Raw genomic sequence first — 72,089 nt, 5'->3', positions numbered from 1 at the left:
TAAACTGCTTTTACTTCAAGATGCACTTCGCCGAGTGGACAAAAATAAGACCTATCGTGCGAAGGCCAGTGGTATTGATCACAAAAAAGAACCATCTCCTCAGGGTTCTGCTGCTGTTGCTGCTACTGCTGGAACACAAATAAAGAAGGAGGAATTGGATTCAATTGTTTTGAGCATTGGATATCTATGGCCCCACTCATATCGTAAACAAAGTAAAGGGCTCATAACATATCTCATGGAAAGTGGTCAAGATTATATTCAAGTTGATAGCAATGGGAAAGGGATTATAATTCAGGGCAATAGGTATAATCTACTAGATTTAATCTAAGATATGGTTACAAATCGTAAAGGACTATTATCATTTGACGCTCATATATACAAATTTGTAGATATAATCAACGTTCTAAGCCTTACCATCATTAATAGGAAAATTCTAAAAAATTATATTTAAACACACCATCGTCAAAAGTAATGAAATATGAACATGAAGAAGAAGAAGATAATAAACCAATTTCGGAAAATACTATCCAATTTCGTGGAAGCTTGATAATTGTTAAGAGCAGCGCACCGCTGATAGCTAGACAAAATCGAATACGTATCAAATCAACGTCACCATCACCACCACCACCACCAACCACCAGTATACAAAAGGGTAGCGGACGTTACACTACGTGTTTACATTCAAAATGGTTGAAGTTTTGAAACGTGTTTATGAAAATATTGATGAAGTGGGAAGTTTAGGTTCCCCCACCACTCTTTCCAAAGTCAATGGTGTTGACATTTAAAGTGTACGAGACTATCTGCAAAATGAATCAAGTTACAATCTACATCGAAATCATAGAGTTTGTGGTAGTCATTATCGAAAAACTAAAGCCTTTTTCCCATTGCATATAATGCAAGAAATTCTCATATCTCTAGATGAGATTTAAAGTCCTTGAAATAAACCGCAGAAGTACATTTTTCTTGAAAAAACTGTTTTTAGTTGCATCTCATATGTAAGTCCTTTGTGGGGAGAAGAAGGTGTTCAAATTGCCCAAGTTGTTGAAAGTATTCTAGGAAGTAATTCGTATAAAAAAATTCAAATGGATCTCAGTAGTGAATTTGTTAATCCCCATGTTGCAAAAGTACTAGCGAAATATAATACACAGCTCTATCAAAGTCATCACCCTATAAAGGCTGCATTGGCCCAACATTAATAAGAACTATTCGACTTTTAATTTCAAGATATTGTACATTGAAAAATACACCGGCTTTTATTCATGATTTAGATAAAATCATGTGGATTTTTTAATCAGCGACCTCATCGATCATTGTCCAATTCAACCCCAACGGAAGTTCATCATTCTGATCATGATACAATTGACATCTTTCTTAAACAATATTCCAACGAAATGATTGTCAAGAAGAAAAAATTCAATGTTGGTGATACTGTTCGAATTAGTAGAACAACTAATTTTTTTGAAAAGGGTCATTACTTGTGGTCCACAGAACTTTTTAAAGTGGCAAAAACCCTAGACACTCAACCCATAACTTATCGTTTGCGTGATACCAAATATGAAGAAATTCTCGGCGGCTTTTATGACTATGAACTACAAAAAGTTAAAAATAATAGTGAAATCTATCAAATTGAAAAGATATTAAAGACTCGTACGCACAGGGGTATGAAACAGTTACTTTTTCGGTGGCTATGATACAACTCTGATTTTGATTCTTGGATCAGTGTTGAAGGTATTGACAATGCCCAATAATTTCTATGTAACATTTATGTCCAACGTTTCTGATTGTCTCTAAAACTATTTGAATAAGACGAGTGATTTTTGGACCAAACTCTTCCCCGCCATCAAATTCGATGAGGGAAAGTATGAAGCGGGTCTTGTCGATTGTATCCTCAAAAATGCCTAAGACATCCAGAGAAAGGATCGTGTGTATGATATAAAAGTTATACGATTCGATTGGTCACTCTTTTTCAAGTATGATTTGGTTGAAGCACGTAAATCTAGTGAATATTAAAATGTCAAATTGAAATAGATTGAAAATGATAGTTTGACAGATATGTGTCGTACAGTCAATATAAAAATCTTATATCGTAGAAATGGTACATTCTATTTTAATTATTCAATGGAACACGATAGGATTTACATTACCTCGCCTGTTGACACTGAAATGATTATTCTCAATGATAATCTGAGAGAAGTTCTTGGCTTTAAACAGAATATGATCAATTGGAAAAACGCTGGCACTGTTTACGGGATGGATCAAGTTATTTTTGCTGATTATCCACCTGGTTTCGCCTCGGACTTTTGCATATTTCTCTCTGCATCCTTTGTGGAAACGTCAAGAGTTGGTAATTCAAATATCCCCCTCCTACGTGTTCTTCAACGAAAAACAACCCATGAACTTGTTCATCACTATAATATAAAGCATCTTCAGTATGTTCCTGTAAACACTTCATATTTGGAACTCAGTGAATTGGGTGATCCAATAAGAAGTTAATTGGGTGATCCTCTAGCAATAACAAAAGGCTTAGCAGTGATTACATGTCGCTTTTTACCCATCGTTAGCGACAGCACCATCACCTAAAATAAACAATAGAAGAATTCCATTTGTCTGCCCTAATATCGATTGCTATGTTGGTGCCCTGAGTCCACGTCAAATAGGCAATGGATTGGACTACTACAAGGGGCGTACTACAATGTCTGGCTATGGTCTTGGTAGCTGGTTTGCTAGGCGATTTCGTTCTGCACTTCCCCTTGCTATAAAATATCCTGTACCTACTGCATAATATTTCGGGCCCTCAACCTTACAGGACTGAGGGGCGGCTGAAAATTTCAAGGAGAGTGTGAATACGAGTGTTAGATCTTCAGCAAGAGCCGTTGATGAGGGATTAAAATCTAAGTGAAATGGAATAATATTAAATAAATTCGTGCAGACCAGTCGCTCATAGTGCTCCACCAAGGTGGGACGCAAAAGGGATAAAAAAGGACGTTGTGGAATAAAACAAAGAAGATCAATAAGAAGAAGAAAAAGAAAAAGATTGTTAGATCAAAGAAGGATTTCTTTTCTTAAGATGACTTATCTCCCTCACAAGGAATCACATCCATCAATCAGTTCCTCATTGAATCTGTTCAATGCAGAAAATATTGATGTCTGTGTCAAGTATGGCTATTGTGAACAATTTCATCCCCAACAACCCCTCACGGAAAATATACACTTTCAAATATTTTCCAATGAAGACTATTCCATTGATTTGTCATGAACATAAATTGATTTAAATATTGCGGTGACGAAAGAGTCAGATAATTCAACTCCAACTGCTGCCGATGGTCTCTCCTGCGAAAAATGTATTCTACACAACCTGTTCAAACAAATTAATGTATTTATTAATGGAACATTGGTGAGCACTAGCAATAATTTATCTAACTATGCAAGCTACATACAATTTATGATGGTGACACCAAAGGCTTATAGTGAGTTGAGAGGACAATCATTGGGCTATGAATATCGATCAAATGTTGGTAGTGACGGTGAGTTGACTACTGCAGTGACCCAGGAGTATCACTTAGTTAGAAAATTAAATCATGATGTGTAAACTGTATCTGAATGGTTACCCCCCACTTTCTATATCTGCATAAAGTTGCAACTAACGCTATTAAATTTTATTTTTAGAAAAACGTATTCTGCTGCACCTGATGCAAGAGCCATTATTACTACGACAAGTCTCAGTGATTAAACACGACAGGTTCTGAACTCTACTGCATTGGCAGTGGAAAAATTAAGAGCCAATGGTACGAACATTAAACTTCTTGGCCCCCATACGATCACCAATCAACGTCACATTGCCACCGGCTCTTGTAGCTATACCGATTCATCATTTATCAAGGGAGGAATCCCATCAAAACTGGCTTTGGCCTTTGTGAAGAGTGGCAGTGCCGTTGAATCCTGGACTGAATCCCCCCATGATTTTAATTTTCTCGGTCTATCTAGCCTTGTGTGCAAAGTGAATGGTATTCCACTGTACACTATCATTTGACAAAAAATCCTATAGAACTCTGTATGAGTTGACCATGCAATCCCTAGATCATGACTCCCAATTATTTGAAAATGGAATAACCGATTCAATGTTTTCAAAAAACCATGACGTAATTGTTTTGGACTTGTCGGTTGACCCCGGATATGAGCATAGTACGAACAGGGAATGTACGTTTAGAGTGCGCATTTGCCGATGCTTTGACTGAGAGTATCACGCTAACATCATTGAGTCAATTTGAAACCTATTGGGAAATCACACCCGACGGCAGTGTTCTACTAGACCTAGCACCATGAACACAAACCAAATAATCAATGTATTTAATATGGATCTATGCATGTCCCACTAAAGTCCTACTGCATACCATCGGACTTCATTGAAACAATTCCAAGTGTTAACAATACCCTAGTCATTGTTAATAGCAGTCCATCGACATTGAAGACAGGTCATTGGCTATACATCCTTCAAACAGCGAAGAATATTGAGTTTTTTTATCTTCTTGGTCCATCGTATAAATTATACATTCCACACATCAGCGGCTTTATTGTGAGCAGTGGGAAAACTATTATTCAAATCACCGAAGAGTAAACGATTTAACGACTAAGATATACGGCTTTCATGCTCTACTCTTTTTCATGTTCAGATGTCGTGGCTATACCCACAAACAGTTTCCCAACATTTACGTTGACTTACCTTGATTGAACGACTTTCTAGTGGAAAATATACTTATCAGCGTGTTTAATATTGATTTTAGTGCCCTACGAATAAAATGTTCTAAAAATGTATGTGAAATTGTTTATTAATAAATGGAAAATGTATATATATGATAACAACGACTTTTCTACTCTTTAGATTTCATCTTCTACTAGGTATAGCTATTCATCGAGAGATAATAATATAGGAATACTATCGAAATTCACAACATGCTTGTCCTAATGTAAGGCGACGTCGGGTGCATAGTTTGGACAGTAGGGCTTAACCTTACTCTTGTCATATCTCTTTGAATAGTCAAAGATACTATTCTCATTTATTTTATAGAATTCACACGTTTCAATTTGCTTATTTGAAGTAATGTCATAAACACTGTTCTCAAGTGTCGAATCGCATTCTATCACAACCAAATAAAAATAAGTGGGATTGTGTTCATAGTAGCCTTTGTTTTCACATAAATGACACGGTAACCAATTTCTTTTTCTGTTATAACAGTTTACTCACTGACCCGGCTCCTCCTTTCAGGGCAATCTAAAGCCAGGACGATACCAATCTGGTAGCAATAAACTAAAATCACACTTAGGATTCTTTCTAATCATACCTGGATATGTATTCTCCCACTGATTACATTTATCATAGTGGCAATTGGAGCATAGTTACCCTCGGGGATTAGAGTCACCCATCACTTCAAGACAGGAATTACAACTTTTAATTTGTAAAGAAGATCCTCTATGCAATTTACACGGGTTGCATAATCTACACTTTTCATCACACTCATCAATCATTGTGCATGTCTCTCATGAGGACCCGCTGTCTAGTGTTTACATACATAGTGGACATGTAAGTAATATTTTTTCGTGTTCTAACGCTCTTACCACGACAATGTATTTAAGTTACCAAGAAACAAAATTGACTGAGATAGAGAGAGAGAGGAGTATCTCTCCCTTTAACATTATCTTGCTCATGAGAAAAAGTCCAAAATTTCTAAGCTAGTATTTTTCTGCATGCACTATACAATCACAACTATAGTTTCAAAACGTGTTGGATCACTTTGCTTGGAATGGTACCAAGGAAGTATAGATGTGAGGGGGTACTCACTCTCTTTGAAAAGGTGTAGAGGTCCAAGCAAATAGCATAGGAAGGAACATAAACCAAGCATGTCCATAAGTACATGCTCTGGAAAGGTGCCGAGGAACGTAAAGTAAGCAAATAGCACAGGAAGGAACATAAACCAAGCAAAGTATAAGGCTATGTGAGGGGGTACTCACTCTCTTTGAATAGGTGTAGAGCATCCATGGAAATGTTTTCCTAGGGCATCCATGGAAGCATAAGTTAGCACTCTACTCATGTCTGTCCAGACATCACCACATATAAAGTACCCTTCCACATGTAAAATTTGGTGCTTGACGGCAACAAGTTGCAGCTGTATCCCTATACCCAGGGATCTTTCTAGGATGGGGAGAAGGCACCGACTACTAAGGGATGTAATAGAGGGGGATTTACCGTCTACTTTCAAAAATAAATTGTAAGCCCGTATTTGAGGACTTGCGTAGAAGGAACATGGAGACACTTGTAGAAGCACCAGTGAGGGGGGGTGGCTTTTGCACCCTCTAGATTTTGAATTTTTCGGTATTTTCAAAATACCCTTTTATGGTATTTTTGTTGAAAAAAGTTGAAGAGCAAAAAAATAGCCCCTGCCCTAGATTGTGAAGATTTCCTTGCCATCCAGCTACGCCCATGTGTAGGGGCTACTTTTAGTACAGTGGTATTCCAGGATAACTATAGTGCTAATTTCAGCAGCGTTGCCAGGAGAAAGCGTTCTAAGTTTCAAAACCCCTTCCACTCCCTTAAAAAGGAAGATATGGGCATAGAATATATGCTTTCAATTGTGTATAGCTTTAAGAAGAGCTTTTTATCAGCTTGACCCCCCCCCCCCACTCCCTTAGGAGAAAGCGTTCTAAGTTTCAAAACCCCTCCCACTCCCTTAAAAAGGAAGATATGGGCATAGAATATATGCTTTCAATTGTGTATAGCTTTAAGAAGAGCTTTTTATCAGCTTGACCCCCCCCCCACTCCCTTAGGAGAAAGCGTTCTAAGTTTCAAAACCCCTCCCACTCCCTTAAAAAGGAAGATATGGGCATAGAATATATGCTTTCAATTGTGTATAGCTTTAAGAAGAGCTTTTTATCAGCTTGACCCCCCCCCCCCCCGACAAATTAGCGGAACCCTTTCCAAAATGAAATTCTGGCTACCCTACTGTGACTTCTTTCTTATATCTGGTATAATGTAGATTTTGAGCCCAAATGTATACCTAATATTGGCAATGACATGTCCTCATGCCCAAAAAAAGAGGCATCAACATAATTTTGTGACAATAAAAATAAATAATATAATGGTATTACAACAAATAAATCATGAAATTATAATAACAGCAATTTGTAATAAATAATAATTAAATAATGATAATGACAAAAGTTTAGCAATGAGATAAGTACCAAGTAACAAGTGGGCAGTGGCATATGATGATAATAATAACGAGTGACAAAATGACAAATGTTGGCAATGACATGTACGCGACTGTACATGCACTTTTTTTCTTCTAAAGTTACAAAGTGGAAAACAGCCTTGCTCAAATACTGCCAAATAAAAGAGCGATGTAGCAACAATGCATTTGTTTGTTCATTTATTTATTTTTTTTAGACTAGGGTACTTCGTATAGAAGGAGTTCTCGTAGAAACTTCGAAAAGGGCTCACTCGATTGGGAATTGAAAGGGCTAGTGCCCTTTTTATTAGTCGAAAGTGATTGGAGGACAACCAGCCCCCACCCACGCCCATTATTTCCCCAAACATATCCAATCAAAATTTTGAGATAGCCGTTTTGTTCAGCGTAGTTGAATGGTCCGAAACGAGCAAAAATTAACATGAGTAGGGTTGACAACCCCCATGCCTTCTCAAGACCAGAACATAATTAGCACTGTACTAAAAAAAAAAAAAATGACAGTGGATTGTCAGTTTAATATAGTCTACATGCTGGTATTTATTCCTTAAAGTTTCAATATTTTTTTATTTACTAAAGTCAAAAAGTGAAAATATTTAAAATGTATGTTTTTTCAGTAAAGTGCAAATTATGTTCTGGTTTTGAGAAGGTATGGGTGTTGTCAACCCTACTTGTGTTAATTTTTGCTCGTTTTGAGTTTGAATCGGTTGTTTATTGTAATTTGTTTTCGTTTTGGGTTTCATTTAATTTTGATGGTGATTTGGGGTAGTTTTACGATTGGAAGATTATTTGACTTTATTTCTGCTAATTTTTGGTTTAATGGGGCTCTTTATTTTTCTTTGAAGACATGTTTTGTGGAAAAAGTTTTTAAAATTAACACTAAACTAAAACGACATTGTTGTCGTATCACGTGTAAATATTTATTTAAAACAAAACATCGATCAAAAAGCCTTTTGCTTAAATTTCAGCTACTTTCTTTTTGACCTTCCTGCGACCCGGCCAGTTTAGCCCAAGGCACACATTTTAAAGGAAGCGGAGAAGCAATTTTTTTTTTAATTCTTAATATTTTTTGTGTTATATTATCGTTATAATTTGTTACATTCGTTATTGTTATATATGTTATATTGTATATTATTATAATTTGTTATATTGTTATATTATTTTTTTTATATTATTATTTAATAATGGACAGTTGCTTGAAAGAGTATCTTCATTTTTTTTAGGTCTTCAAGATATTGTAGCTCATTTTCTATTCGATTTTGGGAGTGATTAGAATCACTGATTTTGGAAAATTAGAAATCATATCAAGAACGAACTACTGAAAGGGATAAAACTGAGCACTGAACACATGCGCTCAGCTCAGAATAATGGTGTAAAAACTTTGAAAAGTAAAATATTACGTGACGTATTTTGAATTATCTCAATGGACCTTTGGCCAGTCTACTATGGTGCTGAACCGTTAAGGTGTAAATTTTCTAACTTAAGCTCCAATGAAAAATTTCTAGTCCAAATACACCATTGCTGCATTCTATTACTGTAGATCAAACACAATTAAGGGGAAACAAGATTAAGATTTTATGCTGGATAAAACTAGCAATCAATAAATCAATCAATTTATTGAAAAGAAACAGAAAAAATTACAGAAATTTAGACGCTCTTTGGCCTCTGAGAGTGGGAGACTAAACATAACATTAAATAATAACACTAAAATCAAACAGAAGGACAATAAGAAAAAAAGAAAAAAAACTAAACAACACCAAAAACTACCATGCCCATTAAAATAAATGAATTAAACAAATTGAAAAGGGAAAATAGAGGGGAAAAAAGAAGGGAGGAGAGAACTAACTGTCTGAGCATAAGAGATGGTTGGTTAGCTGTTTTTTAAATTGTCCATAACATTGACATAGCCGAATTTTAACTAGTAGGGAATTCCAGATGGAGGCACAACATAAAACCGGACATCTGATCTTATGGTTTTGGTTTTATGAATAAATATTCATATCATTTCTGAGAGAAAAAGAAACACAAGATTCAATGCGTAATTCATAATTTAAAAGATATAATTATCTTTAGATGTATGTGGATTGACCATCCAATAAATTTATGCTGAGCTGGTCTGTCACCTCAGACACTGAAACCGCAACTTCTAACTTACGCGTGTTTTTTAATTAAGGTCATTTTTCTTGTAGACACAAGTAGTTCGCGCTCATGCTGCAACGAGCGTGTGCATCGTGTACCCGCATGTCTTGGGAACAACTGTACTCAGTTTCAGCCGTGTAGATAACCTGTATGGTTCTATTCTGTGGTTTCAAAACGCTGAAGACTATCAACTCGCCCGCCACGTGTGAGGTAATCTTAGCACAGGTTTTGTCAGCAAAGAACACTTCGCAAACCTGCACGACTTATTTGCGAAGTGTAGTCTACAGTGATACTGTTATGAGCGAAAGCAAAGCGCGCAAATGGGTACGAGAATTCACAGATAGCCGTGACAACGTCCATGATGAGGAGCACTCCGTTGGCCCTTCTTTGATTACAGACGGTTTGGTAGCTTCAGTTGAAGTGAGGACAGGCGCTTCACAATAACAGGTGTATCAAACGAATTTCCTGAGGTGTCGGAGCCAGTACTTTGCAGAGTTGCTTCTGAACACCGACAGTTTAGGAAAGTCTGCTCACGCTGGGTCCCTAAACTCCTAACAGAACACCACAAAATCCAAAAATTTGGATTCATTATCACGAAAAAGGTGACGACTTCTTGAGTCAGATCGTAACTGGAGACGAAACATGGGTTCCGCATTATACGCCTGAATCGAAGCAACAGAGCATGGAATGGAGAAACATAAACTCGCCTATAAAGGTGAAGGCCAAACAGACTCTGTCCCAGCGAAAAATCATGGCGTCTGTGTTTTGGGATAGGCATGGTGTTTTGTTGGTCGTCTTCATGCAACGAGGAACCGCCATCAATGCAGAAACATACTGCCGAACAGTGTTGCCAACGCTTTGAAAGAAATTGTGCAGGTTTTTCAATTAAAATTGTATCAAACAAGATTAATTTGTAGCATCTGAAGAGTAGGTTAAACTTTTGCCGCAACAAGAAGAACATTTTCGACTAACTAAAACTTGAATAAATATCCAAATCGGAAAGGAGCAAGTAAATCCGAAATCTAATAGAAAATGTGATTGTACCAAAAAATGTCCAAATGTACCGTATTGTATCAGGACCTCCAAATTGTAACAAAAACGGTACAATTGTACCGCGTTGGCAACACTGCTGCCGAACCCTCAGAAAACTACGCATAGCGATTCAAAACGAAAGACACGGCATGCTTACCAAGGGAATTGTCCTTCTCCATGGCAATGCAAGACCTCATACTGCAGGTTAGACCCTCAATTTGTTGGACAGTTTTGGCTGGGAAGTTTTACAACACCCACCATACAGTCCTGATCTCGCGCCAAGGGATTACCATCTGTTCCTCAACCTTAAACTGCACCTCAGTGGTAACCGTTACAATGATGACGACGACGTGAAAGCGGCAGTGAACTCTTGGTTATTGGAGCATGCGGCAAGTCTTTATGAAGAGGGTATTTTAAAATTGGTTGAGAAGTATGATAAGTGTCTGAACAAACTTGGCAACTATCTTGAAAAACAGATTAAAGTATGTAGCTTCTGAAAATAAATTTATTTTTTGAAATAACCTTTCCTTGTGTACTTTTGTTCAAACGGACCTTACTTTAAAAACACCCTTGTATTTGGACACAAAAGGCCGATTAAGAGGCGAATTCTCTCTTAAGGATCTCTTCCTATGTCAGAGGATCTCTTCCTATGAAAATTCTACTTTAGATTTGTCATAAAATGCATAAAAATATCGGACATTTGGACCGTAAAAGCATTTCAGACGCCTAGGGCCTTAGAATAAAAGACATTCCTGTCGCACAAAAATACTGTAATCCCTAATAGAAGCACATACACGTACATATGAGCCAGGTACTCGTTTTTACAGCACATCTTGTTATTTCATCCCTGATAGAAGCTCATACACGTACATATGAGCCAGGTACTTGTTTTTACAGTACATTTAAGTTGTTTCACTTGTGTTTTTCTTTTAATGAACTTGGAATTAATGTTGTACCTTCTTGATCAAGTATAATATTTGTTTCTGGTTGACATTCAAAATCATTATCCAAGAAAGAAGTAATTTTTAGAAGGCATTCATTGTTAAATAAAAGTTCAAATAGGGATAAAATCCTTTTAATAGACAGTGATGATGATAACAGTGATAGAAATTCACAAAAATAGCAGATATTTCGGTCACATATGCAGTGACCTTCATCAGTAGTAAAACTAAGCCCTAGACAGTAGACGGTGTATAGAAATTCACTTAGTTTTACTACTGATGACGGTCACTGTATATGTGACCGAAATATCTGGTATTTTTGTGAATTTCTATCACTGTTATCATCATCACTGTCTATTAAAAGGATTTTATCCCTATTTGAACTTTTATTTATCGTCATGGAAAGGCAGTGTGGTCTCCGAAGTTATCTGCATTCATTGTTTTAAAGTTTCTTGGAGATTGTTGTATTCTTTCCATTTACTTATGTTGGTTCCTGGATGTCATTATACACATAACTGGGAAAACGTACCCAGTTTACGCAGATTCTGATGCGGCAATACGGCGCAATGCCGGCGATTTGAAAAATCCGATGTGCAATCACCTCAAAAAACGCCCAAATAAACGTGCCCCATCCGGAAAAAGTGTAATAACGAACATTCTTCCGGCATCTCACTTGGCTATACCCCTGCCTCCCAAGGAAGAGTTCCTGTATGTGTACCTCTGTTTACAATATCCTTCTGTTCTGTTTCTTACTCTATGCTAACAATTAATTCTAATTAATAGATTTAAATTTGCTTAAATAATTTATCTGTAATTAACTGATTTATCTTTGCAGGTCAGTATTGTATGCCTGCAGAAGGCGTGGACCTTACTCCAAAAGCTAAATTACTAACAACAGAAGAAATTCTAAAGATCGCCGAGTTATTTGTCCAAGAAGGGGTGGATAAGATAAGATTAACTGGTGGGGAACCCACAATAAGGCCTGATATAATTGAAATAGTCAGTATGTATTCATGGTATATTTTTCAATTGTTTAATTTCAGGTTGCCCAAGGTATGAGTTTAGTAAACCATTGAAAAGCGAATGCTGTCAATAGAAGCTGAAACTAAAAAAAACAAAATCTTGATAATAATATATATTATGTTTTTTTTATGTGTATTTATAATATAATATGTTTTTATGCCAGGGGTGATCGCATTAGACCAGTAGTTGTAGAATATTGAGAAAATGTCAATTTGAAAAAAAGCTTCAATTTTTGCCTTTTTTTTCCAAAACAATGATTTTGGGCAAAACCGGCCAAAAATCTGTCAAGGGAACGCTCTGATGTATGCAATCGATTTAGAACTGCTGAAGAGCTATTTATATAAATCCTTAGTTTCACAGGTCATACTGCCGCACGGTGGCTTATTCATCCCGATAGTGCCACCTTTGCCACGAAAAAAAAAGATAGTGACAAAATGAACTTCTATTATAAACTCCTAGTACGGTAATATTATACAGTATTGTACAGGTTGTATAGGTTGTAATATTATAAAGTTTGTACAGTATTCTAAAGTTGTTTACTAACCATGAATCGGGGGGGGGATTTTATCCAAAAACGGCTAAAATTTTGTCAACGCTCTGACGTATGCAATCGATTTAGAACTGCTGAAGAGCTATTTATATAAATTCTCAGTTTCACAGGTCATACTGCCACACGGTGGCACATTCTGTGCGGATTTATTGATATTACCAAGTAGAATAACATAAAATAGTAGAATACCTAGAATGGAAGATTCCCACCTACTCCTTAGAAGCCCTTAGAGGTTTTCTTAGCAGGTGCAGCAAAAATGTTCTGTATTTTTTTTGTGAAATAAAATTATCTTATCTAAATTGTCTTAGTATCTTATTCGTCCCGATAGTCCATACAAAACGAACTTTTATTATAATCTCCTCGTACGGTAATATTAACGGGTATACAGTATTCTAAAGTTGTTTACTAACTATGAATCGGGGGAAGGGGGCTAATTAGTTGCTTTTTAGGGTGTGAGGAGGGCTGAAGTCTCGTATTTTAAATTCATGTTTTTAAATTTTATGCGAAACCTTTCAGATCTATATATTGGTTGGATTGGCCCCCTAACCGCCTTCATGGGGATAAATATACGTAGACTAAACTTTCTCTTCTTGTTAAATATTATTTTTTATATTTATTATTTTTTATATATAATATTTTATAATATTTTATTTATATATTATTTTTTATATATTATATATTTTTTATATTTTATTTATTTTTATTATATATGTATTTATATATATATATATATATATTGTTAAATATATTTGATAGTTCTTAACAAGGAAAGAAACTTTCGAGAAATATTTAGGATATGAACATGATATCAAAAACGAATAGATAAATAGTTATGTATGTGAATGTAAAAACTGAATGTATGCCCTTCAGTGCTTCGTCAGTTCCATCGTGTTAATAGTACCCTCCATGCATATGAAACGAGGAGTGCTGGTAATTTCGTAGTGAAATATCGAGATGCCGCACGTGCTGGCTTCATGATCCGTTATTTAACTCTGGCTATTTGGAACGGTTTACAAATTAGCATTAGGAAGGCTGAGCATGCTAGTTTGTTTGAAAAGAAACCCAAGAAGTATTTTTTAAATGAGAAAATTTAGTCTGTTAAATTTTCCTATTGAATTTTAACTAAGTTTTTTTCTGGGGGGAGGGATTTAATTTATTTAGATTTTGTTTTCCTTCTTATTTAAAAAAGATATGATGAGAGAGATCATTTTGTGTTTTATTTAATTGTGTATTTGGTTGAGAGTTAAAGAGTTGCAGCCGTCTTCTAACAGGTGCATTGTGCCTTCCCTGGGTGTTTGTTGTGCTTAATGTTTATTGTATAAGTTTTGTAAATAAAAAAGTCAATAGTCAATAGTCAATAGTCAGGTAGATAGATATATATTTACATATAGTCAATAAATGATAGTGAACAATAACAGCCCATTCAACATCATATACGCCGGCTTTATACGTTACATATTCTCATACGTAAGGTAGTTTGGCTGAGAATGCAAGGAGAAAGAAAGTAAACAAAATCTAAAAAAGGATAAAAAAGAAAGAAATTAAAGAGAAAGTAAAATACATACTTTAAAAAATGACTATCAACCGCCCACCACTAACTACCCGCCGAAAACCAAGCCGGGCAAAGTGCCTTGCTAAGTAAACAATGAAACACACAATTCCAACTTGACCTAGAGACATGAACCGCACGGGGGTGTTAAGGAAAAAAAGAATAAATAAAAAAAGAAGCTTGAAAAAAATTACAGAGATTAAAAATGTTTTTACAATCCTTTCAAAGGCACGAAACGAGTAACACGTCTTAGCCGACGTGTTTCAGTGTTCCAGGCTGAGTGTTCCAGGCGAAGTGTTCCAGGCTGATTGAGAAGCAGTCGAGGGGGTAGAAAAACTAGTTTTTTCAATGAAAGTAATGGACGAAGTTTAAATTTGAAAAGGACAGAAATTATTCTTTGTACTAGAGGGCTGCCGCGCCCCTCAACCTAACGCTCTTTACGCTAAAGTTTGAATTTTGGTCTCAACGCTTTAATTTTGATTTCTTTAACACAAGAATAATGTCATACAAATTTACATTTTTTTTATCGCAAGGCTCATGGAACAACAGGACTCATTTAGTTGCAAGTAGAGAGGGGTCAGGAGGTCGTGACAGGACCACGTGGTTTATGGTTTTCTCAGTGAGAATGAAAAAACAGGAATTTTCTCACTTGAAAAACCATGAATTTTGTCACATTTATGGTTGTTTTCATGGTTTTTGTCAGTGAGAATTTGAAAAACAGGAACTTTCTCAATTTTATGTCTGTTTTCTTGGTTTTTGTCTGTTATAATTTTAAAAACAGGATCTTTCTCACTTGGAAAACAATAAACCACGTGGTGCTGTCACGAGTCAGAACACCTGTGCTGTCGACCTCAATTCACCTATCGTGAATCAATAAGTCCCCTTAGAAACAACAAATTAATTTTCCTTTCTTGACAGATCAATCAATCAATGACATCATCTGTCAGACTTTAAAAATTTTCACCTAGAAACATTTCTCCAGGAATAGATCCAAAATCATTAATGTCTTTGCCTCGGGAACAGTTCTACTGGTCGAACTCCAAAGGATATTAATAACCCAAGGCCATGGAAACAATTAGGCAAGAAACATCTTAGCGATGAATTGTTTTAGCGCGCGAGAAGGTTTCATATTAATTTGAAATGCGTTACCACAGAGATGCCAATAACAAAGGAACACGCTGAATTTACGTTTAGTGATTATTTGGGCGAAACCGTTTTAGACAGGTTATGGAACTATTTCGGCGAAACAGATAGAGACATTTTAAAAGAAGATTTTGAAGAGATTTTGGAGGAGGTTTTGAGTGTGGTCGTTATAATACACAAGTTTCATTTGAACAGTGTTGTGAGGTCCTCTAACCCAACCCCAAAGGGTCCCAATCCTCCTACCCCAACCCCGAAGGAAGCCCCCGGTCCTCAAAGCCCCCAAACTCCCAAAGGGCCACCGGCGCCCCCAAAGACCCACCCAGACCCCCAAAGGCCATCCCCAGGCCCCCAGGCTCCCAACTGTCCCCCCGGACCCCCAAAGACCATCCCTGTGCTCCAAAGGCCCTCCCTGTGCCCCCAAAGGCCCTCCTCCGGTCCCCAAAGGCCCAGCGAGCACCCAACGGACCAACCGGGGCCCAAAGGCCCACCACCGGCCCCCAACTGCCCCACCGGCCCTCCCCTGGTCCGCAAAGGTCCCCCAGGGCTCCCAAAGGACCAACGGGGTCACACCGTCCCTCCCCCGGTCCCCAAATGTCCCTCAGGCACACCACGGCCCTCCCTGTGCCCCAAAGGCCAACCACCGGACCCCAAAGTCCCATCGAGATCCCAAACGACCAACGGGGTCCCAAAGGCCCTCCAACGGTCCCCAAATGTCCCCCAGGCCCTCAAAGACCATACCGGCGCCCCAAAGGCCTACCCAGACCCCCAAATGCCATCCCCGGACCCCCAAAGCCCATACACCGGTCCCCAAAGGTCCCCCCGAGCTCCCAAAGGACCACCGACCCTCAAGGGACACACAGACCCTCAAAGGCTCTCCCGTGCACCCGTCTTTCGATGATGTGTGTTGTCTGAAACCTATGATTTGGGATGTGTAGTTTGCTACTTCAGGCTTTTCTAAGCTAAGGTTTCCTAGTATTTCCTAGGTGAATTTTGTCTGAAACCAATAGTTTGGGATGAGTATTTTGCTATTTCAGGCATTTATGAGCTAGGTTTATTAGCCTTTCTTTGGTGTTTGTTTAGTGAAAATTATGATTTTGTATATGGATTTTTATATTTTTGAATTTTCTGAGTTTGATTTATTAGTCTTTCATAGGTGGGTGCTGTCTGAAAACTATGATTTGGAATGTGTAGTTTGCTATTTTCGACTTTTCTGAGCTGGATTTCCTAGCCTTTCATAGGTATGAGTTGTCAGAAAATTATTATTTGGGATGTATAGTTTGCTATTTCAGGCTTTTCTGAGCTAAGGTTTTCTAGTATTTCGTAGGTGAATGTTGTCTGAAACCAATAGTTTGGGATGAATAGTTTGCTATTTTTGACTTTTCTGAGCTAGGTTTCTTAGTCTTTCGTTGATGTGTGTTGACTGAAACCGATGAGTTGGGGTGTGTAGTTTGCTATTTTTGACATTTCTGAGCTGGATTTCTTAGTCTTTCATAGGAGTGTGTTCTATGAAACCTATGATTTGGGATGGGTGGATCGCTACTTTTGACTTTTCTGAGCTGGATTTCTTAGCCTTTCATAGGTGTTTGTTGTCTGAAACATATAGTTTGGGATGGGTAGTTTGCTATTTTTGACTTTTCTGAGCTGGATTTCTTAGCCTTTCATAGGTGTTTGTTGTCTGAAACCTATGATTTGGGATATGTAATTTGCTATTTCTGACTTTTCTGAGCTAGGTTTCTTAGCCGTTCATAGGTCTGTGGTGTCTGAAACCTATGATTTGGGATGTGTGGGTTGCTATTTCTGACTTTTCATAACCGGATTTCTTAGTCTTTCGTAGGTGTGTGATGTCTGAAACCTATGATTTGGGGGTGTGTGGGTTGATATCTTTTGACTTTTCTGAGCTAGATTTCTTAGTCTTTCATAGGTGTGTCCTTTCAGAAAATTATGATTTGGGAGGTATAGTTTGCTTTTTGGACTTTTCAGAGCTAAGATTTTTAGTCACTCATAGGTGTTTGTTGTCTGAAACTTTGAGTTTGGGATGAGTAATTGGCTATTTCAGACTTTTCTGAGCTAAGGTTTCTTAGTATTTCGTAGGTGAATGCTGTCTGAAACATATGATTTGGGATATGTAAATTAATATTTCGGGCTTTTCTGAGTTGGATTTCTTAGTATTTCGTAGGTGAATGCTGTCTGAAAATTATGATTTGAGATATGTATATTACTATTTCGGGCTTTTCTGAGTTGGATTTCTTAGTATTTCGTAGGTGTGTGATGTCTGAAACCTATGATTTGGGATGTGTGGGTTGCTATTTTTTGACTTTTCTGAGCAGGATTTCTTAGCCATTCGTAGGTGTTTGTTGACTGAAACCTATGATATGGGGTGGTTAATTTGCTATTTCTGACTTTTCTGAGCTAGATTTCTTAGCCTTTCATAGGTGTGTCCTTTCATAAAATTATGATTTGGGAGGTATAGTTTGCTTTTTGGACTTTTCAGAGCTAGGATTTTTAGTCCCTCATAGGTGTTTGTTGTCTGAAACTTCGAGTTTGGGATGAGTAGTTGGCTATTTCAGACTTTTCTGAGCTAAGGTGTCTTAGTATTTCGTAGGTGAATGCTATCTGAAACTTGTGATTTGGGATATGTAAATTACTATTTCGGGCTTTTCTGAGTTGGATTTCTTAGTCTTTCATAGGTGTGTGATGTCTGAAACCTATGATTTGGGATGTGTAGTTTGCTATTTTCAACTTTTCTGAGCTAGGTTTCTTAGCCTTTCATAGGTATGTGTTGTCAGAAAATTATGATTTGGGACGTGTAGTTTGCTATTTCAGGCTTTTTCTGAGCTAAGGTTTTCTAGTATTTCGTAGGTGAATGTTGTCTGAAACCTATAGTTTGGGATGAGTAGTTTGCTATTTTCGACTTTTCTGAGCTAGGTTTCTTAGTCTTTCGTTAGTGTGTGCTGACTGAAACCTATGATTTGAGATACGTAGTTTGCTATTTTGACTTTTCTGAGCTGGATTTATTAGCCTTTCCTAGGTGTGTGTTGACTGAAACCTATGATTGGGATGAGTGGTTTGCTATTTTTGTCTTTTCTGAGCTAGATTTCTTAGCTGTTCATAGGTGTGTGTTGTCTGAAACTTATGATTTGGGATGTCTAGTTTGCTATTTGAACTTTTCAGAGCTATGATTATTAGTCCGTCATAGGCGTTTGTTGTCTGAAACTTCTAGTTTGGGATGAGTAGTTTCGATATTTCAGGCTTTTCTGAGCTAAGGTTTCTTAGTCTTTCATAGGTGAATGATGTCTGAAACCTATGATTTGGGATTTGTAAATTACTATTTCGGGCCTTTCTTAGTGGGATTTCTTAGTCTTTCATAGATGTGTGTTGTCTGAAACCTATGATTTGAGATGGGTGGATTGCTACTTTTGACTTTTCTGAGCTGACTTTCTTATCCTTTCATAGGTGTTTGTTGTCTGAAACCTATAGTTTGTGATGACTAGTTTGCTATTTTTGACTTTTCAGAGATAGATTTCTTAGCCGTTCTTAGGTGAGTGTTGTCTGAAACCTAGGATTTGGGATATGTAAATTACTATTTCGGGCTTTTCTAAGCTAGATTTCTTAGTCTTTCATAGGTATGTGTTGTCTGAAACATATGATTTGGGATGTGTGGGTTGCTATTTTTTTGACTTGTCCGAGCTGGATTTCTTAGCCGATCATAGGTGAGTGCTGTCTGAAACTTATGATTTGAGATGGTTAATTTGCTATTTCCGGCTTTTATTTGCTAGGTTTCATAGCCTCTCATAGGTGTGTGTTGTCAGAAAATTACGATTTGGGATGTGTAGTTTGCTATTTGAACTTTTCAGAGCTAGGATTCTTAGTACATCATAGGTGTTTGTTGTCTGAAACCAATAGTTTGTGATGACTAGTTTGCTATTTCAGGCTTGTTCATTTTGAATTTCTGTCATGAAATGCAAGAGTTGGAAAATTAGGGTCTTAGTCCACCAGCTCAGTATTAGGGTCCCAGTCTACCAGCCTGAACGGTGGAAATTCACTAGCTCAGAATTGGGGTCTTAGTCCACCAGCCTGAATGGTTGAAATCCACTAGCTCACTATTGGGGTCTCAGTCCACCAGCCTGAATGGTGGAAATTCACTTGCTCAGAATTAGGGTCTTAGTCCACCAGCCCGAATGGTGGAAATTCACTAGCTCAGAATTGGGGTCTTAGTCCACCAGCCTGAATGGTTTAAATTCACATTAGACGACACAAAAAATTACACACACACACACACATTAACAACTACACACACACCAAAACTGAAACACACACGACGATAATTACACACACACACACAAAAACTTACACACACACACACACACACACACAAACAAACACAAGCACACGGACACAAACATGCACACAAAAACTTACATGCACACAAAAACTTACACACACACACACACACACACAAAACTCTCACACACACACACAAACACGATAAATTACACAAACACACAAAAAATAATACACAAAAAAAAAATGACACACACACACACACACACACACAAAAACTTACACATGAACACAAAAAAAAACACACACACACGGGCACAAAAACTTACACACACACACACACACACACACACACACAAACTAACACACACACACACGAAAACACACACACACACGCAAAAACAAACACACAAACACAAATACACACACACACACACACACACACACACAAAAACTTACACCAGCACGAGAAAACTTACAAGCAAACACAAACAAACAACCACACAAAAAAATACACACACACACAAAACTTAAAAAAACACACACACGAAACCTCACAAAAAAACTAGACAAAAAATATACAAACAAAAAAAATTACACACACACACACACACACACACACACACACACAAAAAAAAAAAAAAGAACACAAAAAAACACTCTCACAAACTCGATAACCAAAAAAAAAACACAAACAAACACACATACACAAAAAAAACACACACACACACGCCAACAAATTAAAACACTAAAAAAAATACACATGCTCACGAAAAAATACACACACACACATGATAAATTAAACCCACACTTAACAACTTACACACACACACACACACAAACATACACACACACACACACACACACACAATTACACACACACACACACACACACACACAAAAACTAACACAAGCAAACGAAAACAAACAAGCACACAAAAACATACAAGCATACAAAAACTACACACACACAAAAAAAAACACAATATACAAAAAACACACACACACACACACACACACACACACACACACACACACACACACACACACACACACACAAAACTATCACATGAACACAAAAAAAACTCACACACACACGCACAAAAACTTACAAACACACACACACAAACTTACACACACACACGAAAACTAACACACACACACAAAAACATACACACACAAACACACAAACACGCACAAACACACACACGAACAAACAAACAAAAACAAAAACACACAAACAAACTCAAAGTTACACATACAAACACACACAAAAACTTACACACACAAAAACAATACACACATACACACACACACACACACACACACACAAAAATACACAAACACACAAAAAACTTATAAAAAAACGAACTCTATTAGTAAAAAACCCAAATACACACACACACACACACACACACACACACACAAAACAAAAAAGAGAAAACGCACTAATCAAAGAAAAAACAATAATATACAACAAACCAATCACACAAAAAAGAAATAGTAAAAAAATAATAGACAATGATAATAGACACACAAAAACAAACACTCAAACAAACAAAAAAACTTACACCCACACGCACCCTAATACATACCCAAACACACGCAAAAAAACTTACACACAACCAAAAATACACACACACACACACACACACACACAAAAACTACACAAAAAAGATCACAATTACACACACACACACAAACTAATAACAAAAAAAAAGCACCATAAAGCAAAAAAACCCCAATAAAAAAAATAAATAACACTAAAATCACACTCCAACACACTTAATCCCACGCAAGCCCACTTAAGTACACCACCGCACTAAAACGGAGTAGCCCACACTAAAACTACAAGATCAAAGTTACAGTGTCTAATTTTTTCAAATTTCATATTTAATTTTTATCGTGAAATGCACGAGTGTGTAAATTTTAGTATTGACTTGCTGTGCACTACCTTATCACAGTTACAGTCTCTTGATTTTTCAAAGTACATTTTGAATTTCTGTCATGGAATGCAAGATTTGGACAATTTGGGTCTTAGTCCACCAGATCAGTATTGGGGTACCAGGCCACCACCCTGAACGGTGGAAATTCACTAGCTCAGAATTGGGGTCATAGTCCACCAGCCTGAATGGTGGAAATCCACTAGCACACTATTGGGGTCTCAGTCCACCGGCCTGAATGGTGGAAATTCACTAGCTCAGAATTAGGGTCATAGTCCACCAGCCTGAATGGTGGAAATTTACTAGCTCAGAATTGGGGTCTTAGCCCACCAGCCTGAATGGTTGAAATTCACATTAGACGAGGTTACGTGCGCACACACACACACAGAGAGAGACGACTAACACACAGAGACAACACACACACAAAGAGACGACACCTAACCTTTTCCGGTGAGTATGGTTAGGTTAGGTTAGGCTAGATTAGCTAGGCTAGGCTAAGTTAGGTTAGGTTAGCCTACGTACGCTTCACTTAGGTTAGCTTAGGTTAGGTGAGAGACAGGCAAAAGTTAGGTGTATGATTAGGTTAGGTTAGATTAAGTTAGGTTAGGTTAGGCTAGGTTAGCCTAGGTACGTGCGAGTACGTAGGCTGACCTAGCCTAACCTAACTTAACTTAACCTAACTTAATCTCACCTAACATAATCATACACCTATCTTTTTGCCTGTCTCTCACCTAACCTAAGTGAAGCGTACGTAGGCTAACCTAATCTAACCTAATCTAACCTAACATAACCTATCCTAACCTAACCACACCATACTCACCTGACAAGGTTAGGTGTCGTCTCGTTGTGTATGTGTTGTCTCTGTGGGTTAGTCGTCTCTCTCTGTGTGTGTGTGCGCACGTAACCTCGTCTAATGTGAATTTCAACCATTCAGGCTGGTGGGCTAAGACCCCAATTCTGAGCGAGTAAACTTCCACCATTCAGGCTGGTGGAATATGACCCTAATTCTGAGCTAGTGAATTTCCACCGTTCAGGCTGGTGGACTGAGACCCCAATACTGAGCTAGTGGATTTCCACCATTCAGGCTGGTGGACTATGACCCCAATTCTGAGCTAGTGAATTTCCACCGTTCAGGGTGGTGGACTGGGTCCCCAATACTGAGCTGGTGGACTAAGACCCCAATTTTCCAACTCTTGCATTTCATGACAGAAATTCAAAATGAACTTCGAAAAATCAAGAGAATGTAACTGTGAGAAGGTAAAGCACAGCAAGTCACTACTGAAATATTCCAACTCTTGCATTTCACGATAGAAATTCAAAATGAAATTTGAAAAATTAAGACAATGTATCTGTGATATGGTAGTTTTCGTGTGTGTGCATAAGTTTTCGTGTGTGTGTGTGTGTTAGTTTTGTCGCGTGTGTGTTATTTTTTGTGTGTGTGTGTTTTTTTGTTTGAGTTTTTGTTAGTTTTTTGTGTGTGATTATGTTTTCGTGTGTGTGTTTAAGTTTTTGTTTGTGTGTGTGTTTTTTTTTGTGTGTGTGTGTTAGTTTTTGTTTGTGTGTGTGTGTGTGTGTGTTAGTTTTTGTGTGTGTTAGTTTTTTGTGTGTGTGTGTGTGTGTAAGTTTTTGCGTGTAGGTGTATGTTTTTGTGTGTGTGTGTGTTAGTTTTTGTGTGTCTTAGATCTTGTGCATGTATGTTTTTTAGTGTGTGTGTTTGTTTTCTTTTGTGTGTGTTTTATTTTTTGTGTGCTTGTTTTTTTTTTTGTGCTTGTGTTTGTTTTTGTGTGTTTGTGTGTGTGTGTTTTTTTGTGTGTGTTTTTTTGTGTGTGTGTTAGCTATTTAGTGTGTTTATAAGTTTTTTTTGTGTTTGTGTGTATTTTTGTGTGTGTGTTTGTTTGTTTGTGTGTGTGTAAGTTTTTGTGTGTTTTAGTTTTTGTGTGTGTGTGTTTGTGTAAGTTGTGTGTGTGTGTGTTTGTGTGTTTTTTTGTGTGTTTTTTTGTGTTTGGGTGTATTTTTTGGTGTGTGTGTGTATTTTTTGTTTTGTGTTTTTTTTAGTTTTGTGTGTGTGTGTGTGTGTTTGTAAGTTTTTGTGAGTTTGTGTGTGAGTTTTTTTTGTTTTAATTTGTAAGTTTTTGTTTTTGTTTGTTTGTGTGTTTGTGTGTGTGTGTGTGTGTGTGTGTGTGTGTGTGTGTGTGTGTGTGTGTGTGTGTGTGTGTGTGTGTAGTTTGTTTGTGTATGAGTTTTCATGTGTATGTAGGGTCTCGCATGCTTATCTTTGTTTTTGTTTGTGTTTTTGTTTGGTATTTATTTTTTTATTGATTTTTTGTTTGTGAGTGATAGTTTGTGTGTTATTTGGATATTGTAAGTGTTTACGTGTGTGTGTATGTTTTAGTGTGTGTGTGTGTAATTTTTTATGTGAATGTGTAAGTATTTTTGTGTGTGTAAGTTTTTGCGTGTGTGTGTGTGAGTTTTGTGTGTGTGTGTGTGTGTGTGTGTGTATTTGTGTGTGCGTTTGAGTGTGTGTGTTTTTTTGTGTTATTTTGGTTGTTTGTGTGTGTAAGTTTTTGTGTGTGTGTGTGTGTTTTTTTGTGTGTGTGTTTAATTTTTTGTGTGTGTGTGTAAGTTTTTTCGTTTTTGTTTGTGTGTTAGTTTTTTTTGTGTGTGTAATTTTTTGTGTTCTTTTCAGTTTTTTTGTGCTTTTTAGTTTTCTAGTGCATGTGTTAGTTTTTGTGTGTGTGTGTGTGTGTGTGTGTGTGTAAGTTTTTGTGTGTGTAAGTTTTGGAGTGTGTGTGTAAGTTTTAGTGTGTGTGTGTAAGTTTGTGTGTGTGTGTGTTTTTGTGTGTGTGTTTAATTTTTTTTGCTTGTGTGTGTGAGTTTTTTTTTTTGTTTTCATGTGTTAGTTTTTGTGTGTGTGTGTGTGTGTGTGTGTAAGTTTTTGTTTGTGTGGTTTTTTTTGTGTGTGTTTGTGTGTTTTTGTGTGTGTGTGTGTGTGTGTGAGTTTGTGTGTGTGTGTGTGTGTGTGTAAGTTTTTGTTTGCATGTAAGTTTCTGCGTGCATGTAAGTTTTCGTGTGCATGTGTTAGTTTGTGTGTGTGTGTGTGTGTAAGTTTTTGTGTGTGTGTGTAAGTTTGGTAGTGTGTGTGTTAGTTTTGGTGTGTGTGTGTATGTTTTGCTGTGTGTGTGTGTGTAAGTTTTTGTGTCGTCTAATGTGAATTTCAACCATTCAGGCTGGTGGACTAAGACCCCAATTCTGAGCTAGTGAATTTCCACCATTCGGGCTGGTGGACTAAGACCCTAATTCTGAGCAAGTGAATTTCCACCATTCAGGCTGGTGGACTGAGTCCCCTATATTGATCTAGTGGATTTCCACCATTCTGGCTGGTGGACTAAGACCCCAATTCTGAGCTAGTGAATTTCCACCATTCAGGCTGGTGGACTGGGACCCTAATACTGAGCTGGTGGACTAAGACCCTAATTTTCCAACTCTTGAATTTCATGACAGAAATTCAAAATGAACAAGCCTGAAATAGCAAACTAGTCATCCCAAACTATTGGTTTCAGACAACAAACACCAATGATGTACTAAGAATCGTAGCTCTGAAGAGTTCAAATAGCAAACTACACATCCCAAATCGTAATTTTCTGACAACACACACCTATGAGAGGCTATGAAACCTAGCTAATAAAAGCCGGAAATAGCAAATTAACCATCTCAAATCATAAGTTTCAGACAGCACTCACCTATGATCGGCTAAGAAATCCAGCTCGGAAAAGTCAAAAAAATAGCAACCCACACATCCCAAATCATAGGTTTCAGACAGCACGTAAATATGAAACACAAAAAAATCGAGATTATAAAATCAAGAAATAGTACTTGAAATACCACTACTCAGATTTGTCATACACCAATAAAATATGACCGGATAAGAAACTTATCACTGACTAGTCAAAAATAGTACAATCTTCATCACCAAAACTAATTTTCAGACAAAAAACACTTCTGAAAGTCGCTGACATTAAACGCAGAAAAGACACATGTAGCAATTCACGCATCCCAAATCATAGGTTTCAGACAACACACATCTATGAAAGACTAAGAAATCCCACTCAGAAAAGCCCGAAATAGTAATTTACATACCCCAAATCATAGGTTTCAGACATCATTCACCTATGAAAGACTAAGAAACCTTAGCTCAGAAAAGCCTGAAATAGCAAAACTACTCATCCCAAACTAGAAGTTTCAGACAACAAACGCCTATGACGGACTAAGAGTCATAGCTCTGAAAAGTTCAAATAGCAAACTAGACATCCCAAATCATATGTTTCAGACAACACACACCTATGAACAGCTAAGAAATCTAGCTCAGAAAAGACAAAAATAGCAAACCACTCATCCCAATCATAGGTTTCATTCAACACACACCTAGGAAAGGCTAATAAATCCAGCTCAGAAAAGTCAAAAATAGCAAACTACGTATCTTAAATCATAGGTTTCAGTCAGCACACACTAACGAAAGACTAAGAAACCTAGCTCAGAAAAGTCGAAAATAGCAAACTACTCGTCCCAAACTATAGGTTTCAGACAACATTCACCTACGAAATACTAGAAAACCTTAGCTCAGAAAAGCCTGAAATAGCAAACTACACGTCCCAAATCATAATTTTCTGACAACACATACCTATGAAAGGCTAAGAAACCTAGCTCAGAAAAGTCGAAAATAGCAAACTACACATCCCAAATCATAGGTTTCAGACATCACACACCTATGAAAGACTAAGAAATCCAACTCAGAAAAGCCCGAAATAGTAATTTACATATCCCAAATCATAAGTTTCAGACAGCATTCACCTACGAAATACTAAGAAACCTTAGCTCAGAAAAGTCTGAAATAGCCAACTACTCATCCCAAACTCGAAGTTTCAGACAACAAACACCTATGAGTGACTAAGAATCCTAGCTATGAAAAGTCCAAAAAGCAAACTATACCTCCCAAATCATAATTTTCTGAAAGGACACACCTATGAAAGGCTAAGAAATCTAGCTCAGAAAAGTCAGAAATAGCAAATTAACCATCCCATATCATAGGTTTCAGTCAATAGACACCTACGAATGGCTAAGAAATCCTGCTCAGAAAAGTCAAAAAATAGCAACCCACACATCCCAAATCATAGGTTTCAGACATCACACACCTATGAAAGACTAAGAAATCCAACTCAGAAAAGCCCGAAATAGTAATTTAAATATCCCAAATCATAAGTTTCAGACAGCATTCACCTACGAAATACTAAGAAATCTAACTCAGAAAAGCCCGAAATAGTAATTTACATATCCCAAATCATAGGTTTCAGACAGCATTCACCTACGAAATACTAAGAAACCATAGCTCAGAAAAGTCTGAAATAGCCAATTACTCATCCCAAACTCGAAGTTTCAGACAACAAACACCTATGAGTGACTAAAAATCCTAGCTCTTAAAAGTCCAAAAAGCAAACTATACCTCCCAAATCATAATTTTCTGAAAGGACAAACCTATGAAAGGCTAAGAAATCTAGCTCAGAAAAGTCAAAAAATATCAACCCACACACCCCCAAATCATAGGTTACAGACATCACACACCTACGAAAGACTAAGAAATCCGGGTCTGAAAAGACAGAAATAGCAACACACACATCCCAAATCATAGGTTTCAGACACCACACACCTATGAATGGCTAAGAAACCTAGCTCAGAAAAGTCAGAAATAGCAAATTACATATCACAAATCATAGGTTTCAGACAACAAACACCTATGAAAGGCTAAGAAATCCAGCTCAGAAAAGTCAAAATTAGCAATCCATCCACCCCAAACTATAGGTTTCAGACAACAAACACCTATGAAAGGCTAAGAAATCCAGCTCAGAAAAGTCAAAAGTAGCAATCCACCCATCCCAAATCATAGGTTTCATAGAACACACGCCTATGAAACACTAAGAAATCCAGCTCAGAAATGTCAAAAATAGCAAACTACATACCCCAAAATCATCGGTTTCAGTCAACACACATCAACGAAAGACTAAGAAACCTAGCTCAGAAAAGTCAAAAATAGCAAACTATTCATCCCAAACTATTGGTTTCAGACAACATTCACCTACGAAATACTAGAAAACCTTAGCTCAGAAAAGCCTGAAATAGCAAACTATACATCCCAAATCATAATTTTCTGACAACGCATACCTATGAAAGGCTAAGAAATCCAGCTCAGAAAAGTAGAAAATAGCAAACTACACATCCCAAATCATAGGTTTCAGACACCACACACCTATGAAAGACTAAGAAATCCAACTCAGAAAAGTAAAAAATAACAAACTACATACCCCAAATCATAAGTTTCACTCAACACACATCAACGAAAGGCTAAGAAACCTAGCTCATAAAAGCCTGAAATAGCAAACTACTCATCCCAAACTATTGGTTTCAGACAACATTCACCTAGGAAATACTAGGAAACCTTAGCTCAGAAAAGCCTGAAGTAGCAAACTACACATCCCAAATCATAGGTTTCAGACAACACACATCAACGAAAGACGGGTGCACGGGAGAGCCTTTGAGGGTCTGTGTGTCCCTTGAGGGTCGGTGGTCCTTTGGGAGCTCGGGGGGACCTTGGGGGACCGGTGTATGGGCTTTGGGGGGCCGGGGCTGGCATGTGGGGGTCTGGGTAGGCCTTTGGGGCGCCGGTATGGTCTTTGAGTGCCTGGGGGACATTTGGGTACCGTTGGAGGGCCTTTGGGACCCCGTTGGTCCTTTGGGAGCTCGATGGGCCTTTGGGGACCGGCGGCTGGCCTTTGGGGCTCAGGGAGGGCCTTTGGGTGCCTGCGGGCCATTTGGGGACCGGTGGAGGGCCTTTGGGACCCCGTTGGTCCTTTGGGAGCCCTGGGGGGCCTTTGTGGACCAGGGGAGGGCCTTTGGGGCAGTTGGGGGCCGGTGGAGGGCCTTTGGGACCCCGTTGGTCCGTTGGGAGCTCGATGGGCCTTTGGGGACCGGAGGAGGGCCTTTGGGGGCACAGGGAGGGCCTTTGGAGCACAGGGATGGTCTTTGGGGGTCCGGGGGGGACAGTTGGGAGCCTGGGGGCCTGGGGATGGCCTTTGGGGGTGTGGGGGGGGCTTGGGGGGCGCCGGTGGCCCTTTGGGAGTTTGGGGGGCTTTGAGGACCGGGGGCGGCCTTCGGGGTTGGGGTAGGAGGATTGGGACCCTTTGGGGTTGGGTTAGAGGACCTCACAACACTGTTCAAATGAAACTTGTGTATTATAACGACCACACTCAAAACCTCCTCCAAAATCTCTTCAAAATCTTCTTTTAAAATGTCTCTATCTGTTTCGCCGAAATAGTTCCATAACCTGTCTAAAACGGTTTCGCCCAAATAATCCCTAAACGTAAATTCAGCGTGTTCCTTTGTTATTGGCATCTCTGTGTTAACGCATTTCAAATTAATATGAAACCTTCTCGCGCGCTAAAACAATTCATCGCTAAGATGTTTCTTGCCTAATTGTTTCCATGGCCTTTGGTTATTAATATCCTTTGGAGTTCGACCAGTAGAACTGTTCCCGAGGCAAAGACATTAATGATTTTGGATCTATTCCTGGAAAAATGTTTCTAGGCGAAAATTTTTAAAGTCTGACAGATGATGTCATTGATTGATTGATCTGTCAAGAAAGGAAAATTAATTTGTTGTTTCTAAGGGGAATTATTGATTCACGATAGGTGAATTGAGGTCGACAGCACAGGTGTTCTGACTCGTGACAGCACCACGTGGTTTATGGTTTTCCAAGTGAGAAAGTTCCTGTTTTTCAAATTCTCACTGACAAAAACCAAGAAAACATACATAAAATTGACAAAATTCCTGTTTTTCAAATTCTCACTGACAAAAACCATGAAAACAACCATAAATGTGACAAAATTCATGGTTTTTCAAGTGAGAAAATTCCTGTTTTTTCATTCTCACTGAGAAAACCATAAACCACGTGGTCCTGTCACGAGCTCATGACCCCTCTCTACTGTTGCATTTGCTTCAAACCGTGTAATTGTATAACTCAAAATTTTCGAAAGATATTTGACAAATGAAAATCTTGCAATTACCAATGGGCTGTATTTGCAGCAGTCTAAATTTTGTCAAACAAGCACAAGTCAAACTTAGTGTAAAGCATTTGGGACTGAGAGAAGCGCAACTCCCTCATGTCATGAGCATGTCTTCACCGGAAATTTTAAGTTTAAACCATTTTAAGTTGCTGTTTACTTTCATTTGAAAAGCTTGTTTCTTTTTAATTAATAAAAGTTGGCCTAAATTTGGCCAATTTCGCTGAGCGGACGCAATTTGTAGTTTGGCCAAAACGGAAACTTCAAAAGAAAGAGGGTGATGGTGTAGTCTCAAAAGCTAAAAAAAACAATTGATTTAATGTAAGAGAAATGAGATCGAATGATTTCGCCTTTCTTCATCCTTTTAAGTTCCCAATTACCATTTTCTCGACTATCTGGCTGTGTTCAAATTAATAGTTTGTCAATTTACATTGACAAATCCTTACGCATTACGTACACAGGTCCAAGTCTACGGCAGGGGGGGGGGGGTATCAGAGTATTTTCTTAATTAGGAGAGAAAGGGAGTGGCGGAATAAAAAAAACACGATCACCTGTTTTTTTTTCGAATTCTCTAGTGACATTCTTGGAACAATTTCACGGAGGGAGACCCCCCTCGCCTGTATTTATGATGTGGTCGTTCATTGTTCTGAGGTTCAGATTCTGAAGCATTATGCCGACAAAATTGTTTTCAAGTCATCTACCGTCTGCTGTTTTGTACAACCATAGTGCCAAGAGCCAAAGAGTTAGTTTTTAACCCTTTTGTAGTTTTTTTTGGGGGGGGGGGGGGGTAAATACTGGCACGATACTTAATGAGAAATTTAACTTAAGGCGATACAGTATCTTAAAAATCATTCTGCGAGCCACGGCATCGGCTGACCGTCTCAAAGACGACAAAGGGTCCATTAGTGAATTCTCTCTGGGTCTAGCTATCATCGGGATCTGTCGAGAACTTGTCGAGATTATGTCATCCACAGTTATAAGCAACTCCCTATAGCATTACGTAACGAACAGGTGTACTATAGTATTGCGTAACAAACACCTGCGACTTGAGGAAAATCAATAACACATGCGTTTTGAGGGAATCGCCGTTAAACTTCTTCGTGATCTTAAACCGCTAAGGAAGAAAAGACAGTGGCTCTGGTCTTTAACCCCTCTGAAGTTCATTTGGGGATAAATACTTGCACGATACTTTATGAGAAATTTAACTTAAGGTGTTACAATTTCTTAAAAATCATTTTGCGAGCCACGGCGTCGGCTGACCGTCTCAAAGACAAAGTACTTTCTATTTATACTTTATTATATTTATGTATACTTTTCTATTCCTATTAACTCTGTATTATGTAAAAGATGTTTTCTTGCCTTTGATGGTTGAAGACATACTACCACAACACTATATGACAAGAAAGGTTATCTTCACTTACACTGTTGGCAATTGAAAGGGTACAAATTGACCATGATAAAGAGATAAATGAATTTAATGTACAAAAAGGTACACAACTGCACTTTCTGTAACAAGTCTGTGTATTTTAAGTCTAACTTATATATATATTACATTGTCTGTACATTAGTGAATTCTCTCTGGGCCTAGCTGTCATCGGGATCTGTCGAGAATTTGTGATTTGACTAAGAAGTTTGATTGAAAAGATGGTGAAATTTTACTTCTTTTTTGTTGGCGAGTTTGTCAGTCAAAGGGGGGGGGGGTACCGCAGAGGACTCCCAAAGTGGCAAAATTACTCAAATCATAATTACTTTGAACTGATTTTTACGGACCGCCCTTTTAGCATCCCTGCTAAAAGGGCATACCTGCCCTTTTTTTTAGCATACCTGAGTTTCCGAGCAGGCAGGCTAAACAATTTTTAGGGACCGCCCTTTCCTGAACTTACAAAAAAAAATTCTGTCCGTTTAAATGTAAAAATAAACTTCGTACTTTCTGATGATGTAACTTCTATTAAACTGAATATGTCCGTCTCCGACACAAAACAGAGGAAGTTAAATAGTTTTTCCTAAGATATCTGGGAAAGTAGATATCGGCCTATAGTTTTCTATCGTTTTTGTGGATCTGTTATCTACAAGCTATGGCAAGACCGCCCGATCAAACAGTCGGGCCACACAAAGTAAAAAGATTACAATGGATGAAATAGGTTGATTCTTTAAGGTATCGTATGGTCTTAATGACTGATATTATTGGACGTTCTTTCTTTCTTGCAGGAGGATAGTAGTAACCTATCTAGTACTTCTAAAAATACATGTAAAAATACATTGAATTGCGCAAGGAAAAGCCATGCCTGAGACACTACACTCACGCATGAATATTTTAAAAGTTGGCACACTAAAGTCAAGGTTTTTTAAACTTGGCAATGTATAATGTAGTCAAGCATGTTTTGAGGGTTTTGTCGTAATAATATAATTTAAATCAAACAGGTTTTTTTCTGTTTTTGTTGTCAATTGCACAATGAATGTACGTCATGAATTCACGTGTACATTCTTAAAAAAAACAAAAACAAACTGGTATTATAAAGTAGTCAAACATGTTTTGGGAGCACGCACGAGGTTATGTAACTCAACATCCGTTTTTTATTCGTCCTTGAAACCCCGTATAAAATGTTTATGTATTTGAATATAATTTTCTTTATGTCTTAGCATATCGAGCATAGTACACAGAATTTTATTAACTCTGAAACAATGGATATTTTTATTTTCAATGTGATTACACCTTCATTCTTTATTTCCAAAAAAAAATCGTTTTACTAGTAAATTCAAATTTCAGGGGGACTTAGCCCCCCTCCCCTCCAATAATACAAACCCGCAAAAATATGATGTGTACAGTCATTAGAAAACGCTAAGTATGCTTTTTCTATTGTGAGAAATAAAAACCCCCTCCTCAATTGCTGTGTTACGACCATAATCCCTTAGTTTTAGTTATTTCGTTCAAAATGTGGCTTTTCACATGATCAAAAATAGAGTTTCCGCTCTAAAAGTATCTGTGTCTAATTCTCTTAACAAGAGTGACAATTTCCAAACAGGCTTTTACATGCGTTATCTGAAATTATTAATGCCATATGTTGAAGGATAGCGGCAAGGGTCTCCTTGACAAATAGATTCTTTTTAGGATTGAATTAAAGGTGAGTAAAGCCGTTGAAATGCGAAGCATAAGTGATATTTTAACAATATTGTCAATTTAAAATATGGTCTAGCGCTATGGTATACTAACAAAAAAAAAAAATTAATGTTAAAATCGTTAATTAAAGAATAGTACACTAAACTCAAAATTGACTTTATAAGGCAAATTATTTTATGGTAAGATGTTTTTGAAATCTCCCTTCCCCCCACCTGGACAGTATTGTCAGTTTAAAACAGTTCCCACAGGTTCCTGGCACTAGGCTATGCATATCAAGTTGGAAATTTGACCGAATGGGGTGTTTGAGGGGGTTAACTTACACGGGGGTTTAGTTAAATGGGGTCGAGTTGCACGAGGGTTCAGTTAAAGGGGGTTCAGTTGCATGGGGTTTAGTCACATGTGGTTGAGTTGCAAAATTTAACAAGAAATGGCTGAAAAGTGTTTCAAGGGGGATGAGTTGCATGGAGGGTTCACTTGCACGGGGAGTTGAGTTAAATGGGGCTTGAGTTGCACGAGGGTTCAGTTCCAAGGGGGGTCAAGAGCCCCCGAGTGCAGTAGCACGGGGGTTCAGTTATCCGAGGTTTCGGTTATACAAGTGTTTTTTTCTTTTCGTGGCAGCCATTCAAAACCCGAGGATTTCTGTTGAGTAAAAAATTATTTTACATTTAAAGATATCGTTACAAGGTTTAAATGACTGTTGTCTTATTGTGTTATATTCTAAAGCGCTAAGACATTGAGTGTTGCAAACATCAGAATAAACTTTAAAGAGCAATTTATCTGTAAAAGAGGGCTTATTATTTCATTACTAAATTTTTCTTCTTTTTTAAGGATGTTGAGGTGGATTCAACAATTACCCCCCTTCCGAAAAGAGACCAAGATGGGGTGATATCACATCGATGCAAGCTGCAAGACCATCAATCATCAGATATGCTGGCTCCATTACAAGTTCTCTGGGCCAGCCAGGAGCCTCTCAAGCCAGTGTCAGCTCTGCACAAACCTCTATGCAACCTGGCAGAAAATTCAAGAGGGAATGGATAGATTCTCATAATGCACCAGTCTCATCTAGTCAAGATCGGGGGGTCACCCTCTATCAAACATTGCCGGGCCCTTCACGACCAATGCAAGGCGAGAATGATGTGGCCCCTACAGATCTCGACATGCAAGCTGCAAATTTATATGTGAGTTTTCAAATATTATTTCTCGCTAATGATTCTTTTTCCCAAGTCAATTTGAAGGAGTGTGTGTGAGCGGTACATGTGCCGCTTATTTTTCTGTATACCCGATAATTAAATAACGTCGTAATGATTTTTGTATGTGTGTGTCTGTATGTGTGTGTGTGTGAGCGGTGCATGCGCCGCATCTACTCGATAATTCATTGAGAGAGTATATTGAATATTGCAAATTCAATAACGGCGTAATGTTTGTTGTATGTGTGTGTGTGTGTATGTGTGTGTGTGTGAGCGGTGCATGCGCCGCATCTACTCGATAATTCATGGAGATAGTATAATGAACATTGCAAATTCAATAACGGCTTAATGATTGTTGTATGTGTGTGTGTGTGTGTGTGTGTGTGTGTGTGTGTGTGTGTGTGAGCGGTGCTTGCGCCAAGTCTACTCTATAATTCATGGAGATAGTATAAAGAATATTGCAAATTCAATAACGTTGTAATGATTTTGGTATGTGTGTGTGTGTGTGTGTGTGTGTGTGTGTGTGTCTGTGTGCAGGGATAGTGCCATGTCTACTTGATATTTAATTGAGATTCTAGATTAGACAATTATTATTCTATAAAGGCAAAACTTTTTTTTCATGTATGGGTCTGTATGTGTGTGTGTGTGTGTGTGTGTGCGATAACTGCACCACGTCTACTCGATAATTAAGTGAGATAGTGTAAATTAAATAACAATGTAATGATTTTCACTATTTTATTGTGTGTTTGTGACTATGTTACTAACAAAATTTGTGATTTATTATGCATTTGTTCTGTAAATAATGCTTTAAGCAAAAAGTATTTAGTTTAATAATTCTAGGAGGAATTGAGTTTTATGGATGGTATGAAAAAAAAAAAAATGAACATGATTTTTCAACTTTATGAAATAATGCTTATTTCACATAAAAAATAAAACATTTCTTATATAGATTAATTATATGGCACCATCATTGGGTGATAATACATCAGCATTTACTGGACCAATTCTATCACCACCAACGGAGTTCAGTGATGAATCTACATTAGTTCTAGAGAATATGGAATGGAATAGGTGTTTCCTTAATGATGTTTCTGGGGAAATGGCTAGCCTAGACGACTTAACTTGTGATATTGACATGCTTGAGGATCCGGAGTGGGCAGATAGTTTTACGCGTGAGCATTCAGGATATGTTACTAGTGCAACTGAACCGGGTCCTCATAACGAAATTCCAACACTGGACAATACAGGCTGGCTCGATCAATTGTCCCCAAACACCTTGGGATATGTGCTATCAGGCTTAGGGGACCTCATGTCATCTCCAACCAATGTTATTGAACAGACTGGTAGTGGTGCTATTGACAATTCTGTGTCACCCCCCACCATTCCGCTTAATGATATAGCTAGTACTAGTAGTAGTAGTAATACAACAACACAAGTACCCCCTCTTCCAGATTTTTTTTCTGTCCAACTCTGCCTTTTACCACACAAAGGTCTACAGTGCCAAATTCGGTGATCCCTTCAACTCTCTAGTGTCGGGGGATATAATAACAGATCCCTCGGCCATTACACATTCATATACTAATAAGATTCAAGCCATTCTTGAACAACAGATGGGGGCGTGGGGGTGGGGGTCAGTTTCAAAGCCTCAATAGCACTAAAAATACTTTTTTTAAATGAGAATGCGAGCGAGCTGTATTCGAAGTACTTGCCCACAGAGATGTTGGCAAGTCACCCGCATTTATCAAATTATGGGGAGGGTTTTCTAACTTGGGTTAATAGTATTCAATGCAAATAGGAAATACATCACGAGGGGGGTAGTGGATCTGTGGCTTTATATAATGAGAGTTTAAATGTTAATATTTCTAGGTTTAAAAATGAATTTACTGTAAGAGGTGGTGAGGCGGGCGAGACGGTTACAATTTTAAAGCATCATTCAGATTTAGAGGGTTGTAGGGGGGTACAACGAATCTGTTTCGATACAAGGCTACAGTGTTTCAAGTATGCATTTTTAATTGCCGCATACAGGCCACTTCAAAAAGATGCATCTAAAAAAAAGTTGGATGAAATGGCAGTTAATGGTAAGGAAGGTTCAAAGTCTCCCAATGTTAATGTTAATTGTTTGAATGGTCAATTTCCCGTGACACTAAAAGGAATAGATATTTTTGAGCAGGATAATGCCAATTTAAAGATTGGTGTCACGATTTTATAGCATGAAGCAGAATTTGAAGAGGGCCATTGTTCCGATAAGAAGGGTGTATTATTTCCAGTGAGGACTACCTCAATTGAATCAATAAAACATTAGGTGTGGCTTCTATACACCCCACCCACAGACTCCGATGCAATTGGTCATTTTAATCCAATTACGGATATTAGTAGGGTTTTGGGGGAGGGTAAAAAGCGAGGTGGTGTGTGTTATTACTGTCCAACATGTCTCTCAAGATTTTGGACTGATTTAAAGTTAAAGCATCACATGAAATACTAAACTTCATGGATACCAGGCTGCGGAGACGGTAAGCGGAGATAGAGCGATCTTACGTTTTAAAAATTTCCAAAATACGCTCTTGCAGAACAATAATATCGCTTTGGACTGCAAATTGAAACTCGCAGTCGTTTACGATTCGTCAAATTCAAATCATGTTAAAATACATGAGGCCATAGGGGTCTCTTACGCTCAGGCGCAACGAGATTCCAGTAATACAAAGCAAGTGCTAGATGTAGTTGAGATATTGGGTGACGATGAAGACTGCATGCGCTCGGCATTGGTCAGTCTAATCAAAACAGTGAAAGGGGCAACTTCGTGCCTTTGTTATACAAACTGTCTTGAGCTCCTATTACCAGATGACATAGTGGTCATTAAAAATCGTCAAATATGTTGGGTTTGCAAGGGAGAATTTGATGATGGTATTGGGAATGGAGGGAGGAGGAAAGTGATCGACCATGATCATTTGTGGCAGAACATTACATTGAGGGGAGTAACTTTAGGGGGTAGGCCATCAGTCATGGAATTTAAACGTTAGACGGCAATATTTCGTGCCTGCTTTTATACACAATTCCAATTACGACTTAAAGTTTGTTCTACCGGCGTTGGCCCACATTGCCAAGGGTTGAGTTGTGGATGAGGCATGGATATATGGTTTTTTTTAATATAATATCATACCCAAATCATCGGAGAAGCTACTGCTGCTAGAATTCATCTGGAAAACAGTTGACAAGGGTAACACTTACCTGAATAAAATCCGTTTTTTATACTCTTTAAGCTTCTTCCCCTTATCTTTGAGTCAATTGATTCAGGTACAGAAAAATGACAACTTCGACAGCGTCCCCCTCCTCAAACAGCGCGTCCCCGATGATGAAATATATGATTTATTAACGTATAAGGGTATATATCCATATGATTATTACAACTCTGGCTCGAGGCTAGATGAGGTGTCACTACCGCCCATTGAAGCTTTTTAAAATTACCTTACTGAGAGTGAGTGCACCACCAGCTACTACGAATTTGCTAAGAGGGTCTGGGAAAAGAGTGGGTGTAAAAATGGGTGGGATTATTGTAAAATATGCTTGGCCAGTGATGTACACACTCTTTTGCACATTGTGTGCAAAAATACAGATAACATCTATGGGGAACGTGGGCTGGATTTAGGTTATTATTTTTACACTCTTAAGTTGGTGATGGACATAATAATTAAAATTAGCTAAGAATAAATAGGTATGATCGGTGAAGAGGATCAGAATTTGTCTTTAGAGATATCATGGCGGGGCGGGTATGTTTTTCACTGGGATCGTATCATGAAAACTGATCCGAACGGACAGCACACCGATTAAAAGTTGGACGCAGTTTTTTGGATATGAACTCTCTTTATCCATGGGTATTGTCTCACTACTCTTTGACGTGTGGCAATTATAAATGGCTTGACAATCCATGTGTCTCGAATTTCCCCGACATTGCCAGTGTTGAGGAGAATGGGGCACAGGGGTGTTTTTTTTAAATTGACGGTGAAATACCCATGGAAATCCATGACTCGGTAAAAGACTTTGTTTTTCCGTGCATAAATAGACCGGTGGGTAGTGATTCTCTGAGCCCCTACAATTTATCTTTAGCAGAGGATGGGAGTATGCACTGGATACCTTCAAAACAAAAACTAATTGTCGACCTCAACCCGAGACAGAATATCGTTGTCCCTCACGTGCTTTTGAAATGGATGGTGTCCAATGGTTTCAAGGTCACAAAGATTCATAGAGCCCTCCAATTTGATCAAAAGCTCTACATGAAAACGTTTATTGACACCTTTGTCAGTAAGCGTTCACAAGCGAAAACGAAACTTGAAAAAGAAATCTATAAAGTGATTTTGAATTCAGTTTTTGATAGAATGTGCGAAGCGTACGATACAGAAGTCTATATTACATTGTAACTAAGCCCAAAGATTTTGCTAGAATCAGCGCGGATCCAAACTTCACAACGTTCACAATCATAGACTTCGATATGGTGCTCCTACACCGTAAGAAAAGAAATATTTTATTAAACAAAAATATTGCAGGCTGAAGTGCAATAACTGAAATATCCAAGAAACTCCTGTTGTCATTTTATTATAATGTATGCAAGGTACAGTGGCCGATTGAGGGACAATTTCAAGTGTATTGCGGGGACACTGATTCACTACTGTTAAAAGTCAAAACTGAAAATCTATTGAATGATTTGGAAAATGGCGAGTACATTAGCTCACAAATGGACTACACTAATTGGGACGAATCCCTCTACCCAGAGCTTGTGAAACGCCAGGCCCCAAATCAATTGTTAATGCTAAAATCTGAAACGGGTAGCGATCTGATATCCAGTGGTGTGTTTCCTGATCCGCAGGTATACTGTGTGGAAACGCACAGCAAGAATATCAAACAAGTTCGCAATGGGGTACCTACACACTTTGTAAAAAATAATTTCGAAATGATTGTGTATATAAACTGTGTGGAACGTAGTTTAGGGCCAAGAGCGAAAGTCATGGCGATTCGCTCTTTACAATATAAAAACTACACAGTTAGAGCTGAGAAAACGCCATTTCGGATATATCGGAAAAAGTCTATGTGCTTGTGGTGCGTATGAAGATACTACCACCCGGCAATTATCTAATTTGAGCCCGATTTTATTGCGTAGAGTAAATAAAATAACTTGGTTTAGAGAAAGTAACTTAAATTCATTTAGAAAAAAGTTTAAATTGGATGGGAGGGTTTTTTGGGTAATTTAGTGTTTTTAAATTCTTTTTAATTCTATATCACAAACAATTTTCAATGTGTGTGTGTGCAAGGCAGATCAATTTCCACTATTCAATGCCAGCCCCGGCCCGGGCCCGCCCCAGCGGGCCCCCGCTTCCCGGTGTCCGGTGCTCCCCGGCCCGTCGCAGTGGGCCCCCCAGCCGCCACAGCGGCCGCCCCCCCGGGGGGGGGGGCGAAGAGGGACCCCAAAATTTAAAATACTGTAAATAAAAGTGATATTATTTCAAGTGCTTTATTCTAATAAATGTTGTATTTTTCTATAAATAAATAAAAAAAAGTGTATTTATTTAAGTGTTTTTTTTTCTCTCTACCAATGAAGATTTTGTATTTTTTATTATAAATAAATTTAAAAAAATGTATTTTTTCATGTTTAGTGTGCTTTTATTCTCAATGTATTTTTTAAAGTATTTCTAATTTTTTATGCATATAATAAATGAAAATATGATTCTTTATTCGTCTTCTTCTTCTTCTTCTTCTTCTTCTTGAACGGAGTAGTAGTAGTAGTAGGCAAATTATTTAGTCATTAGACAGCGATAGCCTACAGTTAGTTGTCTGGGTAAATTGTTGAAGGGAACATCTATCCATTTAAAACACTATTCAGATCGTTTCTGTGTGGGCCCTCAATGTCGTGCGAAACAAAACTCTTAACTAAAGTCATAAAAAATTGCAGTAAAATGTATCTGGAGAAGCCTAAAAAGATAAACTAGTGTTAAATTATTTGGCAGGAGTCTTGCCAAAATATAAAAATAATTGTAACCATGGGATTGGTGCAAATACAATTCATACAGGGACGTGATGTTTTCAGCATTATTGAACCAAAATCTTAGCTGATTATTGACGATCTGGCTGATTCTATTGAACAGTGGTCCCTGGAAATGCTACAAATGTTCAATGTTCGCTCTCATCGTGAACAGATTTCCGTTACTCTGGTTCTACACAATATCTTTCATCAGAGCAAACACTTGCATTGAACTGTACCTACTATATCATCTACAAAGTTGTTCGTGATTCTAGCTCGCTAATAACTATCAATAAAAAGATCTATACAGGCGCTCCCAAATTTCTGCTCTCAGCGTACAATAAGGCAACTAATAAACCCAATGGCTACATCCTATTGGATCTTAATAAAAATACACACGAGGATTTGCGTGTAGTCACAGATATTTTTGACAATGAAATTACAGTATATCTCCCTGTGAACACTAAAAAGACCTATTAGTTGCTATCATGACACTGAAGAAACTACATGAAAATAGACATCTGTTTTCTGTTCTAAGCAGTTCAAAACCCTCGCTTAGGAAAGCCATACTCAAACATGGTATTGACAATGATTTCATTAATCTAATATCTGAACTTTGTTTAAATTTGACCGAGGGTAATGTTCAACTGCCAGAAGTATTTAAGCAACAGGCAAAGAAACAGCATTCCTTCGTACATACAGTGGCCTCTAAAAACAAAGGGAATAATTTAAACAGGAAATGACTTCTTCAGGCGGGCCGTAGCCTTTTCACACTTATACTTCCAATAATTGCAGAACTTGTAAACAGTTTTCTCTAGAGAGAGAATGGCAAAATCCTACAAATTGACTCCAATAGAACTCGCTCTCTCACCCGTGGAACACTTTGAGAACAATCTGAGAAAATTCCTTGACAATGAGAATATTGAGGATGATAAAAAAATGCTTTTACTTCAAGATGTACTTCGCCGAGTGGACAAACATAAGTCCTATCGTGTGAAGCCCACTGCTGCTGCTGTTGCTATTGATCACAAAAAAGAATCATCTCAGGATTCTGATGGAACGCAATTAAAGAAGGAGGAATTGGGTTCAATTGTAATTAAATTCTTAAATAAAAGCCCCAACTATGAGGTTGAACACAGTCAACGACTCCCAGCCTTTCTCATGGGATGTGGTCAAGGTCATGTTCAACTTGAGAACATTAGGGAAGGTACTGTAAGTGTAAGTAAGAGCTATAATCTAATCGATTAAATCATTGACATATTTATAAACCGTAAAGGAATATTAAACATTTGACGCTCATCTATACAACTTTCTAAATACATTAAACTTCCCCAAAAGTCTTATTAGCAATAGACAAATTCTAAAAAAATTAAATGAACCTGCATCATCATCATCAACAACAACAACAACAACAACAACATTAAAACATGAAGAAGAAAAAGAAGAAGATTTTAAATCAATCTTGGAAAATACTAGCACACCTAGTGGAAAAAAACTTGAAAATGATGGCGAGGAAAAAGCGAAAACGTATCTTGTCACCATCCACAACTAGTATACAAAAGGGTAGCGGACGTTACACAACGTGTTTACGTTCAAAATGGTTGAACGTTCAATGGTGTTTATTAAGATACTGGTGAGGCGGGGAGTTTAAGATCCCCCACCACTCTTTCTAAGGTCACGGGTGTTCACGCTAAAAGTCCACAAGACTATCTAAAAAATTAACCAAGTTACACTCTGCACAGAAATCATAGAATTCTTGCCAATCAATATCGAAAAACTAAAGCCTTTTTCCCATTGCATATAATGCAAGCAGATCTCCTAACTATAAATGAGGTTCAACAATGTCATAATACACCACAAAAGTATATCGTACTTGCAATCATCATTTTTGGGAGCTAAACATATGCATGTCCATCGCAGTGACAGAGAGACGTTGAAGTTGATCTTTTTATAGAAAGCTTTTTCGAGAAGAATTCGTATAAAAAATGCAAATGTATTATGGTAGTGACTTTGTTAATTCCTATGTTGCAAAAGTACTAGTGAAATATAGTAGAGTGCTTTGTCACAGACATTGTCTTATAAAGGCTGCATTGGCTAAACAATTGGTAAGAACTATTCGACATTTAATTTCGAGATATGGTATAATGAAAAATACACTGACCTTTATTCATGATGTAGATAAACTAATGTCGATTTATAATCAGTGAGATCATTGATGAGTGTTCTACTCAAAACCAACAGAAGTTCATCATTATGATCATGGTACAATTGCAACCTATCAAAGAGAGTATCCTAACGCATCGACTTTCAGGAACAAAAATAAATTTATTGTTGGTGATACTATTTTATGTAATAGAACAACTAATGTTTTTGAAAATTTGAATTACTTGTTGTCCACATAAATTTTTAAAGTGTCAAAAATCCTAGACAATAGACCCATAAATTATATTTTGCTTGATACCAAAGATAAAGAGATTCTCGGTGGAATTTATAACTATGAACTACAAAAAGTTAAAGATAATGGTTAAATCTATCAAATTGAAAAGATATTAAATACCCGTACTCGCATGAGTAAGAAAGAGTCACTTGTTCGGTGGCTAGGATACAACTCTGATTTTGATTCTTGGATCGGTGTCGAAGATATTGACAATGCCCAATGATTTCTATGTTATTTTTATGTCCAATGTTTCCGATCCTCTCTACAACGACTTGAATACGACAAGTGATTTTTCGACAAAACTCTCCCCCCCCATCAAATTTGACGGTCCGTATGAAGTGGCTCTTGTCGACTGTATTCTCAAAAATACCTATGACATCCTGAGAAAGGATCGTATGTATGATATAAAAGTTATACCATTCGATTGGACACTCCTCGTCGACTATGAATGGGTTGAAGCACTTAGATCTAGCGAATATCCACATGCTAAATTGAAATATATTGAATACGATAATATAACAGATTTGTGTCGTACAATCAATAGAAAAATCTCATATCGTAGGAATTGTCATTTTCCATTCGAATTATTCATCGGAAAACGATAAAATTTACATTACATAGCCTATCGACACTTAAATTATTATTCTCAATGATAGTCTGAGAAATGTTCTTGGATTTAAACTGAATATGATCAATGGGAAAGATTCTGGGATCCATCCCGTTCATGGGAAAAGTCAAGTTATGTTTGCTGATTATTCACCTTCTTTTACTTAATAATCTTGCCTGTTTTTCAATGCATTCTTGTCAGATACATCGGGCATTGTTAGCTCAAATGCCTCCCTCTTACGTTATGTTGAACAAGAAAAATCTCATGAACTTGTTAATCACTATAATATAAAGCATCTTCAGTATGTTCCTGTAAACACTTCGTATTTGGAACTCTGTCAGTTAACACTAAGAAGTGAATTGGGGGATCTTCGAGCAATAAGAAAAGGCTTAGCAGTGATTACATGTCATTTTCGACCCATTGTTGGTGACAGCACAATCACCTAAAATGAACAATAGAAGAATTCCATTTGTCTGTCCCGATATCGATTGCTATTTTGGTGCTTTGAGTCCACGTCAAATAGCCAATGGATTGGACTACTACAAGGGATGTACTACAATGTCTGGATTTGGACCTGGTAGCTGGTTTGCTAGGCTCTTTCATTCTGCACTACCCCTTGCTAGAAAAAATTTTGTACATGCTGCATCAAATTTGTTACCTCATCACTAGAGAACTGGGGGTTGGGAAAGAATTTCAAGGAAAGTGCTAAGGGAAATATTATATGTTTAGCAAGAGCTATTTGTAAGCGCTTAACATCTTGATAAAACTGGGAGGTATTGAAAAGGAGCTGTGCGCGTCTTTCACTTATCAGTCTCCACACTGGCGGGAATTTAAGGACATCAATTAGGACTTTGAGGAATAAAACAAGGAAGAGCAATAAGCAGAAGAAGAAGAAAAAGAAAAAGATTGTTAGATTAAAGAAGGATTTCTTCTCTTAAGATGAGTTATCACCCCCAAGGAATCATATCCATCAATTAGTTCCTCATTGAATCTATTCAATGCTGAAAATGTTGATGTCAGTGTCAAGTATGGCTACTATGAACAATTTCACCCCCAACAACCCCTGTAGGAAAATATACACTTTCAAATATTTTCGAATGAAGACTACTTCATGTATTTGTCGTCAATATTTATTGATTTAAATATCGCGGTGACGAAAATGTCTCATAATACAACTACAACCGATGGAGATGGTCCATCCTATGAAAACTGTATTCAACACAGCCTATTGAAGCAAAGTAATGTATTTATTAATGGTACTTGGTGAGCACTAGCAATAACTTATCCAACTATGCAAGCTACCTACAATTAATGAAGATGACACCAAAGGAATACAAGGAGTTGAGAGGACAATCATTGGGCTATAATTATCGATCAGTTTTTGATACTGAGGGTGAGTTGACTACTGCAGGGACCCAGGAGCATCATCTGGTTGGAAAATTAAATCATGAGATATTCAATATATCCCAATGACTACCCACCAATGTCAAGATTGACATAAAGTTACAACTGGCCCCATCAGATTTCATTTTGAGAAAAATACTTCCTGCAGCACCCGATGCAAATGTCATTGTCACATCGGCAATTCTCCACGTCCGACAACAACAGGTTATGAGCTCTGTTACACTGGCATTGGAAAAGCTAAGAGCCAATGGCAACAACATTAAACTTCTTGTTCCCCATACGATCACCAATCAACGTCACCTTGCCACTGACTCTCGTAGCTATAGCGATTCATCATTTATCAATGGAGAAATCCTATCAAAATTGGCTTTGGCCTTTGTAAAGAGTGACATTGCCGTTGGATCCTGGACTGATTCCCCCCATAATTTTGATTTTCTTGGTCTATCTAGCTTTGTGTGGAAAGTGAATGGTACTCCACTGTACACTCTATCTTTTGACAAAAAATCCTATAGAACTCTGTACGAGTTGACCATGCAATCCCTAAATCATGACTTTCAACTATTTGAAAATAGAATAATCGATTCAAAGTTTTTAAAATATCATGGGTTAATTGTTCTGGACTTGTCGAGAACTCAGGATATGAGCAGAGTACGAACAGGGACTATTCGCTTAAACTGTTCATTTGCTAATGCTCTGACAGAGAGTATCACGCTAATATCACTAAGTCAATTTGAAACCTATTTGAAAATCATATCTGACTGCACTGTTCTACTAGACTTAGCATCATGAGCCGAAACCAAAAAATCAACGTTTTTAATATAGATCCAGACATATCCCTGTAGAAGTCGTATTGCATAGCCTCGGACTTCATTGAAAAAATGCCAAGCGTTGACAATACCTTAATAGTTGTTAATAGCAGTTCATCAACTAAGACGGCCAGTCGTTAGATATACATCTTCCAAACATCGAAGAGTATTGAGTGTTTTGATCACCTTGGACTTTAGTACAAATTCTATACGTTATATATCATCAACTTTATTGAAAGCAGTGGGAAAATCATTTTTTAAAATCAACGAAAAGTAAAGGATTTAACGACTAAGACCTGTGAATCTCATGAAATAGTCTTTTTCTTGCTCAGTTGTCGTGGCTACACATATAAGCATTTTATCAAAATCTACGTTGACAAATCTCGATTGTACGACTCTAGTGAAAAATATACTTACAAGCTTATTTAATATTGATTTTAGTGCCCTACGAATAAAATGTTCTAAAAATGTATGTGAAACTGTTTATTAATAAAAATTTATATACATGATAAAACGACTTTTCTACTCTTTAGATTTCATCTTCTACTAGGTATAGGTATTTGTCGACAACGACTAGTGCAGTTAGATTATCTGAATTCACAGAGTACTGATCCTCATGTACTGCAATGTCAAGCTCACATTTTCTACAGTAGATTGTAACTTCACTCTTTTCATATCTCTTTTTATAGTTAATTATACTATTCTCATTCATTTTATATAATTCACATGTTGCAATTTGCTTATCTAAACTAATTTCATAAACAGCGTACTCAGGTGGCAAATCATTTTCTTTCACAGTCAAATAAAACTCAGTGGGGTTACAATCATAATACCCATTATATTCACAACGATGACGTAGAAACCATATTCTTTTGCTGTTCCAGCAGTTGAATCTGTAACCTGGTCCTTTCTCCCAGAACAATCTAAAACCACGACGATACCAATCTCGTAGCAATAAACTAAAATCACGCTTAGGATTCTTTCCAATCATACCGGGATATGTATTCTCCCTCTGATTACATTTATCATAATGGCCATTGGAGCATAGGTTGCCTCTAGGATGAGAGTCACACACCTCTGCAAGACAGGAATTACAACCTTTAGTTTGTACAGCATATCCTCTATGTAATTTACACGGGTTGCATAATCTACACTTTTCATCATACTCATGAATCATTGTGCAATTCTCACATGTTGACCAGCTGCCCAGTGTGTACATACATAGTGGACATGTATGGAACATTTTTTCAAGTGTTGACACTCTCACTGCCACAATGAAACTGAGCTAGCAACAACAAAAAATTGTCTGAGATAGAGAGAGAGAGGAGTAAATCATCCCTGAGCACCATCTTTCTCATGAAAAAAGTCCTAAATTTCAAAACTTATGTTTAAAAGCATATCCACAATATTCTTTTTGTATGTCACAATAAGTGTATCAATAGTTTATGTACAGGAATTTCAATTAGTAAGCAGTTGCTTCTTATCAGGCTAATATCATGGAAGATCAGTTTCCATTATATCCACAAGGATTCTCATATAATGTATCTTCCTTCAAATATCTAACTCCTCAAAATGGTCATCTACAATTAAATTTTTCTCCATAAACACTAGATTCCCCAAGATTCGCTCTTTCTCAAATCTAACCATTTTTTAGTCCTAACACTCTTAGAACCAATTTCAGACTAACCAGAATTTTTCTACTCTAAAAAATATACGCTAGTCTACTTTAGAAAGAAAAATAGTTTTGATTCAGAAACAATTTAATTGAACAAATTTACAACAATAATATTCACTGATGCACTTTATTCTCATCAATATATTTCGATATGACGTCTAATAGTGATCGGAATTTATTTATATGGAGAATATTCACTTCTCCAGGAAAACATTGTTGTTCCTCCTGCTTAAAATTGCTTAATTATATCACGTATCTAGCATACATGCTATCCCATTCAAGGCATAGTCTATAGCCAGCGGTTATTTCCACAGCCACATTGGGTACTCGTATATCGTTGCTGCTGCTGTCAGCTCCATCATTAATCTCCAATAATGTAAATGCACCACTCATTTTTTCTCTACTAATATCCTCTCAAATAAACTATTCTCTGAATTCAATTCTATTACTAATATGTATTGTAGTGAAAACCATTCCTTTTATTCAAATCCCAACCACAAATCAAGTTATCGTATATTGAACAACCTCTGATTAGCTCATAAAAATGTCTACGTCAAACGGTACATTCATTGTGCAATTGACAACAATAACAAAAACCTTGGCAGATTTTCAAAATGTTCACGTGTAAATACTGTGTCAAAGGAATGGGTTTTTCTTGCGCAATTCAATATATTTTTACATGTATTTTTAGAAGTACTAGATAGGTTACTACTGAGGATTGCCATTTTATCTCAGAGGAGGTCAGACAGGAGGGATGGATCAACTAAGAGGAAAGATCTTTGTGTAGTTATTATCAGCGCCCGTTCAGAGAGGGTGGCAGGGTAAGGTGTCCTGAGTGTTTTGATGGACTGTAGCCAGTATTATTTTAACTGAATTGCGTGTGTAATTTGCTATTTTATTTAAAATCTTCTGGGAGGAGGAGAGATTTTTTCCTTGGATGCCACCAACCCTTGGAACAGTTTTGACCATTATGTAAAAAAAAGTACACAACTGGGATCTAGGCTTCCAGGGATATTGATGCATTTGTTCATTTGGCTTTATCGTTTCAGGGCGTTTAGCTGACCTAGAAGGATTGAATACAATTGCTATGACAACTAATGGGATTGCATTAGCTAGGAAGCTACCAGAGCTGAAAAAGGCGGGACTAAACCTCCTGAATATCTCGCTGGACACATTGATACCTCAGAAGTTTGAATTTATAACCCGTCGGCGTGGTTGGGAACGTGTTATTGAAAGCATCGACCTGGCTATTGAACTGGGATTCAATCCTGTTAAAGTATGTTGTAAAAAGAAATTATGTCTATTCTAAACTGTCGATAAAAGGAGCTGGAAGCTCAAAAATTTTCGATTTTGACCTGCAGATTTTAATATTAAATTTTGTCGTGAAACCTCCACTTTGAACATTTTGATTTGATTAGATATTAGAGTGGAGCTCCTGTGGCAATGTTTTTCTCAAATAAGTTAAAAATTATTTAACAAAATATATTACAAAACGAATAGACAATACTAGTGAACCTGCTACAGGAAGGCCTTTGAGGTTAGCTGCCAAAAACGGAAGATGAGCATTGAAAGGGTGTAGTTAATTATTTTTATTTTATTTGAATGAAATGCATCGACTTACACCACTTGACTTATCAGTCCTTGTTGAACATCGTTGAAGTAAGAATGCTCGGACTGATTTTTTTTATATATAGTTTTAATGGTCGTATTTTAATGTCAGTTTCTTTTATATTTTTATTTGTGTTATGCTGAGGACGGCCCTTGGATGTAGAGTCGAAATATTCATTTAAAGTTTGGAATTTCGCTGTTTTTACTACTTTTACTTTCAAAATAATTTTTTTGACATTAAGACCAATGGCCCGCGTAGTGCAGTTACAGATCTCCTGATTCTTTGCCTTCGGCCGGGAGTGCTAAGCGTGGTTGGGGCTAGGTCACCTGATTTTTATGTAGATTTTTAAAGCTTTTAGTTTATCACCAATTTTTTCTATTGTTACCAATATTACCTTCACCATTATTAGTTCTGAATCAAAACTAAAGTTCCTTTCCCATGAAATACAGGCAAAAAATTGTCAAGTCGAATACAAAACCTTTGAGTCTAAAAGCATAATTTTCCACTATTATTACCAACATTACCATTACAATTATTAGTTTTGAATTTTATCATTATTTTCCATTATTGCCAATGGTATTACCGTCACCATTATTTGAATCGAAACTAAAGTGCCTTTTCCATGGAATAGAGGTTAAAAAAGGGATATGGATTATTTTTTCCAGTTGATAACAAATGTTTTGAGTCCATTATTATTACTGTTACTAATATTACCATTGCCGTTATTAGTTTTATGCTGAAATTAAGGTGCCCTTCCCATGAAATAGAGGAAAAAAAGGGACATGAATCGTATTGTCAAGTCGATTAAAAAATTTTGAGTTTATTATCATAATTTTACATTATTGTTTTCAAGTAGAATACAAAATCTTTGATTTTATTAGCCTTATTTTCCATTATTTCTACCAATCTTACCATCACCATTATTAGTTTCGAATCAAAAATAAAGCGCCTTTTCCCTTCATTTTACCATTACCACTATTAGTTTCGAATCAAAATTGTGACACTTTCCTATGGAATGCACGTAGAAAAGGAACGTGAATTATATTTTTTGGTAGACTACAGAATTTTTGGGTTTGTTGCCGTTTTCCTCCATTGTTACGATTATTAGTTTAGAATAAAATAAAACATTTTAGCTATAATACAGGTAATTCCTTTTTTGCAATATTCTGGAGATACATACGATTTAAAATTCTAAGAAGACTATGAAAGTTTTTGTTTGTTACTAGTTATATTTATTTTTGAAATTAGAATAAAGATATACGACAAGTGTCACGTATACTTTAAGCAACTTCAGTTAAAGATACTTAGAATCGGATTGATATTAATTTAAGTGCAAACAAATTGTTCAACTTAAACTCTGTGGGTCACTTTCGAAACTTTTGTACTGGGCCTCTCGACCCAGTACCCTCTCGACTGGACGATCAACATGTGGGCCACTTCTGCTATATTGCAATGTTAACAGGGCTACGCGTGAGCCCCCCCCCCCCACAAGTGCAGGATCTTGTGTAGGCACCCGCTTCAACATCCTCTAGTGCCGTCCCTGTTTTATGAGTGGAGGATGATAGGCCGCTAAAACTGTGGATTGACTAAATTGTACTCTAAAGAATTATAACCTTTCCCTAGAAGAATTTCTAGATTTATAAATGATTTTTCCTGGTTAGCTCAATTAATGTATTCCAACTTTTTTTTTTAGGTTAATTGCGTGATAATGCGTGGTTTAAATGATGATGAAATATTGAACTTTGTCAAATTCACTGAAAATAGAAGCGTTGACGTAAGATTCATTGAATATATGCCCTTTGACGGTAATAAATGGAATGATAAAAAGATGGTTCCCTATAAAGATATGCTCAATATGATTAAAGGGGAGTTTCCAGAGTTGGAACGGCAACAGGATGTAAAGAATGATACATCAAAAGCATATAAAGTACCTGGATTCAAAGGACAGATTGGATTTATAACCTCTATGACTGAAAATTTTTGTGGCTCTTGCAATAGATTGAGGCTTACTGCAGATGGAAATTTGAAAGTCTGTCTTTTTGGAAAGTCAGAAGTATCACTAATGTAAGTATTCCACTTATGTAGTATTTAACACTTGTTTCGGATATTGATAAAATTGTTAAATGTTCGATTAGCTACAAGATAATTGTCAAACGTTCGATTACCTAAAAGATAAATTTTTGACTCAATACACCTTTCAATACTTTTCAAATATGGCAATTGCTACCATCAAAAATTTTATTTGTAACCCTTAAAAGGGTCCTTATAGTGACAATATTCCTTGTTGCAAAGATTGAAGCATACCCTTGAATTTAAAATTTAATCCAAGTTATTTTTTAACAATCATCTCTTCCAAGCGCATAAATTTATCACAGTAAACTCCTTAATCCAGGACTTTTTTTTAGTAAATTCCTTAATCCAGGACTTTTTTACTTAATTACAATTAAGTAAATTCCTTAATCCAGGACTTTTTTTTAGTAAATTCCTTAATCCAGGACTTTTTTACTTAATTACAATTAAGTAAATTCCTTAAGCCATCACTTTTTCACTTAATTACAATTAAGTAAACTCCTTAATCCACGACTTTTTTTTTATTAAATCCTTAATCAAGGACTTTTTCACTTAATTACAATTAAGTAAATTCCTTAATCCAGGACTTTTTTTTAGTAAATTCCTTAATCCAGGACTTTTTTTACTTCAATTAAGCAATTCCTTAATCCAGGACTTTTTTACTTAATTACAATTAAGTAAATTCCTTAATCCAGGACTTTTTTTTAGTAAATTCCTTAATCCCGGACTTTTTCACTTAATTACAATTAACTAAATTCCTTAATACAGGACTTTTTTTTAGTAAATTCCTTAATCCATGTCTTTTTTACTTAATTAAAATTAAGTAAATTCCTTAATCCAGGACTTTTTTACTTAATTAAAATTAAGTAAACTCCTTAATCCAGGACTTTTTTTTAGTCAATTCCATAATCCCGGACTTTTTTACTTAATTAAAATTAAGTAAAGTCCTTAATCCAGGACTTTTTTTTTAGTAAATTCCTTAATCAAGGACTTTTTTACTTAATTACAATTCCTTAATCCAGGACTTTTTTACTTAATTACAATTAAGTAAACTCCTTAATCCAGGACTTTTTTTTAGTAAATTCCTTAATCCAGGACTTTTTTACTTAATTACAATTAAGTAAATTCCTTAATCCAGGACTTTTTTTTAGTAAATTCCTTAATCCAGGACTTTTTTACTTAATTACAATTCCTTAATCCAGGACTTTTTTACTTAATTACAATTAAGTAAATTCCTTAATCCAGGACTTTTTTTTAGTAAATTCCTTAATCCAGGACTTTTTTACTTAATTACAATTAAGTAAATTCCTTAATCCAGGACTTTTTTTTAGTAAATCCTTAATCCAGGACTTTTTTACTTAATTACAATTAAGTAAATTCCTTAATCCAGGACTTTTTTAGTTATCCCATTCTTCAACATTGTCAGTAGTTCACGGTTTAAATTGAAGTGCCAGAATGTCAACGACCATGTAAGATCAGGGGCGTCCTGAGTCTCAGTTTATTGGGGGGGGGGGTGATCTTAGTAAATTTTTACAGAGTCGCTACCTGATTTATGCCTAATTTTCTGCAGAAATCAAGAATTCTGCTAAATTTCGGCCGATTTTGCAAAATTATCGCCATCGGTGAAAATTTTACCGAGTGCCACAAAAGTTGGGGGGCGGTGCGCCCCTCCCTCTCTTCGGGACGCCCCTGTGTAGGATATCAATAAAAGTACTAAAAGTAATTGTGCTAAATCCTGTCAACCAGATATTAACTTCATTATTGATAGAACCAGCAACTTATATTTTTAGTAGATATTTTTGGTTTTTTAGTTAATTAGTTTGGCAACTTGATTAATCATTCAATTTGTGCATTCACATAGGAAACTATACATTAGTTTTCACGTATTATGCCTTTAGACATTAGGTACTTGTATGATATACCCACTACGGCTCAAGTTGTTCATGGATTGACGCACTGTAAACTGGTTTCTTTCGCTAGTGTCTTTCACCTTAGCGTGAGAAAAGACGAAAACAAGTGGCAGAATAGATGGGAAATATATATTTTGGGCTATATATTTGCACATCACGGAGGTGGGAGTAAAGTACCTGGACAGTGTGAACTCAGAAAACAATTCGGTACTTATTCATTATAACTAAATCAGCGCCATACACGAAAGAAGTCAAGTTTGGTTAATGCTAATGAAATAAAATAAAATGAATATATAATAGCTTAGAAACAAATTTCGGCCATATATTTGTACATTAGGGGGGGGGGGGGTAAGCATAGTATATATTAAATACGTAACCTAACCTAGGTACCTTCCCCCCAGGGGTGGATCCAGGATTTTTTTTTGGAGGGGGGGGGGCAAAATAGGTTGATCCGATAAAAAATTTTTAGGGGGGGGGCAAAATAGGTTGATCCGATAAACTTGCCTTAGGAGCAAGTTTAATTAACGCAAAGTTGGGTTAATTAAGTAAATTAAACTACTTTAGACTGCTCTAGGGGGGGGGGGGGCTTCCTTCGCCCCCTGGATCCGCCACTACTTCCCCCCTGAAGCCCCAAAAAAATCGTTTAAATATTGTAAACTCAAAGAAAAACCACGGTTTGCCATCAATTTATCTAGCAAATACCCGTTTGTCTGGTTTACCTGTACAGTCTATAGCGCTGGTTTAGTTATAATGCAGAAGTACCAACAATTCTTACTTCATAATATGCATAATAATTGTAGCTAACACATTTTGCATGCAGACCCGCTTTATTCCCCCCCCCCCCTAATGTGCAAATATATAGCCCAAATTTATTTCTAAAGTATTATATTTTTATCATACTTAGGTATATTTTATTAGGATTAACATAACTCAACTTCTTGAGTGGTAGTGGGCATACCATACAAATACCAGACATTGTAAGGGATAAATCTGCGTCTGCAGCCTTTCAGGGCTGTGGCAAAGAGAAAGGGAAATCTATAACAGTGGGAACTGGCGATAGTGTCAAAAAGGAAAACCACCAACGCCATAGATGGCGTTGATAGACCAAATACTAGAGTATTTGGTGATCTTTTCCTTTCTCAGCCTATCCTTAACCGTTTGATACTTTTCTTTTAGGTACTTGAAAATATAAGAGAGAGTATAATAGGAAATATAAGGGAGAGTATAGGCGTCAGAATTCTATCACTAATAGATTTACCAGCTAACGGCAACTAGCCTACGTAACCTACCGAGATTTTCTCAAGCTAACGTAAGCCTTTTTTGTGCAGATTGGATTTTTCCAAATTAGTTATTGAAAAAAATAGATTAGTTATCTCTTGAAGAGAAATTTCAGCATTAATCCTAGAAAAGTGAAGATTAATTTCATTAATTATCAAATTTTCTTTAAAATTTCTTCCTTTTTTTGACAGATTTTGGTAACTGAGAAATTTATTTAATTAATTGATTGAGAAATTTAATTGAGGTTATTAATATTGAAATAAAAAAGAACTTTTAATTCCTTTTTAATTTAATTACTTAATTAAGACCTGCACCTGACAAGCCTTTGTCCTCCTTTGGTCTCATGTGGTTGTGTCCTGGGATTAGTTGTTTGTTGCAGTCGAATAACTTGAAAGATCAAAGGAAGGAAATAGAGATTATTTTCCTGTAAATCAGAATGAGTCAATATTACCAGCAAATTCCCGGCAAATCAATATTACCGGCAAATATGCCGATATTACCATCAATATTACCGGCAAATCAGAATGAGTCAATATTACCGGCAAATCAGAATGAGTCAATATTGAGCAAATTAATAAGGATAATGCCAAGCCAAAAAGATGTGAACAATAGATTGAAGCGCAAGAGATAAATCGGCGCTGAGAAACATTCAGGTCTGAAACCTCCCTAGTGCATGCCCTACACCTTCGACGTGTGGTGACTCATGTGGTGATTATAAAAATAAAACTAACACGTCTTTCTCATATGTTGGCCTCAGCTGACTTTGTGCTGTGATGGGTTGATTAGGCCCTAAATACCAAATGAAAAATTAAACAGAATGAATCAGTAGCACTGATATGGGCAAATTAAAAAAAGAATAATATAAAAGTAAAAACAGAAGTGAACAATGGATAGAAGTGTAATGGGTAAATTGGCGCTTGTAAAATTGTAGGTCTGCCGTTCGAACCTCCCTAATACAAGGCCTTCTCCCTCGAGGAGTGGTGGTTCCTTCTGTCGGGCAAATCCGGCAAAACCTCGCAAATTTAAGATAATGGAAGCACTTATTATCGAATTGCCTAACTTAAGGACTGTGGGGAGTTTGACATCCCTAAGGACATAATTAACTGGACATTTCTGGACATAACTGGACCTTTCAACAATGCTGAACAAAATAGCTCTCTCAAAATATTGTTCTCATATATTTTGGGGAATGATGGGCTTGGGGGGGGGGGGGGTTGGCTGTCCTCCATTCACTTTTGATTCTTAAAAAGGGCACTAGAACTTCCCACTTCCAATGAAATGAACTCCATCCGAAGTTTATACGACCACCCGTTCCTTGTATGCTCCAGAGCATAACTTACAAACCTTGCTCCTGGGGCTGTGTCCACCCGGGAGGCATTGTTATATGCTCTTTGGACTATTGTGAAAAAAATGGCTATCTCACAATTTCGATCTGATTCGTTTGGGGAAAAGAGAGTGCTAGTTGCCCAGTATCACTTTGACTCTTAAAAGGGAACTAAAACCTTAAAAGGATCCAGAGGGGTTGTGTTAACCCCGAAGGCCTTGTTATGTGATCTTAGGACTATTTTTTGAACAAATGGCCATCTCTATCGGATGCGTTTGGGGAAAATAGGACGTGAGGGGGGGGGAGGGATATTTGCCCTTGAATCACTTTAAATCTTAAAAAGGGCACTAGAACCTCTGATTTTCAATCCAATGAGCGTACTCCGAAGTTTGTACGACCACCATTTCTATTAAAACCTAATATGCCCCGGGGCATAACTTATAACCCTTGTCCTCAGGGCTTTGGGAGGGTTCTTATCCTCAAAGACATAATTATTGGACCTTTTAACTACGTTGAGCAAAATGGTTATCGAAAATTTGATTGGATGTGTTTGGGGAAATGATGGCCGTGGGAGTGCCCTCCAATTGCTTTTGATTGTTACAAGGGCACTAGAACTTTCAAATTCCAATCAAATGAGTCCCTTTTTAAAGTTTCTACGACAACTTCTATAAGAAGTACCCTGGTCTAAAAAAACAACATTTTACACATATCGCTCTTTACTTAGGCAGCGCTATTGCACTGTTGTGCTGCCTATTATTGCAAAACCAACAGGTTTTTGTTTTAATTTAAAACTGTCTCAGGTCAACTTAATGCTACCTTTAAATACTGTCTGGTCATGCAAAATCATAAAAATGAAGCTGGCATTAACGATAAACATCAAGGTTATCAGACCAATTCCTAAGGAAAACCTTCAATGGTATCTGTCCCAACTCATCATCAGGCTTCTTTAAATTCTTTAACTCAAGAATTTAATTGTTCAATTCCAGAATTTGTAAAGGACTGATGGTGACGTAGCCCAAGCTCGTTTGAACTTTTTGTATAGAAATCCTTCCCATAACCTGAAAACCCAAAGTTATATTGAACTCATAATTGTCTTTATGTGGTTGGACAATCAGGAAAATCCTCGGAAAATGTGGCAAATCCAATAATAAAATAATTAGATAATAATACTAAAAATAAAACTGTTGAGAAAAATAATACTTAAAATAAAGAATAAAAAATTATTAACGCTAATATAAATGATTAAATAGTAACATAGAATTAAAAAATATATAATGTTTAAGTCTTACGTGACAGTTCAACATTTATAACCGGTTCTTGCGGTAAAAAAGATTGGCGCTATTTCTTTGAATTGTATTATATATGTTTGTTTCATGGCCGCAGCCATTTTATTCAACTTTTAAATGCTCACGCAATATAATGGTTTGCTATTTATATCCATTTAATGAAACTATAATTGCAAAAGTATAATTGCAAGTACAAAAGTATAATTGCAAGATCTAGCATTATTACTCGTGCCGCAAATCTTGCTAAAAAAAAGAAGAAACTTTGCCTAAGTAATAATTAAAAAAAGAAGCTCCGTAATGATTAAAATGAATTTCTTTTATTAAGTAATTAAGTAATGTTATTAAATTATAAGAACCACTTAAATTATAAATTATATTATAATTCATTTATATTATAATTAAATTATAATATATTTTAATTAATTTATAATTATATATTATACTTTTTTAGAATTTTAAATGTTCATCAGATGAGGGACCATCAGGCGGGAGTGTTTACTTACCAAGTGCTTAATAGATTATCTCCTGAATATTTTAGAGATTTTTTGAAGTTTAATTCTGATTATCATCATCATATGACTAGAGGTCGTAGAAGCTTAGTCTCAGAAGTAAGGAGTACGAGTCGATCTAGTTTTGTCATTATAAATTATGCAGTTAATTTGTGGAGTGGTTTCCCGGAGAGAATTAGGGAGTCAGAAAACCAGTTTCAGTTTAAAATTAAATTAAAAACTTTTTGTTGGGTGGGAATTAAATATTTTTTATTGTTGTTTTTTTGTTTTTCTGGGAGAGTTAATTTGTATTGAATGGTATGCAAAGAGTAGGAAGAGTGAATGAGTTTGGTTTATGATGAAAGATTGTGTGACGCTGCTCTAAAACGTCATACGTTCTTACCATTTCTACGTTTGTTGATAATGTTATTTAAAAAATGTGGTAAGTGCCAGTTAAGTATGATGTAATTCTTAGTTGAAAATAAAAGTCATCTCATCTCATCTCAAAAACTTAAATTATAAGTAATTAAGTAATTAAATTAATTTTAAGTAATGACTTTAAAAGAAATTTCTCGCTCCGATGTGCCTATCGTCGTCGCTTTATCAAACTAGCGTTACTGCTTCTGCTAGTAATAACTATTTGTATCTTGACCATGGCCATTGTATCCCATTCTTCAGTGTTCATGTCGTACGAGTAGCATCTATATTTGTTTGATGACTGTAGCCATTTCATACCATTTTTAAGTGTCCATGCTATATGATGGTTTGCCATTTATACCCGTTTGATGACGTAAAAAAGAATTAATTACAGAAACTAGCATGGGTACTTGTGCCGCAAATATTGCTAAAGAAATATTTTTAAAAAAGAAAACAAAGGTAATTTTTTCCCTCAGAAATTTAGAACCTTTTTCAGATGTCTTTATGGTCGTGTCTTTCATGGGTAGCATGGAAATGTCTTTGTGACATATTAAATTCATCTAACTTGTATACTTTTCATTTAGGGAGGCCATAAGGTCTGGAAAAAATGATGAAAGCCTTCTTGAAATTATTGGCAAAGCAGTGGGGAGAAAGAAAAAGCAACACGCAGGTAGATACTTTTCATAACATTTATTTGTGAAATGATTACATCTTTTCGTTACAATGCATTCAAAATAAAATCGCAGATACTAAACCAAAAACTACCCGCTTAGCTGAATAGGAGATAAGTTGCTTCAAATGATGTAGGAATTCTCTGTGAATTGGGTCCTTAAGTATATTGGTCCTCTTTTTTTGTTCCTTTTGGTTCTTATAATTTTTGAGTTGTTCTTATAATTTTTGCTTTTGTTGTTGTTGAGTTTCATTTGCTCGATTTCTTGTTTCTACAGTTTTGTTTTTCTTTCCTACATATCCTAAATCTTTTTTTATACGATTATCTTTGCTATGAACATGGCTTTCCGGAGGATTTGCTTGAAATGTTTACGCTTTTCTGCATTTCTTCACTGGCAGCAAATTTGCCTCGTTTTTGTTCAAATTAAATAAAGGAAAATAAGTTTTTTTTTTAAACTGACAGTAAGGAGCAACATTAAAATTAAAATGAGAAGAAATTGTTCCGTATGTGAAGTGGGTTGTCCTCTTCTTAATACCTCGCTCTTCACGCCAAAGTGTTTTAGAACTTTTAAAAAAGCTTCTTATTCTAATTCAACGGCCCTTGTGTTTCAGAAGTCATTATTAAAGAATTGGGAAAAACAGTCAAACTTTAATTCCAAACGTCAAAAAGTCAAAACTTTAACCAAAAAGCCAAACCTTATGGCCGACGTAACCAAAAATTCAAAAAAAATTTAGAAAAAAATTGTATCAAGAAAAAATTACCATAAAAAGCTGATTCAGGAATGGCATATAAATCAGGAGCAGCATTTAATTTCTACAACCGTTTTCATATTACTGGACAAAAATGTCCACGCGGATGGACATGCATTCGTTTGGCTGCCGCTAAGAATTGAAGTTGAAAAAATCGATGCTACGATCGGTAAAAGATACACGAGATCCTCCCGCACAGGTAATAACACTGTTATAAATTACACAATTGGTAATGCTTTGGACAGGAGTTGAAAAATCTCGAGCTGGTAAAGTACATCAGTTTGAAGTATCTGTTTAAAGTACATCAGATCCTCCTGCTATTGCACTGCTATAAATGTACTGTTTGTAATGCTTCGGATGGAAGTTGAAAAGCTGGTAACTCTGGCCGGTAAAATTCTGTTTAAAGTACATCAGATCCTCCTGCATATGTACTATTGAAACTTCAGTTATGTTTAAATTCATGTTTAATTAAAAATTATTCATATTTAATTAATATATTCCTGTTAATGAATAATTCATGTTTAATTTAAATTCATTTTTATATTAAAAATTCATGTTTAAAATAAATCGTAGCTTCTTGTTTATGCACTGGCCCAAAAAGGCACTATCTGTAAGTTTTTTAGACATTTATTCAGAGAGATCTTCCTTTTCGATAAATTTTCTGGGAAAACCAGTGATATCGCTTGTTGCCAGATGTGTAAACAAAAGTTCACCTAGTAACGCTGATGGTTTGTTGGTCGTTATCGACTACTACTACTACAAACAACTCATCTTAGCACCGAGTTGCCAAAGGCCAAAAAATCTGTGTACACTCGCCCATCACCAAATTTGTTGAAAGCTTTACTCTTGAATCCCTCCCATTAAGAGTTCTTATAGAATCTCTCCACCTCATTCGGGGACGACTTTCTTTTCGTTTGGCCACTGATGGATTTGTGAATCGATCATCCTTCATCCTTGGAACGTTACATATTCATCTCAGCCTGTTCTTTCATTATAGCCCTAGAAAGTGGGGCTAGACAACATTTTTCGTACATCTTAGTCATAAACATATTTATTTACATACTCGACATAGCACTAAGAAGCACTAAAACTGAGCTGTTTGTAGCCCTAGAAAGTGGGGCTAGAAAACATTTTTCGTACATCTTAGACATAGACAGATTTATTTACAGACTCGAAAGAGCATTAAGAAGCACTAAAATTGAGCTTTTCGTTGCCCTAGAAAGTGGGGCTAGTAAACATTTTTTGCACATCTTAGTCATAGACAAATTTATTTACATGCTCGACCTAGCAATAAGAAGCACTAAAACTGAGATTTTTATTGCTCTAGAAAGTGGGGCTAGAAAACATTTTTTGTACATCTTAGACATAAACATATTTATTTACATACTCGACATAGCACTAAGAAGCACTAAAACTGAGCTGTTTATAGCTCAGAAAGTGGGGCTAGAAAACATTTTTCGTACATCTTAGACATAAACATATTTATTTACATACTCGACATAGCATTAAGAAGCACTAAAACAGAGCTGTTTATAGCCGTAGAAAGTGGCACTAGAAAACAGTTTTCGTGCATCTTAGACATAAACATATTTATTTACATACTCGACATAGTACTAAGAAGCACTAAAACTGAGCTGTTTATAGCCCTAGAAAGTGGGGATAGTAAATATTTTTCGCACATCTTAGTCATAGACAAAATTATTTACAGGCTCGACCTAGGAATAAGAAGCACTAAAACTGAGCTTTTCATAGTCCTAGAAAGTGGGGCTAGAAAACATTTTTTGTACATCTTAGTAATAGGCAAATTTATTTACATACTCGACATAGCACTAAGAAGCACTAAAACTGAGCTTTTTATAGCCCTAGAAAGTGGGGCTAGAAAACATTTTTCGTACATCTTAGACATAAACTTATTTATTTACATACTCGACATAGCACTAAGAAGCACTAAAACTGAGCTGTTTATTGCCCTAGAAAGTGGGGCTAGAAAACATTTTTTGTACATCTTAGACATAAACATATTTATTTACATGCTCGACATAGCACTAAGAAGCACTAAAACTGAGCTGTTTATATCCCTAGAAAGTGGGGCTAGAAAACATTTTTCGTACATCTTAGACATAAACATAATTATTTACATACTCGACATAGCACTAAGAACCACTAAAACTGAGCTGTTTACAAGGTACATATAAAATGCACAAGCACAAACTACGATTATTTTATGCTGTTAAACAGACCCGTGAAAAAGGGAACAAAAGAATGCTGATACCGCGTTGTGAGGTACTGGTTACAACTTGTTCTTTTTGCTGCAATGAGCAGCAAATTTGCCTCATTTTTGTATCAATTAAATACAGCAAAACAAGGTTTTTTAAACTGAAAGTAAAGAGCAACATTAAAATTTAAAATAAGCAGAAATTATTCCGTATGTGAAGGGGGTTGCCCTCTTCTTAATACCTCGCTCTTCATGCTCAAGTATTTTAGAACTTTTAGAAAAGCTTCTTATTCTAATTCTACGGCCCTTGTGTTTCAGAAGCCATTATTAAAGAATTGGGAAAAACAGTCAAACTTTAATTCCAAACGCAAAACTGTCAAAACTTCAACCAAAAGGCCAAACCTTACGGCCAACGTAATCAAAAATTAAAAACACTTCTTGAATTGTTCAAGTGAGAAAACTTCAACCAAAAGGCCAAACCTTACGGCCAACGTAATCAAAAATTAAAAACACTTCTTGAATTGTTCAAGTGAGAAAACTTCAACCAAAAGGCCAAACCTTACGGCCAACGTAATCAAAAATTAAAAACACTTCTTGAATTGTTCAAGTGAGAAAACTTCAACCAAAAGGCCAAACCTTACGGCCAACGTAATCAAAAATTAAAAACACTTCTTGAATTGTTCAAGTGAGAAAACTTCAACCAAAAGGCTAAACCTTACGGCCAACGTAATCAAAAATTAAAAACACTTCTTGAATTGTTCAAGTGAGAAAACTTCAACCAAAAGGCCAAACCTTACGGCCAACGGAATCAAAAATTAAAAACACTTCTTGAAAAAAAATTGTCAAGTGAAAAAAATTACCATTAAAAGCTGATTCAAGAATAGTATATAAATCAGGAGCAGCATTTAATGAGTAGACCACAAACCCTCAGAGGTTTTTCTTCAGTGCGAAAGTGTTTCTTTGTTTGATTTAATTATTTGTAATTGTTAAAATAAAAGATTTGAAGTTGAAGAAAAACCTTTCGACCGTCCACAAGTCAGAGATATACTTGACCACTGCCATCACCATGGCTTCTAGTGTTCTAATTTTAGTTCGCTGACTTATCTTTGTCTTCTTCCACACACCTCTCAAGTGCAGAAAAAAAACACCCTGCGTCTTAACTATTCTATTTTTACATAGTAACAAAATTTCGTTGCCTTAAAAGCCCTAGGGCCATGGCAATACAAAACAAAAAGGAAAATTCACTTTTAACTAATCGTCATTATATAAACATAACATAAACATTACATAACACATACAATGAGAAAAACAAATCACAAAAATCTACTTCTGTGCTCCATTGCCTACACAAGAAATTGTCCTAAGTTTGTAATATTTGCAAAACATTCCTCCCTCATTATTTTCACCAGTTATCTCTCATCAAACTCACACTTTCCATACACTTCATTTCTCAACTCACTCAATTCTACCCACTCATACATCACATGACCCACACTCTCGTCCATACTTCCACACATCGAAAAAAAGTAAGGACTATCTTGCCCTCTCCTCCTCCCTAAATATCTCCTTGTTACCCCAAGTGGAAAACTATTCCCCCTTAATTCAATTCCTCTTTTTTTAAATTCACCTTAAACAAAACCCTTTCACCTCATTTCTTCTTCACCAATGTGTAGAGGCGCAGAGAATCAGAAAGGCTTCCTTCATACTGCCAAGCTTCTTGATCTCGTAGAATATTACCTATCGTCTTTGCAACCTCTTGATCTAACCCTAATCCATTATTTCACGTTTCCCCACCTCTTGTAAAATCCTCCTTACCTCATTACTTATTCACTACGGTAGGTGAAGCCGTTTCGGTTGTTTCGGCTCACACCGAAACACCTATTAACCTCACCTCCGATCTTAACTGCAGTAATACCATCCTTGTACATAGCAATAATGACTTTAACGTACTTATGTCGTAAACCTTTCCCAAATCTGGTCCCTTCTCTGGTAACGACCTTTCGCGAAGTGTCGTTGTCAGTTGAATCAGTTGCTTGTTAATCATTTTTAAAACTCAGGACTTTTCAGACTGATCTAATCAGATGGTTCAGACTGATTTTTTAATATTCTCAATACACTTATCAGCTTTATCAATTCAGACATTTTCCTATAATTATTATTGGGTAAAGATAAAGGATAAAGATCCTCCTGAGCCATTGCTGGCGCATGGGGTGTCGAGTCGATGTTTCAGTTGCTGGCTGTTTTTACGGGGACAAGTAGCAAGCTTGTCGCCCAACTTTGCTGCAGCGGGGATCGAACCCTGGTGCTCCGTATTGGCAAGCAGAGCCTCAATCCATTGTGCTACACAGTGCTGTAGCACAGTGGATAATTATTATTGGCCGTTCATAAAATTTCCCGATAAATGCCCGAGTCACATCGTTGTCTCGCCTCTCGGTAAAATGCCAAGATTTGTGAATGATGTGTTTTTCCTTGATTTTAATGTCACCCTTGTACTACAGAAGCGGAAAGTAGAAACGGCCAGAGATTTGAATCGACACTAATTTATTACCTTCAATCACCTACTATTATTATGTCTTTGTACCGTTTACCAGATTCATCTTAGAAATAGAAAAACTGATGATCCGAGTTTCCATATTTTCTAATTACAAAAAATTATGCCTTAAATCTTAACTCTGATTGGTAAATCAGAATTGTACGACGAACAGTTTACTATTATTCAACTTGAACAGGATGTGTAATTGGTACCGTAGTCGTGTGTGATTTTGATTTTTGTCAACAAATGCGACTATTATACGGTTTGGGCATTACTTGAACATGAACTTCGACTAAGGGTTCTTATGGTATATTCAGCCTTATTTATACTTCTTATGTATTGAAAGTATAAGATGCAAACAAACGAAGGTTCATCATAATAATAATGCCACATAGAATTTTGTCATTGATTCATTCGTTGCAGATGAAAGTGGGACGTCCAGGGGTAGGGAGGGGTAAAGTTTTTATATTTCGTAAAAAGTTGACAAATTATGCGGAATTTATAATCAGTAAAATTATAGGGAACCTTGAGATTTCCAAGGGGGTACGTACTAACCTGAAGCCATACTGCTCTTCTAAGTTACATGTTCCCAACTTGCATTTTTTTTTTCCCGCAAAGAGATGACAAGGGGGAGGGCTGCACACCATTCAAAAACACGCAAAGAATATACGAAATCTGTAAACAATATAAGAAACAATTTGGAAAAATCGTTAGAATCTCGACTATTCAGGGGAAATGTACTGGGCCAAAGCGCCCAAACACAAGCAATTTTAGTATTAATAATTTATTCTTTTTTCTTTCATGATACGAGGACATTAGATCTAGGTTACCTTCTTGATTATTTTTATTCGCATTAATAGCCAGAATCTGAGAGGCTCTTTTGGTAAAGTTTTTGGTAATTGTTAAAAATCAGGAAACCCAACCTTATTTTTTTATTTAGATGTGGTAAAAAACAAGTAAATTTAGTTTTTGGTTCTAAAAATGGCGTATTAAGCTATTTCATAAAAATAAAATTACGATTCCGATACTATCCCAATCAATTTTTTTTCTTTCCAGTATTGTTCGAAAACTTCATGTGTTGCGATGGCAAAGTAAAAAAAAAAAAAAAAAACAAGATCTGCCATCTAGCGTTGCTTTTTTGTATTAAACGAGTGAAATAGAGTGCATCTACAATTTGATGGTTTCTGGAAAACTGGGCCGGAAACCCAGGAAATTCAACCAATCAGGATGCATCCAAAAAGGGTGGTTCACGCCACACTGCATCAGGGCGTATTTTGACTGGTTGTGGTCCCCACACTTTTGGCCCAATTTTTCAGAGAACGCCAAACCTCTAAGTGAAGCAAAAGTGTTACTATTAATTTATTAAAAGTTTTACTATTAACTATTAATTTATGCAAAACTAGTTTTAAATTTCGTTCTTCCAGGAATGTTGAGCCTAGCAAAAATGAAGAACCGACCGATGATTCTTATTGGTGGGTAACAATGTATGTCTCTTCCTTAATATCCACGTGGCTGTCCTTTGTCCATTAACTCGTGCTAAAACTATTCTTTTTCTTCTTTGGGCTTAGGTTTAATCCCATTTGTTGGCTTAGTGTTAATTTGTTTAATAGCAATTTTCTTCATTAATTTGATTTTTAATGGGTTTTTACTTAACGCTTTTATTTACCTTCGTTTGCTTAAAGAATTAAATCTTTAGGGAATCAAACACCTTTTGCAGATATGGCATTCTTCATGCACACAAATAGTGATGGGGCTATTGGGTGTTTCTTTTGGAATCTTTTCATCATTTTTTTTTCAAATTTTTTAAATTTTTTTTTTTTTAGCTTTTTTTCTAAACATTCCATTAGCGTCAATAGCTTATTCCTTGAAGATCAATTGGGAAATGAGTTTCAGGTAAAACATTGTTAGTTGAAGGTAATGTGTAACGCAGGAAGAACCGCAACTTTCATGTCTGCAGGGTGACTTACAGGTCGGATCATTACTATGAAAATGGGGTGATTCCACTAAGGCAAAGCAGTCAGGTGGTAGCAATGCTATTTAGACAAAATTTCCATTTAGCATTTAAATATCTATTACAAAAAAATTAGTATTTAGAGCATGCCTGTATCCTTCTGGTCTCTAGGATTTTATTTTTTCTTTTTTTATAATTTTTTTAAAATATATATTCAGAAAAATGGTTCACCTAAAACCGCTTTCCATTTACACTTGTCAGGAAAAATCTCTCAAGCAAAAAAAAGAAAAAAAGAAAAAAAAGTCTCCAATACCACTTATGCGAGGTTTTAGCTGAGGAATATGTATTTAGTTTGAACCTTCTAAGCAAGTTGCTCAGGAATTTGGTAAAAATTCTGACGAAATAAATTTTCAGATTGAGCTCAGAAGAAATAGAAAACTAAATTTTTGTGAACCCAAAATAAATTCTTGAAAAATACATAGCAAACACAAAACCTCTTATCATAAGCTAGCATCTTGGCTGCTTGTTGAACTCATTACTCATTGCGTGATACATAAAAGTCTATGGATTTTAAGTTTATATCTTACCGAAAACTTCTATTTGCGACTGAGCGAGGCAGATAGGAACTTAAAACTTCTTACTATAAAGATCAAGCTCCGAGAAAGCGTACTTCTTGCAAAATTGGGAACAATTTATGAGCTGTGAAATAATGCGAATTCTAGCAAAATGTATCATTACAGATCTATTGAAACGGATCTTCGGTAGAGGGTGGGAAGGAAAGCTCAGGGTGCTTACCCACTCTGCTGGATTGATGAGCAATGTTTAGTTTGATTTCTTTTCACGTACCAGAATCTAGCCCTTCAAAGATTTCAAACATCAGAAGAAAGAAGGGGGGGGTAGACTCTAAAGAATAAAAAGTTATTATATCTGAAATTAATAAATTTTAAGTCATCAAATGGAGTAACATTAAATTTTAGTCATCATAATTTTATGTCATTATTTTAGTCAGCAACAGATGACAATTTTGTCATCAAAAGGAATTTAGTCAAAGCTAGTCTCTTGGGTTTTTCGTGTTTCTTGGTTTATTTTAGTCTTTCTTTGTATGCTTTCTTTATCTAAAGTATTGGTGCTGGTTTCGCATGACATTGCAAAATTCATTCATTGCGCTGAAAAGATTGCTAGTAATTTTTTTTTGCAAAATTTTTGATAAATACTTATTTTCGGTTTATCCTTCATTTCAACAAGTTTGGTTCTAATGTAAAATTATACGATATGCAGACCAAGTTCCTGCAGGCTAAGGACAAAACAGCGAAAGTAAAAAATTTTAGCCGAAGAAACAGAACAATTAATTTTTACCAACATTGTGTCAAAACGTAATTGATTCGTTTCCCTGTTTAATACTTATACTCATAGAAGACCATCAAACGGTTTGGAGCTAATTTTTCACTTTGCTGAATTTAAAATTTTATTTCCTTCTTGTTCGAAGTGCAATTCTCATGTAGATTGCCCGCGCTTCTATCAGTGACGAGAATACGCTTTTTGCATCTGTTCTTTTTTCTGCAAAATACAGAATGTGAAGCAGCTGAAGGTCTTTTTTAAAGCATGAGTCTGTGAATCAACAGATTGCTGTACAAAATTCCTGATTATTGGTTTGAAATAAACCCCCTTTTTTGTTCCGTAAATTTTGGGTATAGTTACCATTAGTGTGTATAGATGAGTTTCACTGGCGCCAGTAAGAAAAATTGTCGGTGTCTTTAGGACATCCTTGTGAAGGAAAGTTAGAAAATTCTTGTTTGCCATCAGGGGTGCTAATTACGGAGGAGGGTGGAGGGGGGGGGGCAAAACTTTTTTGTATCTCAATTTTTAAGAAATTGAAAAGAATCTTTGCTCTCCCTAACATTTTGTGAATTTTTGCACCTTTTTGCTACATTAACTTTGTCGGTGTTTCAGCTCAGCGGCAAGACTATCTGCATAGTTAGCAGGGGGTTGTGGGCTTTCTGATTCGAATGTACATTTTCCTTTTCTTATAGGCTTTGTGACAGGGAATGTTTCATTATAATGAAAATGAGCTATGGAAATGACTGGTGTAATCCACCCACCTAACCACACTGATTTTAATGAATCGAGGAATTTGGCTGTACGAAATAAAATGTCGTATCGATATCGTTATTCTAAGCAATAATCTTTTTGCAACGCAAATCGACTTGAATTCTTTAAAATTTCTATGCCATGAGATTTTTAGTAAGGGGGTAGGGGATAGGTGCTAAAATAAAAATGTGTATTTCTAGGCCACCAATTCCTCTATACGCTCTCCTTTTTCTCATAGCTTGTATGTACGCTCCAATAAGCATGGAAATGTTACTTTGTTTCTTGACTATACTTGCTTTTAAGACATGTTTTGTTAAAATTTTAAATGTTAAAGTTTAAGTTTGAAATTTATTTATCTAGTTAAGTTTAAATTCTATAGATAGAAATAAATGCTTATTTTGTTTTCTAGGAGAAAGAAGAGAGAAGGGACTCCTGACAAATTATTTACCAGTGTTTTTCCCAGGATATTCAACGCAAATGTCTGCCCATGTTCAAAACTTCCATTCTTCTTCTTCATGTAGAAGTAGTAAAACCTTTGCTGATGATCCTACAACTAGTAAAACAACGACTCACGAAACAACTTATGCTGATGCACCAAAGAACACCGAGAAAATAAGTTTCGACTCCTTAGAGAATGCCATAGAAGAACAATCAAAGCCTGACCTCCCCCAAGAAGCTAAAAAAGAGAAAAAACCGACTAGAGGTTCTTCTTTAGATACAAAAATGCATCCACCAAAGGAAGTACCTGATTTGTCTGCAACTGGAAAAATACCTCCAGAAGTGTTTGATTCTACACATTTTTGGGACTACGAATATTACGGTCCAGAGACTAAAAATCGTGAACCACATCTTATTGCGCGAAAACCGCGTACGAGTGCTCAATTGACGCATGTCAACAGCAAAGGCGAGGCAAAAATGGTTGACGTATCCTATAAACCAGTCAGTGTTCGTACAGCTACCGCGCGCGCTTTTATTCATGTTGGTGAACTTGCATTCAATCTCATTTGTGAAGATCAAATCAAAAAAGGGAATGTTTTAACTGTGGCTGAGGTAGCTGGGATTATGGCCGCGAAAGAAACACCTAAGCTTATCCCTTTATGTCATTTCCTGGCGTTGAGCAAGGTTGAAGTCAAACTTACTTTGAATGAAACAACATACGGAATTGATGTTGAAGCAACTGCAAAGACCAATGGCCAAACTGGGGTAGAGATGGAGGCACTTGTTGGTGCAACTATTGCAGCTCTAACCGTATATGATATGTGTAAATCTGTCACTCATGATATAACCATAAGCAGTGTAAGACTTGTTAGCAAAACAGGTGGGGTCAGAGGGGATTATCAAGGGGAGAAGTAGGGTAACGCAATTAGACAAAAGTGCCACAAAGCGGAAAAGAAATATGAATTAAAATTCGCAAAATGTTAAAAAAAACACAGTTCGAGTCCGTTTTATGAATCCAGAAAAATAAGAAATATTTATTGTATTGATTTTCAAAAAATTAATTTTAAACGATCGGTTTGTACTATTAATAAAAACATGATTTAAAAAGTTAGGGCTGAGCCAGAAAAAAACCTCGCCGAAATTCTGAATAATAGAAGTTTTCAAGAAATTCTGAATAATAGCTAAAACCAAAGGATACACATAAATGAATTACTTGAAGTTTAAAATATTTTGAGAACCTGTTCTACAACATGCCACTGTTCTCTATGCTTTTTTACTCTTCACGTTCAGAAGACTAATTTATTTTAATTTCTTTCAAGTATCTCCCCTTGGACATTTTTCCATTTTTGAGTACAAAATGATAAGATCTTAAGTTTGAGCATAAGAACATAAGATCTTATGTTTGAGCATATGTTTGAACATAAGATCTTATGTTTCTAGTTTCTAGAATGGTTTACTTGTACGGGTATAAAATAAAAAAAATAAAAATACTAAGAAAAAACAATTTTGTTCCCACACCATAAAAGAGCAGTAAGTTTGGGCTTTATTAAGCAAGTATTTATTAAGTTTGGGCTTAACACATGCAAGAAATAATACAAATTTGGATTCTCCCTTTTTAAAGGAATTTTCTAATGCAAATTGTTTCTAAATGGTTCAAGCTGTTCCTAAATTCGGCCTCTCCAACTGAATTACCGTTGGACCAGGGGTCGAAGGATCAATTATGAATTGGTCCTAAGTTAGACCTCTAGTTGCTATTATTTTTTCGGTGCGGACGGAAAAAATAAGCTAAGTTTGAATTCCAAAGGTTTAGTGGACTTCGAAATTACGAATTTTGATCTTTTCGAAGATCTGTTTTCTTTCCTGCAATTTTTTTTCAGATCGAAGAAAGATAATAGAAGCAGTTTTTAAATTAGGTCTTGGACCGTCCAGAATAGAGCACATTTAAAATATAAGAAACCATTGAAACATCATAAATCTTCATATTTTGGGGGATGGACCCTCCCCAGCTCAAATATCTCCTATGGATTCCTTGGTTGATCTTTTCAACCCTAAGCAATTTTTCAAGATTGATAAAGTTGGTCATCAAAGTTTCAGTGAGAGTATATCACAAGTCACAACCAATTGCTTTTACAATTTAACATGATTAACAAAAATCAAGATTTTGCTGAATTACCCTTCCCCCCCCCCACATGAAATAAAGGCTCTTCGCTAGTCTAACCTGTTTTTCTACCTTGTTTGTTTATCAAAGGATTAGAATGTATTTTCTCGTCTGATTTAAATTCTCTTAAAAAATTTTAATTGTCTTCTGATTTGAAAAAAAAAACACTTAGAAATAAGAACTTTTGACACCAAAATTGTTTTTACCGAGTCTTGGACAGGTCTACCGCTTCTACAGACTTGTTTATATGATTTGCAAATTTTAGTCCTGAGCTTAGGAGCTTGAGGAAAGTATTTCAGTTAAATTTTGGTTCCAAAAAGCATATCCATCAGGGGAGTATCCAGGAGGGGGAGGTACAGGGTTTGACCCCCCCCCCCTCCCCCGAATATTTTATCCGACTCATAAAAACGTAACAAAAATACATCTTAAAAATTTTTTGATGCGTTTTTTTTTTAACCCACCTATCCGGAAAGAATCATTCCGGATGTGTTTTCATACATTTCTATTATGGTTTTACGAGTCAGACAGACATTTTTTTTTTGTGTGTGTGTGGGGGGTCAAACCTCCTAACCGCTCCCCTGAATGCAGCCTTGATCCTACAATTTGTTTTTCAACTTTGCAACTCTTCTTAAGTGAATCTTAAGATATTGCAAAAATCTCAGTGGCAACCCTGATCTTAGGTATAAAAAAAATCTTCCCTTTTATAAACAACTGGTTATTGATTACAGTAAAAAATAACGGGACCACGTATACCGCCGTTTAGATTGCTGAAGCCGAATATATTGTACTTTACGGTATTTTATATTTTCTATTATTTTACATTGTCAAAAACCAACCAAGAAGTTAGAAATGTGTTTCTTCTTTGCTATTTTTATTCTATTATTTTTTAAACTAAAACGAATATATATTGGTTTGTTAATTGAAGAGAATTAAGCATTTAATTTCTAAAATTGGTATAATCAAATGATTGCTCAGTTTTATACGTTTTTGGTGTGAAAGTGTTGAGTTTTTCAGCTATATTTGCCTTGTAGCTCTGTGTACCTGTAGGATTGTTCGTAATCGGTTTTACATCGCTATTTTTATTGAGTTTTTCTGCTGTTATTTGCCTAATAGCTATCGGTGGTGTTAATTTGGAAGGGGGGGGGGGTATTCGCCCTTAGATTTTGAAAAATACTTGTTTTTGGGTATTTTCCTAAAAAAGCGTGAAAAATACAACACAAGTGCCCCCACCATAGATTCCGAAAAGTATATTGCCCTTCCCCCCTGTATTTTTTTGTGAATTGACGCCACTTATAGTAAGCTATATGTACTTACAAGATTATCAGTAGTTGGGTTTTTGTATTGTCATTTTTTATGATTAATGATAATGATGCCCATAAACATATACTTATATGTTGATGCTGCTGAACATCTTGTCCCTGTTTCGAAACCTTTGAGGTTTCAGAGCTGATATTTTCATAGAAGTTTTATGTACTTAGATGATTCTTAACAGTTGGATTTTATATTATTTGTTTTCTTATGGCTGATGATAATGATACTAATAGGGGCATTCTTTATATGTTGACGTTGTTGAGCCGTTGTCCCTATTCTGGGATCTTCAAAATCCCCTAGTAGTTCTGTGTATATATTGCATTCTCGTCAGCTGGTCTTTATATTGTTATTTTCTTATGGCTGATGATAATGACATTAATTGTCGCGTTCTTTGTATTTTGATGCTGTT

At 36.4% G+C, this 72,089-nt stretch overlaps 1 protein-coding gene across 2 annotated transcripts; it reads left to right on the top strand.

The window, feature by feature from the left end:
* The first annotated feature begins 12,188 nt into the window (after positions 1 to 12,188).
* On the top strand, positions 12,189 to 71,532 carry Mocs1 (Molybdenum cofactor synthesis 1). 2 transcript variants are annotated; one of them, XM_089091241.1, is made up of 6 exons: positions 12,189 to 12,350; positions 48,235 to 48,461; positions 50,488 to 50,858; positions 58,152 to 58,237; positions 65,159 to 65,206; positions 68,183 to 71,532. In XM_089091241.1, the coding sequence occupies exons 1-6, from the start codon at positions 12,194 to 12,196 to the stop codon at positions 69,124 to 69,126; spliced, it is 1,833 nt and encodes a 610-aa protein (XP_088947367.1). In that variant the 5' UTR covers positions 12,189 to 12,193; the 3' UTR covers positions 69,127 to 71,532. The 2 variants fall into 2 exon arrangements, with proteins under 2 accessions (XP_088947367.1, XP_088947368.1); XM_089091242.1 differs by lacking the exon at positions 65,159 to 65,206.
* The last annotated feature ends 557 nt before the right edge of the window (positions 71,533 to 72,089 follow it).

Source organism: Artemia sp. Qi Xiang Cuo, chromosome 6 (assembly GCF_049724085.1).
Source record: "Artemia sp. Qi Xiang Cuo chromosome 6, ASM4972408v1, whole genome shotgun sequence".
Classification (NCBI taxonomy): Eukaryota; Metazoa; Arthropoda; class Branchiopoda; order Anostraca; family Artemiidae; genus Artemia; species Artemia sp. Qi Xiang Cuo.
The sequence above is the reverse complement of the archived record's forward strand: the minus strand, read 5'-3'. Positions and strand labels throughout refer to the sequence as shown.

Bases quoted from the DNA above. Each gene is read 5' to 3' on its own strand.
- Mocs1 (XM_089091241.1), top strand. From the start codon at position 12,194: ATGCCTGCAGAAGGCGTGGACCTTACTCCAAAAGCTAAATTACTAACA. The intron at 48,462-50,487 runs GTATGTTGTAAA...TTTTTTTTTTAG, and splicing joins TGGGATTCAATCCTGTTAAA to GTTAATTGCGTGATAATGCG. The intron at 50,859-58,151 runs GTAAGTATTCCA...CTTTTCATTTAG, and splicing joins AAGTCAGAAGTATCACTAAT to GGAGGCCATAAGGTCTGGAA.